This window comes from Heterocephalus glaber, unplaced genomic scaffold (genome assembly GCF_053883595.1).
Source record: "Heterocephalus glaber isolate CG9 unplaced genomic scaffold, H.glaber_assembly_v1.0 deba00001509, whole genome shotgun sequence".
NCBI lineage: Eukaryota > Metazoa > Chordata > Mammalia > Rodentia > Bathyergidae > Heterocephalus > Heterocephalus glaber.
The window spans coordinates 10,570,637-10,642,725 of NW_028258325.1; the positions used below are offsets into that span (position 1 = coordinate 10,570,637).

Consider the following 72,089-nt stretch of genomic DNA (forward strand, 5'->3'; position numbering starts at 1 on the left):
CTCTGCATTGTATTCTCAACACCAGAGGCAGGTTGGGCCTTTAGATGTCACAGCAGATGGAAGCACACAGTGACCTGAATGGGTTAAAAATCAAGTATACTGTCCAAAAACCCCAAACAGACAAAAAAGTTTGTGTCCTGTCCTACAATGCTGCAGATGACCTGGCCTCCCGCTCCCTTCTGAGCCTCTCATGCCCCTCTCTCCAGTCCAGCTACCAGGGCCTCCTTGCTCCAGGCACAGGTCAAGAACTCGAGCAGGGGATCTCGGGGGTGGGGTCCCCTGGAGGTGAGAATCCGGGCCCTTTGGAGCCTGGAAGTGAGCGGAGTTTACGTCTGCCCTTCCCTCGGCCTGGAAATCATTTGCCCCACGGGAATCCCATGGCCTGATCTTCTGGTGACTTAGGTCTCTGCTTAAACGTCACAGACATTCTCTTGAGAAAGGAAAGACAGAGGAAGCCCATGGATTGTTAAACTGACAGCAGTGCAGTGTCCGAGCATTCCAGACCCTGTTCTAAACTCGCCCCATGTCTCTGCTGCCCTAGAAATCAGGCAGTGCCCTTTTACATGTAGTGCTCCCTTACCACGAGATGGGCAGTGTGGTCCACCGTGGGAGACACGAACCCACTTAATCCTAAAATCCCCGCGAAGCCCCCCCCCCCCCATCTCCGCTTCATATCCGCAGTGCAGCCAGGTTAAAAGAAGCTTGCACCAGTCCCTGAGCCAGGACTGGATTTGAACCCAGGGCTCAGCCACTGATGCTACTGAGAAAAGGAGTCAAACTGAAGTTGGGCCATGAGAGGCGAGCAGGAGACCGGGCATCTGTTCCCTGCAGCTCAGAGCCCAGTAGCCTTTAGTTTCCCGAGAGAGGAAGCGCAGTGACTACAGTGTGAAGGGCGAAGTTGGTACCGCTCTGAGTGCGGACTCAGTGGCTCCAGGCTTCCAGGCGATGGTTTCTCCCGGAGCGGAGGGCCTGGGCCCCTGAGTAGGAGAAGTCCTGGGCTGGAGGGCTGCTGCCCTGTCTTTTAAATTCTTTCAACACTTACGGTCTGCGCCCCACGGAACTTTGAGGCAGGGGGGTGGGGCTGGGAAGCGAAGCAAAGAAAAAGCAACTGAAAGGAGAGGGGGAGGCTCAGTGTCAGGCCGGCGGGCGCCCTCCTCTCTTCCTGCCCAGCCTCCCGCCGCCTCAGCCTCCCTGGGCTCAGCCCGAGCGAGCGGCCACCGCCACCGCATTCTGTCTCATGGCCCGCTGCGAATTCAGCCAGCTGTCCCGGGACGAGCCCTGCTGCCCGCTGTCGCGTAGAGGCCGGCTCTGCCTGGGCCTCGCGCTCCTGGTCCTGATCCTGTCCGCCGCGGTCCTGCTCGTAGCGCTGACGCGGTCCCCGACACCGACCCCCGAGGCCTTGGCGTGGAACGGGACCGGCTCCACGCGCAACCTCTTCGCGATCGTCCTGGGCCGGTGTTACACCTACACCCAACTCCTGCGGCCGGGCCTCGGGTGAGCGGCTCCGGGGCACCGCGCGGCACGGGGCCAGCTGGGCGGGCGCGGCCCACGCGTGTCCGTGGAGGGGGCGCCCGGCTCCCGTGCACCGCGGGGACACAGCGGCTGGGGACGCGGGGCTACGGAGCGGGTCTCGGGGCGGGGTGAGACTCCGACCTGCGTGGATAGGGTCCCCACGAGGGACACAGGGGCCCCTGCCCTGAGGTCTGCGGAGCCCGCGGGAGGGAGCGGGAGGGAGAGGCCGGCCCGAGAGTAGCGTCTGCGCATCTGCTCGGAGCCCGGGCTCTTCTCCTTGAGCCCCCAACGCCTGCGACCCTGGGCAAAGGGCGTCAACCTCAGAACCCGAGGGCTCTGGAAGGGACGGGACGCCGTGCCTCGCCCGGCCCGGCTCCGCGCTCGTCCGCCCGTGGAAGCTGCGCTCCCCACTTCCATGCCCAGGGCTGGGCTCTTCCCAGAGCTCCTCAGAGTTGTGCAGATCGCAGGGGAGCTAAGAGGTTGCACTGTAACGGTGCAAAGAGCCTCACCCCAAAATACCACGGCGCTCAGCGGCTCGGGTCTAACCGAGGTCTTACAAACTGTTCACCTGCCAGGGTTCTCAGGGTCCCGCTGAGAGTTTCATTTACAGATAATTAAATGCCTAAGTGAAAGAGAAACTAGACTTCGAGGCGCTTTTGCGGGGTATACTCTGGCGTTCAAAGTGAAATCCAACTCGAAATGGCACTTAAAAAGCAGTTTTCTGGGAGGCTGAGGCAGGAGGATCACAAGTCCCTACCTGGACAACTTTTCGGCTTAGGGAGATTGTTTCAAAACAAAAAGTAAAAGAGAAAAAAGAAAAAGAAGGGGAGGGAGGGGTAGCATAAGCAAAGGCAAAAACAAAGCTCATTTTTATTTTCACCTTAATTTTAGAGCTAACACTTTTCTGGTTGTTAGGTCAGTTTGGATGAATTCACACTATCGTGTGGATGTGCATATCCTGTAGCAAGACAGATGCACACAGAAACCGCACAGCTGTTAGTGTTGGTCCAGACGTAAGCTCAGTGTTAAACACCACTGTGTAAACACAGGTACACTTGCTCAACTATCTGTATGTGTCTCTATATAGTCAGCAAAATATTACCAAATTAATATTTATTTAATCATAGCCCAGTTACAAACTGACAGAATATAGCCTGTTAATATTTTGGCGGACATCTGTACAGGCATCTAACACTGTACCCACCTACTCACCCACGTTTGATATAAATGAGTTAATAGTAATACAGTGCTTGCTGCTGAGTACTGAGCACTTCAAAATGTTCAGCCATTTAGTACTTTAAAGACTACATGAGAGTTACAATTGATTTCCCCATTTTACAGATGTGCAAACTGAGGTTTGAGTAATCTGCCCAAAATTTGTCTCAAGACTGAACTCTTAGCCACTAACTTATACTCCTCATCTATATTCCATAGAGAGAGTGACTGTAATGTTTGTTGGTCATGTCTAGAAGCTTGCCATAGAGAGGGGGTACTATTATAAATACCGAGTGAACAGACTTTCATCAGAGCACATGGCCCACCTTCTCCTTGGGTGGACTAAGAACATCAGCTCTGGAATCTCACCACCTGGATTTACATCTTGGCTATGTCACAGTGTGACATAGGGATCCTAAATTTATCTGTGCCTTGGCGTTCTCAACTGTAAAATGGAAACATTAATGATAGCATCCACCATGTGGACAAACTATGAGGATTAGGAGGGAATCTCCTTATCCTAAATTTTCAGTGTTCTTGTTTGTAGCACTCAGCTTTCCACACTAATAAATACAGATCAAGGCCATTTACAATGAATGCCTTGTGTCAGTCCAGCAAATCAGCCTTCCAGCGTCAGTACTTGTGTTCTCATTTTTATATTACCTTTTAAACTTAACACTTGACCTGGGATCTTTCATTTGTTACATACTGATCTACTTTATTCTTAGTATCTCTTAATATCCCACAGGGTTGATGTAACCATTTCCAACTGGCAGAAAATTATTGTTTACAATTTTTTAATCCCATTCATTTTACAAAATACTTGTTGAGCATCTATTATGTTCCTGGCAATGAATCAATGAAGGTATAGAAGTGAATGATGACGTTCCCACTCTTAGGCAACTTTCCTTCCACTGGGGAGAGATATGTTTGTCCTTGTACTTTTGTGTAGATGTGGGGATTCTGGAGGACAGATTCCTAGGGCTGGGACTGTTGCGTCAACATTTTTATTTTAAATTTTAATTTTTAAAGTTTCTAATATTTCCAAATTCCCTCCAAAATAGCTATCCTATTTCACATATTCACATCAAGCTATCAGAAGACATGGGTTCCCATAATCTCTTCCTTGTTGAATATATTTTCAGCTTTTTTAGTTATGATAAAAATAGCTTCTAGTTGTTCTCCAAGTAGCAGTGAGTCTAAGCATCTCGTATATTTCTATTGGCTGTTTATACTTTTCTTGTGATGATTTTGTTTGGATCCTTAATCATTTCTACTGAGTCACTTTTTTTGTTGTTGTTGTTTTTTTAATGGTAGTTCTTTATATATTTTAGATAATATTTGATAGAGTTCTCTGTCAGACAAAATGGCCCCAAGGGTCCTACATTCTAAAATGGCTACCATTCCTAAAATGGTTCCCACTTAGGGAAATGAGCCACTTGGATGGTGGGGAGTGAAACCTACCCCCTCTGGAGAAGCAAAACCTAACTTGTTGCTCCATCCTGCTACCCACATGATCCTCTGCTTCCAATCACTTGGCGTCCAGTTGCCTGCCCAACAACCAGACCAATTCTCAACTCTCAGGATACTCTCCCCACTGCACCACCCTGTATAAACCTCACCCCAGTTAATCTCGCTCTTGTTGTGCCCAGATTGCGAAGTCCCCAAAGACCACCAGGAAGCCGTTTCCGAGGCAAGCGCACGAGGGTCGTTTATTCAAGCTCGAGCAGGGGCTCCCAACTGTCACCGATGCAGCGGATCAGAATTGAGAGCCCCACATTTCAAATTAGCGGGGTTTTTACTAAAGTTCCAGCAAGGTTTGGGGATTTTTCCATTTAGCAATCACATGATTGGTTGGCATTTAGCAAGCATGAAGTGTATACTTCTGATTGGCTAGGCCCATTGGGAGTTGAGGGGTGATTACGTATAGGTTTTACGAGGGAAAAGAGGGACAAAGGTTAGTGGCTGACTGTCAAGTACTGGCAGTCAGTAGACACAATGGCTAATGGTCACGACCATTACGTACGGACAGTCAGCACATCTACAGATTGTTCTATGGATAGGGGGCCCGGAAAGTTCATTTCCTGGGCAAACAGATGGCTGAGTAATTAATTTAGGAACTTTGGTTTGTTACAGATTGTATCTTCTCTCCCAGAGCAAACACATTTCAACCATTAATAATAGAGGCTGGGGAATAGTGGCTTTTAGCAAAATGGAGTCGCTTTGGTCTCACACTCTCTCTCACCATTGTTCGAGGCAGCCCGGCAGCTCTTTCCCCCAATAAAGCCCTGCCTCAGGTGCTCCTGTTTCAGCTGGATTTCTTTCAATATTTACATACACATTGTCTTAACAGCCATTTCCTTGGAACTTCAACTCCACGAATGTATTTTATTGGCAGCTTCCTGGCTTTGATTATTGCATTGAGACCATTTCTTATTTTGATAGTCTTTTACCAGGAAAGACTGAGAATGACAGTTTTCTTTTCTTATTTTTCCTTCCGTTTTTGGCAGTACTGGGGGTTGAACCCAGGACTTTCACACTGATCTACATCGCCAGCTTTTTTATATGTATGTATTTATTTTTGAGGCCAGATCTCACTAAGTTGCTAAGTTGGCAAGTTGAGCTAGAACTTGTGATCCTCCCGCCTCAGCCTCCCTAAGTGTTGGGGTTACAGACATAGGCTACCATGCCCAACTTTCAGTTTTATTTTCAAACTCAGCGAATTCCAACTTGGAAATGTTTGATTTTGATTCTGCTATAAAAAATAAAGAATTCTTTCCTCTCTTTCTTTTTGTACCTTAGCCTAAAAGAAATGAGCTGGCTTTTCCAACATTCTGCATGGAAATCCACTTAGCCACACCTCCAAGTTCACGAGGACTATTTATGCCTCCATCTGAGCAGGTTACAGTGTTTTTACCAAACGTTACCCCGGGAGGTGGGCACGTTCTTCCAGTCTCCAGTTCAGTGGCCTGCTGTCCACTGGCCTGCACTTGCTGTCTCCTTAGACCTTCTTCTGTCTGCCACCAGTCTCAGGGCTGATGCCACAGTGTGACAGTCAGGGCCTCCAGTGAAAAAGGAACGGGAATTCGTATATGGGCGGGAGAATTGGCTTGTACCCTTTTGGAGGCTGGCAACTTGAAATCCCAGCAGGTAGAGATCCAGGCAGAGCCGATGTTGCAGTTTGGGACCTCGACCCTTTTTCTGCAGGCCTTCAACTGATGAGAACAGGCTCACTATACGGAGGACAATGTGCGTATCAGGTCTCCCGATTCCAGTTTGAATCTCGTCTAAACAATACCTTCATAGTAACAGCCAGATATGTTTGACCAATATTTGGGTACTGTGGCCTAGAGGAGTTCTTTAAGGTTCTTTGTCATGAATGTGTTTTAGGCTTTTGTTATGCAGTACCTTACTTCCAGACACCATTTTCTAATTTTGCATAAAAAGCCAGTGCCCTAAAGTTTAATGACTTAAAGCAGCAATCGTTTATTGTCTTCCATGGGTGGCCTGTTTTCCACCTGATGTCGTCTAGGGCTGTTGTCATCCAGGGAATAAACTTGGCCAGATGTGCCATCTTCCCCCATCTTCTCACAGTCACTAATGTGCCCAAGTTGACTGTCTTTTCTAATTCCTTTATTTTCATGTCACAATTATTTTTTTGGTTCTCTTTCCTTTTTGCTTCTCCTTCCTCTTCAAAATTTCCAGATTTTCTCAGAGGCCAATTCTCCAGTTTTACTTCCCTAGGCCTCCCATTTCGATGACTTTCACATTTTGTTAAAGTCTACTCAGTAAAATTATTAGTAGACAACAACAAATTCACCCAGATGCTTAGGAAAGACTTACTGTGTACCTGGTGCCAGGACTCAGAGTGCAGGGAGGGAAAGAAGACACAGGTCTTGGTCTCTCTTGAGCAGAAGGTGAGGAGGAGCAGCCTGAGGACCAAACGCTGTAGGACAACATGATCTGTAACGATGAGAGCTCTGAGGAAGCCCAGAGGGTACTGTGAGGGAGCCATTGGTTTCTAGAATCCGCAGAGCTGTGTCAGATGTACCCAGGGACCCACTGAACACCCCAGAGTAGACACATTGCTGAATACACGAGCCAAGTGCCTGCACAGCGCCACCTAGGTACGGAAGTGGGCATCACCTCCAGGAGTGGAGGAGTTGGAAGGCCTCCAGGAAAGTAGTCTCTTTTGAAGGCGTCCTCTTGAGATAGAATTCAGCAAGGCAGTGTCTGAGAAGTGTGTTTCCCTTTTGGGAGAAGCCTGGGGACAGGTAAGAGGTCACTGCGGTGGAAGATGGGCCTAGCGATTTACCAACACTTTTTAAAGGTGAAGGGACCTTGAGGGTCCTACTGCTGACAGGGCCTGGACCTCATCACGGCCTATGACCTGGACCTTCCCAGCACACAAGAGAGTAGGAGATGGATGGTTTCTCACAGGACAGGGGAGGGCAGGACAAGATCCCAGCAAGGCTTTCCTCTGAGCAGTGCAATGGCCCACCGGTCCCGGCAGTATTCCTGTCAGGCTGGGAGCTTCCTCAGAGAAGAATCGTACTCGCTGCGTCTTCTCAAAGCTTAGGGGATGATTAAGCCTACCTTTCCTTCAGGGGTTCTGGGACCAAGGCCCACGGGCGGACAGGCTTAATGCACCTGTCTGAAAGTGGAAGGCGGAACAGGGCTCCGGGGTGTGGGGCTTGGGGCTTCTGTGCTTACAAAGGGGGAGTCAGCTCCCTCAGCCGTGCAATCTGTTGAAGGGTGGAGTGGAAGACAGGTACAAATACACTGAGTTTGGGCCCTGTGGGGCTTGAGGTGCCCCTGGGATGTCCAGGCATCCAGGAATGTAGCTGTGGGAATAGAATCTTCTAGCAGGAAAGGCTGGTTGGAAGCCTGTGATGTGACCACGATGGCTGAGTGTCCCTAGAAAGGTCAGTGGTACCCACAGTTGAACTCTCGCCCACTCTTTTTATTTTACATCCTCATCAACAGTGGAAGAAAGAGTCAGTGTTAACCTGAGAACACTTTTACTCCTCATCACACTGGGCAATCACGGCATCTCTGCGTCTCCTTTTCCTCTTTGTCTTAGGGCCCTTGGAAAACAGCTGCTGGACATCAGGTATTTTGAAGGGACAAAGGTTGGGGCTCAAAGTTAATGGGTCGTCTACATCATACTGGGGATTTTACAGGGTTTGTTCTCTTTAAATTTTATCAGAATCCTATCATGAAAGTCTCAGGATCCATGTCTTATAGGTGGAGAAATGGTTTCTGACTGAGGTTAAATAATTTGGTAATCGCCTACTGTTATGTAGTCAGGCTGTGTAATTTGTGGAGACCTGTGCAGAATGCAAATGTAAGACTTAGCTGTTGAAAAGCCGGAAAAGTTTCCTTGTTCTTTGAGGTCCCTGTACCTGCCATGATGTTTTCATTTGCTATCTAACTTTGAGCCTCCGGGAACAGGGATACTTGGTAAGAACAGCACCTGGTGCTTTTCTGTCCACTTCAGAGGTGAGCCGCGAAGCTGCAGTGTAATATGGTCACTGGTTTCACTTACAGGATGCGAGATCCTGGAGTTCAAGGCATGGTCTTTATACTTTGCACTTTAGTATCATGAATCTTAGCAGGGAAAGCAGCGGGATGCATGTCTTCCTGTTCACCAGGAGGTGCTTTGTGGTTTATTTCACCTCTTTGGCAGTCTCCCCTTAGAGCTGAGTCAATAAGTACACAGCACACAGCCAGCATCCCTGGAGCTCAGCCTGTCGGAGCTCACCCTCTTTGGGTGGCCCACCGTCCAGCCTCAGATCCTCCACACACAGCGCACGGTGGAGATGCTTCCCGCTGCTTCTGCAAGGAACGTGCCCTTGCAGTTGTGCCTCAGAATCGTGTTGCTTGTCTGTCTAGGTGAGGAGGTGTGAAACAGTGTCTACCCCTCACCCTGTCCAACACACAGTTTCCATTCAAAGGCGTGACTGACAGATGGGAGTATGTCCCGAGGTAGGAGGCAGCAGGATGAAGAGGTGGATACGTGTCCCGGTGTTCTGCACTGATGGAAGGCAGTCTCACTGCAAGGGGATTGCGTGTGCACTCAGTAGCAGGCAGAATCAGAGCTTCTGCTATGGTTTGAACACAGGACCTGCCCCCAAAAGGTCTGTGAGAAAGGCTTGATCCTCTGAAAGTGCTATTAGGAGGTGTTGGCTCTTTAAAAGGTGGGGCCTAGTGGGAGGTCCTTACATTACTGGGGATGTGACTGTGAAGGGGATTGTGAAGTCCCTGGCCATTTGCACCTTTTTGCTTCCTGGCATTTAAAGTAAGCTCTTTGGTCTGTCTCATGCTTCTGCCATGATTGCCACCTTTGCCAGAGGTCCAAAGAAGTGGGGCAGCCAAAATAAACTTATTTTCTTCATAAATTCATTGCCTTAGGTATTTCATTACAGTGACAGGAAGTTGAGCAGTACAGATGCAATGAATAAAAAGTCAAGAATTACAGCCTAATTTGCCCAGATTATCACAGTTTAAATCATTTTTCAAATTAAGCTTCAGAACGTTTAAGTCATGCCTTTTATAAAATACAGAATCAACACATATTAAAGTTTTATTTATTCATGTATGAAAGAGCCAGGAAAATGATAAATTCGCTCAAAGAACATTTTGAAGCACTGAGTATAAGTATTTAAGTGGAACGTTAGACTCAGATTGGTGGGTTAGGTATGCAACTGGTTAATGTTCTACAGGGTAATACAAAGCCTCATGTACCTTTATGCATTTAGTGTATATTGATTCATTGACATCACTGCTGTATTTTTGTTTAAATTTTCCATCTTTGGCCAATGGAGAGACCTTCAAGTTTTCTCCATGACATTTTGATATGACCTTGCCTGTTTGCAAGAATTTCTTTATCAATTTGTCACAATAAGATGTCCCAGGCTCATCTTGTAAATGTTCTGCCCAAGATTTAGGATTGGCCATTCCTACAAGGAATAATGATTTCCTGTAGTGGAAATAGCATTTATGGTATTTCCCCCAAAATAAAATCAGGTCTTATATTAATTTTTGGTCTAAGAGACATATAGGTTTTATTTTCAGGGGAAGTCCTATTTTTTCATGTAAAACAATCTATATTTATTAATTTATTCATGTACAAAAATTACATTTATTCATGCACAAAAATCTACTTTTATTTAAATATAGTCATGTCACCTTCTTCTGGAACATTGTAACTCCAAACCCCGAATTCCAGCCCGAATTTCTTTTTTTTAAAAAATTTTTAATTTTTTTCTTTAATTCATTTATTGGTACATTTTAGGTATACAACACAATTACATTTCTCATTGGGAACTTGTACCTATACATGATGCATCTTGGTTCTTATTTTTTCCCCATTCCTAGCCCATCCTTCCCTATTTACAAACACTTTATTTCCATTTTTTCCATTTCTCAGCATTTTTCCTTTCCCTTCTTTCCTTTCCCCTGCCCCTCCCACTACCCCTACCCCTTTGGACCTTTTCTTCCTATTTTACATTATCGATTATTCATTCTAATCATTGGTATATTTTAGGTATACAATATAATGACATTCATCATTGGAAATTTGCACCTTAACATAGTTTCTCTTGGTTCTTATTTTTCACCCTTGCCCAGCCCTCCCTTCAACCCCTCCATTCCGCCCTATTTACAAAGATGTTGTTCCTATTTTTCCATTTTTTCATATTAATTCCATTCTCTTCTTTCCTTTCCCCTACCCCTCCCACTTCCTTTCCCTTTGCCCCTTTTCTTCCTATTTCACATTACCTATTATACATTTTAGTCCTTATTTACACTTTCAGTTTCTCACACCAGAGAAACTATTCGGTATTCATACATGTGTGTCCTATTTATTTCACTTAAGAGTATCACCTCAGTGTGCATCCACTTAGCTATAAATGTCTCTAATTTCTCATTTTTTATGGCTGAGTAGTACTCCATTTTTATAAAAAAACCACATTTTCTTTATCCAGTCTCCAGTTGATGGGCATTTGGGCTGTTCCAAATTTTAGCTATCACAAACTGTGCTGCTATGAATATGGGCGCACATATATCACTGTGGTATGATTCTTTTAATTCTTTGGGGAAGATCCCCAGCAGTAGAATAGCGGGGTCAAATGGGACTTCCAGTCCTAGTTGTTTGAGGTATCTCCATACTGATTTCCACAGTGCTTGCACCAGTCTACACTCCCACCAGCAGTGGAGCAGGGTTCCTCTTTCCCCACAGCCCCACCACTATTTGTTATTGGTTAATTTCATGATAGCAGCCATTCTTTCTGGAGTGAAGTTGAATCTTAGCATTGTTTTCATTTGCATCTCTTGAATGACAGTGATGTTGAACATTTTTTCATGTATTTATTTGCTATTTCTACTTCTTTGTCTGAGAAATGTCTGTTCATTTCAGATGCCCATTTTCAGATTGGGTCTTTAAATTTGGGAGGTCTGATCTTTTTAAGTTCTTTATAGATTCGAGATAGTAGACCTTTGTCTGAGGAAAAGCAGGTGAAGATATTTTCCCACATTGTGGGTTGTCTCTTCACACTGCTGGTGGTTTCTCTAGCTGTGCAGAAGCTTTTCAATAAGAAGAGATCTCACTTGTTGATTGTTTGTGCTAGTTCACAGGCAACTGAGGCTTTTGTTCATAAAATCTTTCCTACACCAATGTCTTCAAGGGTTCTACCTAACCTCTGTTCCAACTGGTTCAGAGTTTCTATTTTAATATTTAGATCTTTAATCTATTTTGATTTTAGTTTAGTGCATGGTGACAGATATAGGTCTAGTTTTAATCGTTGGCAAGTTGAAACCCAATTTTTCCAGCACCATTTATTAAACAGGCTATCTTTCCTCCAGTGAGAGTGTTTGGCTCCTTTATTGAAGATGAGATGGCTGAGTGTGTCTGGCATTGTTTCTGCACCTTCTAATCTGTTCCACTGGTCCTCAGGTCTGTTTCTTTGCCAGTACCATGCTGTTTTTATCACAGTAGCTTTGTAGCAGAGTTGCAGGTTGGGGATTGTGATACCCCATGCCTTGTCTCTGTTACCTAGAATTGGTTTTGCTATTCTGGGTCTCTTCTTGTTCCAAATGAATTTTTGGATTGTTTTCTCAAGGTCCATGAAGTATGCTGCTGGGATCTCAATTGGAATTGCATTGAATCTATATAGCAGTTTTGGAAGTATGGCCATTTTCACTATATTAATCCTTCCTACCCAGGAGCAGGGGATGTCTGTCCATTTTCTGATATCATCTTCAATCTCTCTTTTCAGAGTGCTATAGTTTTCAGAGAAGAGGTCTTTGATTTCTTTTGTTAGGTTGATTCCTAGGTATTTCAGTTTTTTGGATGCTATTGTGAAAGGAATTATTTGCCCTATTTCTCTCTCAGTGAGTCTGTCGTTCATGTAGAGGAAAGCTATTGATTTTTGTGTGTTGATCTTGTAACCAGCTACTTGACTGAATTTGGTTATTAAGTCTAGAAGACTTTTGGTGGAGTTTTGGGGTCTTCTATATAGAGTACCATGTCATCTGCAAATAATGACAACTTGACTTCTTCATTACCTATCTTTATTCCTTTTATTTCTTTCTCTTGTCTAATTGCTGTGACTAATGTTTCCAGAACTATATTGAACAAGAGTGGTGATAGTGGACATCCTTGTCTTGTTCCTGATTTGAGTGTGAAGGATTTCAGTTTTTGACCATTTAGTATGATATTGGCTGTGGGTTTTCATAGATGGCTTTTCTCAGTTTGAGGTAGAGACCATCTATTCCAATTTTTTGTAGGGTTTTTATCATAAATGCATGTTGGATTTTGTCAAATGCTTTTTCTGCATCTATGGAGATAATCATATGGTTTTTGTTCTTGGCTCTATTGATATAGTGTATTACATTGATTGATTTTCATATATTGAACCATCCCTGCATTCCTGGGATGAATCTCACTTGATCAGGGTATATGATCTTCTTGATGATCTTCTGCATTCTATTTGCCAGTATCTTATTAAGGATTTTTGCATCTATGTTCATTAGTGAGATTGGCTTATAGTTCTCCTTTTTGGTTGGGTCTTTCTCTGCTTTGGGGTTCAAGGTGATGCTTGCTTCCAGGAATGAATTTGAGAGTATTGCTTCCCTTTCAATTTCCTTGAAGAATTTAAACAGTAGTGGCAGCAGTTCCTCTCTAAATGTCTTGTAGAATTCAGCGGTGAAGACATCAGGGAATGGGCTTTTCTTAGTTGATAAGTTTTTGATTACATTTTCAATTTCATTGGTTGATATTGAGTTGTTTAGAATTTTTAGGTCTTCTTCGTTCAACTTTGGTAATATGCATCTAGGAATCTGTCCATTTCTTCTGTGTTTTCCATCTTATTGGTGTATAGTTTCTGGAAATAGGTATTGATGATCCTCTGATTTCTGCTGAGTCTGTTGTAATTTCACCCTTTTCATTCCTAATTGCATGGATTTAGGCCTTTTCTTTCCTTTGTCTGATAAGGTTGGCTAAGGGTTTGTCAATTCTGTTGATTCTTTTGAAGAACCAACTCTTGGCTTCATTGATTTTTTGTATCGTTCTCTTAGTCTCCATTGCATTGATTTCGCCTCTGATCTTTATAATTTCCTTCCTTGTATGAGCTTTGGGTTTGTCCTGCTCTTCTTTTTCTAGAAGCTTGAGGTTCAGCATCAGGTTGTTTAATTGGGCTCGTTCTGTTTTCCTAATATGCGTATTCAGTGCTACAAATTTCCCTCATAAGACTGCTTTCATTGTGTCCCATATATTCCAATATGTTGTATTGTCATTGTCATTTAATTGAAGGAACTGTCTGATTTCTTCTTTAATTTCCTCTGTGACCCATTGGTTATTCAGAAGTGTGTTATTCAATTTCCACGTGTTTATGAAATTTTTCCAGTTTCTTTTGCTATGGATCTCCAATTTCATTGCACTATGGTCTGATAATATGCAGGGGATAACTTCAATTCCTTTGCACTTAAACATGTTCTATGTGTGAGTATGTGGTCTGTTTTGGAGACTGACCCATGTGCAGCTGAGAAGAATGTGCATTCTGATTATGTGGGGTGGAAGACTGTAAACATCTGTTCAGTTAATTTGTTCAAGAGTTCAATTGAGTTCTAGTATTTCATTACTTACTTTTTGTCTAGTTGATCTATCTATTTGTGACAGTGGGGTTTTGAGGTCCCCCACTACAATTGTATTAGTGCATATATGACTTTTCATGTCCGTTAGTATTTGTTTTATATAGTTGGGCGCACTAGTGTTTGGTGCAGAGATATTTATGATTGTCATCTCTTCCTCTTGGGTTGTTCCCTTTACAAGGAAGTAGTGTCCTTCTTCATCTCTCTTAATCAGTGTTGGTTTGAAATCTACTTGATCTGCAAAGAGGATAGCTACTACTGCTTTTTTTCGGGTTCCTGTCGCATGGAGTATTGTTTTCTACCCTTTAACTTTCAGTCTATGAGTTTCCTTTTGAATTAAGTGTGTTTCTTGTATGCAGCATATTGTTGGATTTTGCTTCTTGACCCATTCTGCCAGTCTATTTCTTTTGATTGGTGAATTGAGACCTTTAACGTTGATGGTTATAACTGAAACATATTGACTTATCATTGCCATGACTTTTTCTTTTTGTTGGGTTCTCCCCCTTTACATTTAATTTCTTGTCATGCCAGATGGGTTCATTCTGCTTTGCTTCCTGGGGTTGTGATCCTTAATGTCTGTTCCTAGGATATTGTGTAAAATTTTTTGGAGTGCTGGTTTGGTATTCACAAAGTTCCTAAGGTGCTCTTTGTCATGGAAGTATCTTATTTCTCCATCAATTTTGAAAGATAGTTTTGCAGGGTACATCAATCTGGGTTGGAGGCTGTTTTCTTTTAGGGCTTGGAATATGTCACTCCAAGCTCTTCTTGCCTTGATGGTTTGTGTTGAGAAGTCTGCTGTGATTCTGATGGGCTTTCCTTTGTATGTGATTTGTTTTTTTTCTCTAGCTGCTTGTAGAACTTTGTTCTTCTGTTGAGTTTCTGGAATCTTAATTATTATATGCCTATGTGTAGACTTTTTTTTTTCTTGTAATTTCTTTTTTTTTTTTTTTTTTGGTACTGGGGATCAAATTTGAGTCCTTGCGCTTGCGCAGCAGGCGGCGAAACCACTGAGCTAAATCCCCAGTCCTGTGTAGATTTTTTTTTGATCAGGCTATTTGTAGTCCTATATGCCTCACTTATCTGTATGTCAAGTTGTTTTCCCCTCCTTGGGAAGTTTTCTGCCATTACTTCTGTGAAGAGTTTTTTTTATGTCATCTGCACTCTCTCCTGTTTCTTCATTGACTCCAATCAGTCTTATGTTATTCTTCTTTGCATTGTCTAGCAGCTGCTGGATTGATTTCTCATGTTCCCTTATACTTTTGAAGCAATTTTTCCTTTCCTGGTCATTAATTGCAATCTTATCTTCTATATCTGAAATTCTGTCCTTACATTGGCTCATTCTTCTGTGTAGACTTTCAATGGAGTTTTTCATCTTCTGGAAATCTATTTGCATCTGTTTAATGGATTCCATTTGTTTCCTATGTTGGGATTCCATCATGTTCCTGAGCTCCTCTCTAGATTTATTAATCATGTCTTGCACTAGGGGCACAATTTCTCCTGTTATCTGAGAAATTATTTCTGATTTCATTTTTTCCAGATCCCCTTTTGTTGCCAGTTCAGTGGGTCCAGGTGATTGAATATCAGAGTGTTCCATCTCATTTCCCTTTGGGGTTGCTGTAGGTGATCTGGAAGTCTGGTTTTGAGACTCATTTATGTGTTTTCTCATTTCAACTGGGGGGTCAGAGGGGGGTGCTGTTGGCACCCGCGTGGCTCACCTCCTCTGAGCTGGGAAAGGCAGGACAGGGGCCAGGAGTGGTGGTAGTGATGGTGGCTCAGAAGCCCCTTCCTCTGGGCTGGGAATGGCAGGAAGGAAGGTGGCTGGGAAGCCCCTTCCTCTGGACCAGGAGCAGTGGGATGGCGGCTCAGAAGGCCCTTCCTCTGGGCCGGGAGCAGCGGGACAGAAGGCGGCCCAAAAGCCCTTTCCTCTGGGTTGGCCAGCCTGAATTTCTTGCAACTCCATTTCTGGTGGAACCATTGGCCCCCATCTCTCACGTGTGGCAATAGAGCTCTCTTTACATGAACACTTCTTGTCCATGCAGCTGCTCATAGTGCATTGGCGACACAGCAGTCAGTGATTTTATTACATGAATTCTTCTACCAAGTCAGGACCTCTTGCAGGCTGGGCTTTGCAAAGTTTCCATTAAATCAAATGTTGACAGAAGACTTATGAGACAGGAGTGGCAACAAAAATGATGAGAGTTAAGAATGACGGTCCACACAAAAGTGACGAAATATTGTGGGCACTAAAATTCAGAAAATGTTTCCCTGTTTCACACGAGTGCATTAAGTACTTTTCTTACAACACACAACGTATTGAATGATGAAGATTCATATTAGACACAACCATGTCCTTTCGCTATCAAGTGTGCGTGTAAGTTGTGAATTCTGTCTGTGATCTATTGGTCATTTGGCAGTAGTCTCAAGCTCATCTGTTTATGTAGGCGTTTTACCTCTTGTCCATAGGTGCTCACTTGAGTATTTACAAATACTTAATTGTAATTTATATTATCATTTATTGTAAATATCAATGCCATTATTTATTTATATCTAATTATATATTAATATTATTTTATAATCAGTATGTCTGTAGTGTGTTGCAACGTACATATTAAATACTTCCACCTGGCTGACTGTCTCAACTGGGGCTGATTTTTGGTGTGGTGGTTATTTTTATTGTACTGTTTCTATTATGAGCAGCTTGGGAAATCATGCTAAGGCTTATTTTCCAGGTCTTGTTTTTGGGAAAATGCATTAGACTGTCAGAATGCTATTGTTACTGGATTGATAAAACTTCCTTGGCTTTGAGGTGGATGGTATTAGAAAACACATTCTTTTTAAGAAAGAGCTAAACAATGAGGTCATATTTATAATTCCATTTCAAAGCAAAGGGCATGGATTTTTATTTAATGTTTAAAATTTTTTATTTATCTCCCTTTTTTTTGTGGTAACGGGGATCAAACTCAGGACCTTGCACTTGTGAGGCAAGTACATAACCACTGAGCTAAATCCCCCAGCCCTTATCTCTTTTTTCTTACACTGAAAATCTTGGGTTTTTTTTCTTTTTTTTGTACTGTATGCATGTGTTGAAATATCACACTGAAATCCATTAATTTGAACAATTAATATTTATTAAATGACACTTTAATAAAAATAAAGTTAATAAATGCCACATGTTGCAAAAATCCATCAGCAGATAATACCTTCTTATTGTAATTTATCAATGGAGTCCTTTTTACTTTTTTATGGTTAAAAGAAAGTCTTTCTTAACAAGCCATTTTAATTCTTGTAAGTTCACCTTAATATTAAATAGGATAAGATGCTTAATAGCTGTAGTTGAACACTTTATTCCAGTTTAGTCCTTTTCAATGAACTTACTGTGAACTTGTTTATATTTTAATAGAAGCCGTGAATCAAGTATTTAGACAATGGAAAATGAAAATTTATAGATGTTTTATCATTAGATTAGAGTAAAAAAAATGCAATGAAGGATATGATAAAGGTTGGTTTAGAAATAATTTATACCTTTTTAAGAACAAGTATGATTTACACAAATTATACAAATCTCTGTCAAATATTAATACGTATTTAGCAATTTTTTAGCTGAAACAGTATTTTAGTTGTAAAAACCATTTTTGGTTATAAGAAAACACAGAAACTTTATCAGAATTTAACATAATTTACAAATGTCCTAAGAATTCATAAGCCACATAATACTTTAAGTAGAAAAACAGTAATTTGAAAAGTTTGGTACTGTGTCTGTGGTTTATATGTATTAACTGGTCTCTTTAAAGGAAACCCAACTAAAAGTCAATCATATTAAGCATTGTAAAATAAAGGCAAAAGCTAATCACCTTTTAACAAAAATTGTGTACCACGCTTCCAAGTACCAAAGATATCATTTAGTGGGTAACTGCCTGGTACAAAATACTAAATAGAATACATTTTCTGGATTGTTTTCCACTTGCAGCCACCCTGTTATCCAAACTAAGGATTTCCAGTAAATAAAACCTGCAGTGCAGTTGACTTAGTGTAGACCATTCCATTTCCCCCATTAGGTACTTAATTTTCTCCCCCAACGCCCCCATACCCCCACCGTGGCCCCATGTTATTAAAAATATTAAAAGTAACTGAGATTTATGCTTCAGATCAAGACAAGATTTGAGTAATTTCAAATGATGTACAGCTCCTCATGTAAAAAAGATGTTTTGTGGTCACAATTACCTCAAAAAGTAATTATATTCCAATAACCTGACATATCATGCCTTAGCAATTACAAAACCATGATTTTGACACATGGCGATTTATAAGTTAAGCAAATGTGAAATGCTAAAAGATGTGAACAGCTATTCCTCTGTTTAAGTGTTAATGTTCAGTTTAAGAGTGGTGCAAAACTCAGATAATGACTTTATTTTTTTAGTTAGCATAACCAGTCCACACCACGGTACAGCGTGCTAAGTCATAAAGTACAAATCCAAGGAAGGTAATCCCTTTACTAAGTTACAAAGATTTTGGCAAACCAATACAGTACTCTTTAATACAATAAAATATTATTTCTGTTGAAGTCATATATTACTTCAGTGATAATTTTCACTACAAAAATATCATTTAAGTACCAAATCAAAACACTGTGGCTTTTAGCAGAACAAATTATTTTATAAAAATTAATGACTTTTACAACTATACAGCTTCTTCTTTTAAAGGGAGTTCCTCATGCACACAGTTCTGGTTTGCAGCAGCAGCAGGGCAGCTGTGCGCACATAAGGGGCGACTCTGCTTTGTTCTGGGGTCGGTCCACAGGCAGGTGAAGTCCCAGTGCCCAAAAAGCTTTAACACTCTACCTTAAGAAGACGCACTGTCAATGCCAATTTTTTCCAAGTACTTTTTAAAGAACGGTTACATTTTCACATAAATACCGGACCCTTAACAAGTAGTCATTTCACATCATACTAACATTGATAATCCCTGTGACTTAGAACCTCTGTATCTTTGTTTTGATGAAAATCACATAGCCTCACTCCAGCTTATCAAAAAAATTCTACCTAAAATATAGTTATGTTTTAAAAATAACAAATAAATACACTGACAGCCTGGAGAGACCCGGGGGACCTGGTTCTGTAAACCAACTTTCTTTATCATTTCTCTACAAATGCTGCCGCTGCCATTGGTGTCCTTATGCTTTCTCTTGGCGAAGCTGCCAATTCTTCAATCTCAGCATTTAATTTATGCATTACCCATTCCATTGCTTCTCGGCTTTTATTAGAATTGGAAGATACTGCACTTGCCATCAGTCCTTCAAGATAACAGCTGAGGCTGACTCCTTTCACCATGATTACGGCTTCCTGCATCAAAACAGTTGTTGCTGGGTCCTGGGAATGTGGTTTGTATATAAGTCTATCATTTACTGAAACCACATTTGTCAATGAAATATTAGTAGATTTAAGTTCCATTGTTTTCTCTATAAGAGCCACTACAGAATGTTCTTGAACGTATGCTTTGGTTCTTGCTGCACCAATAATAGACTCACGATGGAAGGCAGTCCCCCTTCTTTGCTGAGAAGTCTGAGGAGTGCAGCTCTCCAGGGAGATCTGTATGTCTGTCCAGCACGTCAACTCCATCCACCCTGGGGTTCATAGGGTTTGGGTATTTCTGCATCGCAGCTGTTGTTACGGTTTCCCAGGGGTGGTCAAATATGTGCTCTGAAGTCCAGATCTGCATGGTGCCAGCAGCCTGCTGGATGTTCACGAGGCACCAGGGGACAACCTGGAATCCTTTTCATTCACATTTTATAATATATGCTCACAATGAGTATAGAAAATATTTCAAGGAGCTATCTGGAGATTAGTTTCAATTGGGGTTACATCAATCTAATTTTTATTAGATTAATTCTTGCCTCATTAAAAATTTGGTTTTTAATAGCATTGATATAATTATGTTTTTACTTTCCACATGTATGTTATTTATATACTCACATATTTTTGTTTCTTTTTTTCTTATTAGCACCCCTTTACACTATACAATGATTACCTTCAACATGGGAGATTGGTACATGTACATAACACATCTTAATCCCTTTATATTTGTATGTGTATATAATTATCACTAACAAATGTCTACTAAGTGGTGTAAGTGCTCTTTATTATTCTTTTGGCCATTAGTGCTGTATAGTCAAAGTGCTACATATGCTATGGATCGCTCTGGCTACTGCGCTGAGACTAGATGGCAGGAAGGAAGGACAGAGCCTGAAAGCTATCACATGGCCCTTGTAGTAATTCAGATGAGAGGATTGTGAGTTGGATAATGATGGGTAGTGATGAAGACTGGAGGGATTCTAGATGCATTTTTATAGTAAAACCCACATGATTTTCTATGGGCTTGTATATCAGATGCAAGAGAAAAGGAAGAACAATGACTAAGATTTTTGACCTGAGCTACTGGAAAAATAAATTGCCATTTCAAAAAGGGAAAGCCCGGAGTGAAGAAAGTTGGGGAAGGAATCAGAAGTTTGGTTTTGTATATATTCATTTTAGGATGTCCACTGCCATCCAAGTGAAGATGTTGACTCGTACGTTGGATTATGTGAGTCTGGGGGTGCTAGAGAGAGTTCTTGGCTGGAGATTTAAGTTTGGAATCAGTGTGTAGAGATCTAAATGGAAGAAATGGGTTTCAGAAGGAGGTAGTGGAAATAGTTCAAGAAATCCTGAGTGATCAGATAAGATGAAGACTGGAAATTGACCAATGAACTAATGATTTTGACAACATCAGTTCAAGAAGAGTGGTAGTAATGAAAGCCTTTCTGGAAAAGATTCAAGAAAAGACAAATGGGAAGAGAGAAGACTAATTGGTGACTGTGCACATAGACAATTCTGCAAGAGGCTTTGCTGGAAAGAAAAAAATGGGGTAATGGCCTGATAAATAAAAAGGGGTATGGCCTGGAGATGTAGCTCAGTGGTAGAGGACTTGCCTAATATATGTGAAGCCCTGGATTTGATCTCCAGCACCACCTAAAATGTGAAGGTTAAGATGGTAGAAGTGAGGCCTTCCTTGAGAGTCTATGAGAGGCAGCATCTTTGAAATAGATTAAGCAATCATAAGACACACGTGTAAATACTGAATAGTTTCTCTAGTGTGAGAAACTGAAAGTGTACATAAGGACTAAAATGATTAAAACAAATAATTGATAATTTGACATAGGAAGAAGAGGTCCAAAGGGGTAGGGGTGGTGGGAGGGAAGGGGAAAGGAAAGAAAGGAAAGGAAAAATTATGAGAAAAGAAAAAAAATGGAAAAGGAGTCTATGTCAATAGCAAAAGGTGGAGGGGATGAAGGGCGCACAGGTAACGGGGAAAAAATAAGAACCAAGATACATCATGTACAGGTACAAGCACCCAATGATAAATGCAAATGTATTGTATACCTAAAATGCACCAATAAAATAATTTAAGGAAAAAAAAAAGAAGTCATTTAAGGGAAGAATGCTTCCAGATTTCCATAATTTCTTATGGTCTTTTAAAATTTATATAATATCAGTTTTAGTAACATCTTTAAAGTGACTCACTTGTGATAAAAAAAACCCTCTGCTTAATTTTTATAGGAAAAAATGGTTCTCCTTTTTCTATTTCTCTAATTTACTTATGTATAATTTAATACAGTCATAAAATTAGAACAAAAATGATAAGCATAAACATAATAATAAAAAGGTATATAAACAACCAAGTAGGTAGAAACAAAAGTTCTGGGGTGAACTAGAGAGTAGATTATTAGCTATTTTGAAGGCAATCAACTTATTTTATGGACAGAAGGAATAGTGTTTGTTGATATTGTGGATAATCAGTTAAATAAGAGTCAAGAGACCCTTATTTAGAATTGATCAGTCACTGTTCTTGCCACTAAAAGAATCCCTTTATGCAGAGCAAAGAAAACTACCAACAGTGAAGAGACAACCTACAGAATGGGAAAAAATTTTTATCAGCTACACCTCAGAGAAAGGTCTAGGATCGAGAATATATAAAGAACTCAAAAGCATTAGACTCCAGGGCCAGGGATTTAGCTCAGTGGTGCCACCGCCTCTCTCGCAAGCACAAGGTGCTGAGTTTGATACCCAGTACCAAAAAAACTCCCCCCAAAACCATTAGAAACCAATTTAAAGACTCAGTTAAAAAAATGGGCATCTGAAATGAACAGACACTTCTCAAATGAAGAAATACAAGTGGCCAATAAATACATGAAAAAATGTTCATCATCTCTGGCTGCTTGAGAAATCCAAATTAAAAACAACACTGAGATTCCATCTCATTCCAGAAAGAATGGCTACCATCAAGAAACCAATCAATAACAAATGCTGGCGAGCCTGTGGGGAGAAAGGACCACTTCTTCACTGTTGGTGGGACTGTAACTGATAAAACTACTATGGAAATCATTATGGATATTCCTCAAAAAACTAAAAGTGGGAATTCCATTTGACCCAGTTATTCCTCTTCTAGATATCTTCCCAAAATAGTTGAAGCTATCATACCACAGTGATATATGCATATCCATGTTTATAGCAGCACAATTTATAATAGCTAAATCTTGGAAACATCCTATATGTCCATCAACTGATGAGTGGATAAGGAAAATGTGGTATTTATACACAATGGAATATTACCCTGCTGTAAAGAAGGAAAAACAAGTCATTTATAGGAAAATAGAGGCACCTTGAGATTATAGTGTTGAGTGAAGTAACTTAGACACCAAGCTTAAATATCACATGGTTTCTCTTATATTGAAAAAAACTATAGTATGAAATAAAAGATAATAGCAAAAGAGAGACAGGAAAAAATATTTCAATCTAGTGAGGACAATGTATTTAATGTACCCTGATTTGGTATAATTGTCTTACATGTTTTATATGTTCTTTGGCCTATTAGTCTGGTTTTCAATCTGTATATACGATAATTAACTTTATAAGGTCATAAGTAAATGAATCTGATGGTGGGGAAAAAAGTGAAGTGGAGGGAAGGGGAAAACAAAAAGAACTGAAATCTGTTCTGTACCTGTACCAATTCCCCCACAGTGAATATAACCATTATACTGTAAGCATGTACTTTTACTAATAAAAGTAAACAAAAATTTAAATTCAGGTAATTTATAAAATGTGCTTGAGGGCCTGAGCAGAAGAAAGAAATAGCCAATAAAACTCAGTTCAGCTCTTGTTACTTTTGCTCCTTCCCCCTCCATGAACTATTGCCACTCTGCCACTCTATCTTGGAGCCAGCCAATTATAAACTGAAACCTCTACAAACTACAAAAGTTTTGTAGTAATTTGACTACAAAAGTCAAATTAAAGTAGATGTTGTAGATGAGAATTTTACAGAATTAAGAGGAGAAATAGCAGGACCTCCAGACACACCATGTGAAGGAGGAAGATATCAATTAGAGATCAAAATACCAGAAACATATCCATTTAACCCCCCTACAGTCTGGTTTATCACTAAAATATGGCATCCTAATATTAGTTCCATCACAGGGGCTATTTGTTTGGGTATCCTGAAAGATCAACGGGCAGCAGCAATGACTCCTCGCACAGTATTATTGTCATTCCAAGCACTCTTGGCAGCTGCAGAACTGGACAATCCACAGGGTGCAGTAGTAGCAAATCAGTACAAAGAAAATCCTGAAATGTTCAAACAGACAGCTCGACTTTGGGCACACGTGTATGCTGGAGCACCAGTTTCTAGTCCAGAATACACCAAAAAAATAGAAAACCTATGTGCTATGGGATTTGATAGGAATGCAGTAATCCTGGCCTTGTCTTCAAAATCATGGGATGTAGAGACTGCAACAGAGTTGCTTCTGAGTAACCGAGGCCTAGGAAGAGCTGCTGATATCAAGCCTGCCTCTTCTCCAGGAGCAGCAACATCTGTTATTTTTAGGATTCTGCATAGATCTCTTTTAAACTGGCATTCTTGCCTAATGTTGTTATCTAGGCAACTGTAAATAAAGCTAATTAGGGCCAGGGATTTAGCTCAGTGGCACTGCACCTGCCTTACAAGCTCAAGGACTTGAGTTCAATCCCTGGTACCCAAAGAAGCTAATTAAATGTCTGTAAATTAAAAAGGGGGGGGGGACTCAACTCAATTGGTAAAATAAATAAATAAACCCCTTTAGAAATAGATGAGATTAGAAAACCACAAAGACAAAAAAAGTAGGTTTTTCTGTGTATGTCTCAAAGATTAAAGGGTAAAATGTGGAGGAGTGTTTATATTCAGTGATCCAGATGGGGATTAGGACATGGTTTTTCTTCTTCAGCAAAAAATCGGCAGTAAATACCTACTCTGGAGGAGGAGACGGTGATAATCTTGCTTTTTAAAGACAAACAGGGAAGTGAAAACAGAGGTAAGAAATTTGAAAAATAAGTGGAACAAGAGTCTGACATTTTTATTCCCTTCAAAGGCTTTATTTTCTAATGATAAAAGTAAAACATACCCATTGTACAGCATTTAGTGAAGATACAAAAATATAAAAAAGAATATAAAATCACTTAATCCCTGTTATGGCTTGTGTCTAGCTGTCCCCCCAAAGCCTCATGCAGTTGTAGGTGGGGCTTTTTCAGAGGTGGCTGGATCTAGAGTGTGTGATGCTGGGACTGATTCATGGTGCAATGCTAGGATCAAGGGCTTTAAGATTAAGGGTATGAGTGCTACCCACCCTAAGTATATTGGATAAAATATAAGGGATAGAAAGAGCTGTGGCCTTCCCTTGTTGTTTTTCTACCTTGTGCCTGCTATGAATTGTTTCTCCTCTGCAATGCCACCCTGCCTTGGAGCCAACCAATTAGGACTGAAACCTCTACAAACTGTGAGCTAAATAAACCTTTCCTCCTTTAACTTTGGGTGTCAGATATTTTGTCTCAGAGACAAGAAAAGTAACTAAGACAGAATTTGGTACCAGGAGTGGGGATCTTTGCTGTGACTGTACATGACCATGTGGTTCAGGAGACTTTGGAACTAGCTTGTGGGAAGGGAAAGAGTTAGGAAAGGTTTGATGATGCTGGCTGAAAAAGTAGAGCTGAAACCCCTTAGGCTGTTCTTGAGGGGAGATTCTGGTCAGAGCTCAGAAGTCCAGAATGCTGATAGAAATGATGCCAGTTAAGACCAGGCTGGGGAGGTTTCTGCTGGGAAGAAGGACTATATTGGTTAATGAACTCCAGATGATGTGTGTTATGGCTTGGCAGGAAGCTTGTCTCCATTTTGCTCATGTCCAGAGACTTTGCCTAAGAGTGAGATTAAGGGTGGCAGACTAATTAATCATACAGAAGAAATTTCAAGGCAGTTTAACCTTGAGGGAGTGGCATGGCTGCTGTTGGGGGCTTTTAGCCAGATTTATGTTGAGACTCAAGAGCAAAGAGCCCAGTAGAATGGTTCAAAATATTGTGAGTTTGCCCAGAAAGGAATCTCCAGTAAAGTTGTTCCCTGCAAAGATGGAACAGAGGAGAAATCAGTCACTGAAAAGACTAGCAAGAAAAAGCCAGATATTTCAGAAGAAGACAACAGAAAAGATGGCCTGAGGACATTACAAGAACCAACAGGACTCCAGTCTTTACAGTCTCAGAGTTACAAAGGTGAAAGACCTTGCTTTGAGAAGAAAGCCCCAGAGCACCATGTTCCAGAATGGTGGTGGCCTAGTGAAGTTGTTCCTTTGGATTTGGTTCATAGGCACTCAACCCCTACAGCCAAGAGAGAAAGAATCTTGGCTACTGCTCCAGCTTGTGGCAGACCTTGGCATCATCCATATGGTGCTGGTTTTGGGTGCATGCAGAATGCAAGAGTTGTGGGGTCAGGAAGACCTTCACCCAGATTTCAGAAGAAGACCTGAGAGGGCAGTGTGTGAAGCTTTGAGTATGAAGCCAAAGGTGTATTGGAGACCCCAGAAGGTTGAAGAAGTCAGGAACATGGATCTTCCAAGGAAAGTTGCAAGGAGTGAGCAAGGCCAGCTAAAGAAAGAAGCCATGTGAGCTACAACCACCAGAAATGCTGTAGGGGTGGAGCCACCCAAGCCCTTTGAAGTTTACAATCTGCCATAGGTTGCCAAGGATACTAGAAGTAGAATTGTGGGATTTAATGTTTGCCCTGCTGGATTTTGGTCTTGCTTTGTTCTCATTCCTTGCTATCCCCTTGTTTGTAACTTTTGGAATGGAAATGTCTATCTTGTGTCATTGAATATTGGAAGCATTTAACTTTCTTTTAATTTATACAGGGGCTGGCAGGTAAGAATTTGCTTTAAATTTAAGAGGAGTCTTTGTACTTGGACTTTTCGGCACTACTGAAACTGTTAGGGCTTTGGCAACTCTTGGAGATGGACTAACTGCCTTTGCATAAAGGGATGTGCAGGAGTCTTTAGGGGGCCAGGGGTGGAATCCTATGACTTGTGCATAGCTGTCCCCCCAAAGTCTCATGTGGTCAGAAGTGGGGCTTTTTCAGAGGTGGCTGGGTCTAGAGTGTGTGACTCTGGAATTGATTCATGGTGCGATACCAAGATCAAGGGTACTAGGGTTAAGGGTGTGAGTGTTGCCCACCCCCCCCCATCAGCCTGGATAAGATATAAGGGATAGAAAGAGCTGTGGCCATCCCTTGTTGTTTTTCTACCTTATGCCTGCCATGAACTGTTTCTCCTCTGCAATGCCACCCTGCCTTGGAGCCAACCAATTAGAACTGAAACCTCTACAAACTGTGAGCTAAATAAACCTTTCCTCCTTTAACTTTGGGGTCAGGTATTTTGTCTCAACAATGAGAAAAGTAACTAAGACAGTCCTCAAAGAAGGATGCTGCCATGGAACAAACAAAAAATAAGTAATTAAAAAGTAAGGAGACACACAAAAGAAATTTGTGTGCCTGCTTAAATGAGTACCATCAGCATAAGTAGTTGTATTGACCTAATTCAATTTTCTTTTATACAATGGCACTTTAAAATTTGCTAAGCTGTTTTCCACTTCCTATGAGAATGTGTCAAACATAGAGTATCTACACTGTAGAGGGTTATTCTGCATTTTTGGTCCTGGAGTGTTTTGAAACAATTAGTATACTTTGTTTTGAAGACGCATTAGAAATTCATTCAAGGTGTATTTATACTTGGCCCTGATCTCTCTTTGCCGTGATATTGTTTGTTTTCCTTCTTTTATTATGACTTTCAAGCCAATATAGTTATTTCCGTCTCTGACACTTTATAAATTAAATATTGTGAAATTCATAGTAAAAGTGATTATCTTGGGGAGGGAGAGTTTATTCAGTAGTTAAATTATCCACGTGGTATCTGGGCTGACTGTAATTAAATCTCCTTGGCAATTCATCAAGGGCAAGAAAGACTGAGAAAACATATAACAATTGCAAGAGATTTAAAACTACAAAGGAACGTTTGAGACCTAAGTCCCAGAAAAGTCCAAGATAATTGTTCACATTTTGGGGAAGTGCTTTCATGTTTTAGTAATTCTGCATAAGTTTTTTTTGAAAAGCACCCTGGAATACCAGGATATGAACGTACCAGTTTGCAGCTGCAGTTGGTATCCAGGGCAGTTTTCTTCCTTCTTTGCACTGGAGGAACCTCCTTTTCTTCTCCAATATTCTCGTGTTCTCTCATTCTTCTGTTAGTATCTCCTCTCAGTTTTTCTTGTTAGAATTAAAACATTAAATTTTGACCATTTTAACACACTGAAATGTTCATGCAAAAATATTAAGAACACACCCATTCATGCAGGCTAGGTTAATACATAATAACTTAGGACCTTGCACTTTCAGGGCAGGTGCGGTGCCACTGAGCCAAATCCCCAGCCCAGGATCTATTATTTTTAATTTTGCAAGAATTGCCAAATTTCTCTTCATGAAGCAATGAGAGTTCCTCTTCCCCCATGTCTTTACTACACAAGGTATCCTCAAACTTCCTAATGCCACTGTGATAAGATGGTACTTCAGTATCATTTTAATTTGTATTTATATTATGTTTTTGCCCTAGCATTAACTTGGTTTTTATGTTTTGACAATTTTAATGAGATTATTTTTTGAGGTTCATCTATGGTGGAATATGAACTCCAGTTTATGAATTTTATCTGATTTATGGTATCCTACTGAATGACCATACCACACTTTAGTTATTCTAACCCTGTATTCTGAGCTTTTGCTGGCATAACCAATGCTAAAATGCACATGTCTGCTTCAGCATATGATTTTTGTAAGGTGTTTAACTAGAGAGAGAATTGCTAAGTCCTGGAAAACTCCCCCTTCACCTTTCCTGGGTGTGTTAGTTTGCCACTACTGCCATAATGAAGCTCTGCAAACTTCGGCATAGAAATGGGTTATCTCACAGTCTTGAGGCTGGAAGTCTGAGATCAAGGTACCAGCAGGGTGGGCTCCTTCTGAGGGCTGTGAGGGAGACTGTTCCACGTCCCTCTCCAAGCTTCAAGTCACGCTCACATACCTTGTCTGTGGATGGAGTTCTCCCTGTGCCTTCCTGTTGTCTCCCTTGTCTCTGTGTACTATCTGTGTGCACCTTTCCTTTTCTACAGCATCCCAGGTACACTGGACTAGGACACACCTGAATGATCTTATTTCAGCTTGATCATTTGCAAAGATCTTATCTCCAAATAAGATCACATTCTGAGGTATTGGGAATTTATAGCTTGATTCTGATACTTTTGGCTGCAAGCAACAGAATACTCAAGCGAAGGAAGCTTTAAACAAGAGGTTTGACACACATAAGAAACCCAGAAATGGGCTGGCCCTAGGGTTGGCTCAGCAGCTCAGGGAAACCCAAGCTCTTCCCCCTACTCTTCTACCTCCTTAGGGCGGCTTTTGTACCCTGGAGTATTGCAACAAATTTTTATTTTTTACTTTTTTTTGTATATCCTTTTATTGGTACATTTTAGGTATACAATATAATGGCATTCATCATTGGAGATATGCACCTTTACATAATCTCTCTTGGTTCTTTTTTTTCCCCATTCCCCTGCCCTCCCTTCAACCCCTCCATCCCTCCCTATTTACAAAGACTTTGTTTCCATTTTTTCATTTTCTCATATTAATCCCATTCCCTTCTTTCCTTCCCCTCCCCGTCCCACCTCCCCTTCCCCTTTGCCCCTTTCCTTCCTATTTCACATTATCTATTATACATTTAGTCCTTATTTACACTTTCAGTTTCTCACACTAGAGAAGCTATTCAGTATTTACACATGTGTGTCCTGTTTATTTCACTTAAGAGTATCAACTCAATGTGCATCCATTTAGCAATAAATGTCTCTAATTTCTCGTTTTTGATGGCTGAGTAGTACCCATTTTATAGAAAAACCACACTTTCTTTCTCTACTCTACAGTTGATGGGCATTTGGGCTGCTTCCAAGGTTTAGCTATTACAAACTGTGCTGCTATGAACATGGGTGCGCATATATCACTGAGGTATGATTTTTTTAATTCTTTGGGGACGGTACCCAGCAGTGGAATAGCTGGGTCAAATGGGACTTCCAGTCCTAGTCCTTTGAGGTATCTCCATACTGATTTCCACAGTGCTTGCACCAGTCTACACTCCCACCAGCAGTGGAGCAGGGTTCCTCTTTCCCCACAGCCCCGCCAGCATTTGTTATTGGTTGATTTCACAACAAATTTTTTGAAAGGTCTATTTTGGAGGGTGTATAATGGCATTTATCTTTTAGAACTATTTCTATTGATGAATTATTAATTTTAATTTTATGAGTTTTATTACATTAAACAATGTGTATTTTACAGGAAAATAAAATATCAATAAAATAAAATATTAAAAATTTAATATATAATGAGTGTTTAGAACAAACATCAACATGTTCAATATCAACTGTTTACCTGCCTACAAGACCTACAAAGTACAGCAGAAATGAATCCCTGTGTGAACTACAATGAAAATTCAAACTGAACTCTACCACAGAAATAATCTTTGCTACAATGCTCACACCTGAGGCAGTGTTCACACATGAGAACAGCACGTTCCATACACAAGTAGGGCTTACACTGATCGCGCAATGTATTTTGTCTTCCTGTCTTCTGTGGTAGGACGCACTTGACACCTTGGTGGTCTTCCTATCTTCTTAGGAGGCTCTTGTAATGTTTCACTTTCCTGTTCACCAATCTGCTGCAGAATTCTTTTGCAGAGTTCTTTGGGCCGAAACAGCTTGCTCTTCCTCTGTTGTAATTGATCATTTATCAGTTCCAGTCCAAATCCTCTACGAAAACTTCTCCATGACATTTTTTTCTTTTACAACTTGTTATCTTTGTTATCTATTATTATTTGGATTTTGAACAAAATTAATGGAGTAGGAGCCAGTGGAGGAATCTTGTTTGATCTGGAAAATTTCTGTGGAGAGCCCAAAAGGTCGGAGAAACAAGTTGCCAAGATCTTTTGGTTTACTTAACATCCCTTCTTTTAGCCTTTCGTTATGTTCTTCAATTTGCTTAGGTAATCTCATACAAGCTTCTCTTGCTTGACGGACTGACAGACCCTTTTCTAATACAGTTTTGCAGTCTTCCAGGGCTTCATCTAGTTTGTCCGTTTTCGTGTACAGCTCTGCTTTGCTCAATTTTGCCCCGATGTAGCTGGGGTTTAACTGAATTGCTTTGCTGCAGTCTCCGATGGCCATCTCCTTCTTGTCCTGTTTCATCCTTGCAGCAGCTTTGTTGGAAAAGAGAATAGGTCTGTCTTTCTGGAAGCATGATGGGCACCTCTGAAGGGCTCGACTGTAGGAACGTCCAGCTCCTACATGATCTCCTTTCTTAACTGTTCGTTTCCTTCTTCCTGTAGTCTAGTGCCCTCTTCTTTGCTGTTTCTCTTCTTCTGGCATATTTTTTCCCAGTTCTATTAAGTATTCTTCATGTAGTTCAGAGAAATTCACATCATCATCAGCTTTGTTCTGAACCGTATCCACTCCTGGCTCCTCCTCAAATGAGGCACTGTGGTCATGAAAACATTCTTCTTCTCCCTGGTCCTCGTCATCCTTGAGCAGCTTGCTCTGGGAATGCTGATCTTTGGGATCAGTTACTGCAGGCCTGCCACACTCTGCTTCCTGGGAATCTGTAACCTTCAAACCACTGAACGGATCCTCCAGAACCTTACAGTTCTCTGACTTCTCCTCCATGCTGAATTCAGTTTGGAAGGTGACGCTGAAGCTAGGCGCACAGCGTCTCCAGCTTCCACCTTCCAAGACTTTTCCGTGATATTCTGTGCTTGTTATTTTCTTTGTGAACTATGAAATTATTTATGCCTGACATGTTTAGCAAAGCACAACCATTGCCTAACACTTTTTGTTCTGAGTGACATCATCATAGTTGCTGCATTACTCATCAACAGCATCTACCCCGCTTTTCATTTGGTTGTAAAATGTGGCCGTTTCTGGCTTCATTTGTGTTGGGGATTTGGTACCAATCTTTGTTTGTATGTTTGTTTTGAGATAGGGTCTAAGTAGTCCAGGCTAGCCTCAAACCCACTATATAGCACAGGCTGACCTTGAACTCACAGGATTCTCCTGTCTCAGCCTCCCAAGTGCTGGGATTACAGGTGTGCGCTACTACAACTGGCTTTATTATCAACCTTAACATCATGGTATAATATTGACAGAATCAACACTACTTTTGTTTTTCTTGCCATATAGGAGGCCAATGTTATGTCTTTCTGAAATCCAAAGATTATACTATACATTTCTCTATTGTGAACTCGTAATATTTTTTCAGGAATCTTGGCTTTGTTCTTGTGAATAGTTACTGTGCTGGTCAACTGGTGTTCTTTTAGCAAATGTAACATCAATGGGTAACTAGTGAACCAATTGTGAATGTGACATTTTGGTTACTTTTTGAAATAGGTCCAACAAGTCTGTTCACCACATCCTATGGTTTATTACTGCATGAATAAAGACCTGGTGGCTGAGTTTCAGGACAAATTTCTAAATTCAAGGTGTAAAATGTGTTCACATCTACCAGGGCATATATTTTTATACCATATTTGGAAGGTTTATTTGGCACATATTGGCTAAAACTTCAACAATCACAAAATGATGCAGGTTGTTCATCAGTTGTCCTGTATTTGGATGGTGTATAAATTGCTTGTTTGAAACAAAGCTTTCAAAAAATGAGTGAATAGCAGCAAAACTGTTGGATTTTTTTCTTTCTTGGTAGATCTTTTTGTCATCAAAATGTAGGCAACTTTGAAGGAAACCAAATCTCTTGAGTGTCATTATTCTAAAAATCTCAAGGCCAAATCTGTGACTTCCTCATAAATCCTTTAGATTCTGATGTTTAGAATGATAAAGTCTTGCTAGGAAGGCTTTTAGTTCAGATAGTGAGATGTCATGATAAATATATTTTTGAGTATTGCTATCGATGCACATAGAATGTTTTCCTTGTACTTCATTATTAGTGTATTTCAAAACATCTTGTAGCATATCATTTGTTACAAACAATCTCCAACACTGAATCACAGTGTTGACATTCCATCCAATAGATTTCACCCCTGGCAAGAACCTAATAATGTTTTCTGACCAGGTTCTAACATTGAATGGTTCAGGTATATGTGACCACTTGGTAGCATTTTGACTAATCAGATATTTATTTACATTACTGTTTTCTTCCTCATCTGAATCAAGGTCTTCATTTTGTACTTCTCTGTCTTTCATATCTTGCTAACTTCTTTGGCTTACATGATCCATGTCATCATCAGTAGCCAAGTCACCTGATGACTCACTTTCAACCTCCTCCTAAAGTTGTAAAAGCAGATTTTAATTTGACATTGTACTAGATTAGGCTAATTCTACAAGAAAAAAATAAAAGAAAACATTTAATAAAAAAATTATAAGCAAACAAAATACAACACAGCATATAACATGGGAAAACTCCCCTGTTTACACTTTGACACACATGAACACACCTTGTCATTTGTCATAGCAAATGGGTAAACACAAAGATTGCTTCCTGTATTCACCCAGCACAGCCACTGAGACGCACAGTCAGCTACCACTATGCTAAGAGCATATTTTCATTAGAAAAGTACGGTGTGGGCGTTTGCGACCCTGAGTGAGGAACCGAACACACATACCACAAGGTCGCTACTGTAGTTTCAGCCATGTCCCCTTACAACCTGCGATACTCAGGAAGAGAGAGAGTGGATGGGCGAGAGTGTCCCCACTTGGAGTCTCTTCACATGGGGAATAAGGCCTCTCCTGGAATACCTCCCTCAGCTGTTTTTGGCCACAATTGAGGTAGCATTGAGAAGTGAATATTTGAAAAAAAATTTTTTTTTCCAGTACTGGGGATCAAACTCAGGACCTTGCGCTTGCAAGGCAGTCGAGGAGCCACTGAGCTACATCCCCGGTCCTGAACATTTGAATCATGATAAGGGACAGGCTTTGTCAGTAGGGAAGAAGTTTGAAGGAAATCTCTCCGGGTTGGAAACCAAGTGTGTCTATCACATTGTATATGGGCAAAATGGTCTCCAAATTTGATGAATCAATCTCTTTTACATGAGCAGTGTAGAAGTCCTTGTTGTTATGTATCTTGACTATTGTTTGGAATTGTCAGACTTAAATATTTCCGTTCTTTGTGCTTTTAATTTTCATATTTTCTTATTCATTAATGTAGTTGTTCATCATTTTAATTGCTAATTTCTTGTGTGAAATGCTTATTTTAAGTCCTTGTCTATTTTTATATTGAATGTCTCTTTCTTTACACCTTCAGAATTCTCATGTCTTGTCAGTTATGTAGATTGCAAATATATTCTCCCCATCAGTAGCTTGAATCTTGACTTTGTGGTGGCCCTTGTCTTAAGATGGAAATTAAATACCACCAAATGTATATATGTGGAGATATATGTGTAGGAGATCACACACATGCATATATAATTTTACTTCAATTACATTTTCTATTTATTGCTGCTATACAGCAATGCTATAAGTTTTGAATGTTGTTGATTTTGTAATCAAAAGTTTTAGAAACGACTTTAATGTACTTGAGAGGTGAAAAGAAGGATAGCTCTGCCACATAGTGGGTTAAGGGAGGGGAATGCAATTTAAAGTCAGAAGTAACCAGGACCTCCTGTCACCAAGGCATCTTAAGTTCTTTTACACACAGCTGCAAAGTGATCCAATCTTCCATTAGAATAGCTCCCTCAGTTTCCTTAGCAGCCACCCTAAAGATGAGCAACTTTATTGTGAGCTCTTGATATCCACAATTCCTTGCTGACCAAAATGCTCTGGAAGTTAGGAGCTGTGTGTCATGTTAGCCTTCGGAGCTTTCAGGTACATAATACTTTGCCTGGCACGTGATACATACTTTGTTGTTGTTAAACAAAATAATGAAAACATAGGACAGATAGTTATATTTTCTTAGTATAAAATACTCTATAAGTTCACACTTTGAAATGTTGAGGATGAGAAATAGGTTGCAGAGGACCTAAGACTTTGAAGTAAGGGGTTATAAATGTCTAAAACCGAATGACTCAAACTTTACCATAAATTTCTGTCACTAATTTGCTTTCCAGTGTCAGGAAAATTTTCATTGCAATAGATAATTAATAAGGAATTGGCTTGCTTAATAGTGTCGGAGGAGCCATGCTAAGTCCTGAAATGGGGATGAAAGGTGAAGATAAGACAGATAAACTGAGGCCTGTTGCTTTCTTTTGTAATTAGTCCATATTTGCAGTGCCTAATGATGGCACTCATCATGGGGAGTTGCTACACGGACATAACACATCTTAATTCTTTTTTTGATGCCCTTCCCTCTCTTCACTCCCTGCGTCTTCCAACTCTTGGTGCACTTGCAAAGGTGGTATTTCCACCTCTGGTTCCCCACCCGTTTGAAAAAGTTCTCCCTACCTCCTGTTTTGATCTCTCGCTGTCTCTCTTTCTCTCGCTCCCCTTCTCCCCCAGCCCTGCCCCTTTGGAGGTTCACGGTGACCTCAGGCTCCATCACTTTTCACCATCTCTGTGGCCACCACCCCGGTTCAAGCTGCCGTCCGCCTTCTGCAGTTTATTGGTCTGCTCTCCTCTCCTCTGCCTTTACTTCAGACCACACTCAAAGCAGGGTGAGCAATCCTTTGGAATTTAAGCAATATCTCACACTTCCCTTGCTCAAAATCTGAGGTGGCTCCTCACTCCCCCCAGGCAGCAGTCCAGTGGCAGGGCTGTAGGAAGCCTGGCCTGGGGAGAGAGTAACATCCGGGCTTCATTTGCACCTCCTCCTCCTCGTCTGTTCCAGCCACGCAAGTTTCCTTGCTGTTTCCTGACCAGACTAGGCCTCGTGCTGCCTGTTCTTCTGCTCAGATGCTGTTCCCTTGGGTATTTGCATGGCTAAGCCCAGCACTTCCTTTAATTCCTGCTCAATGTCACCTATTGTCCCCACCTTATTTAATGTGGAACATTGCCACCTTCCCCCCATTACTCCTGACATCCGTGTGTGTGTGTGTGTGTGTGTGTGTGTGTGTTCGCTTACTTTAATAACACAATACATATACCATTTTATCACCATGGAATATAAGTTCAGATTAGACAAGAGAAGTTTACAAGTGTTTATGAGCATTCTGTAGTATATCAAAGCTTGTGTATAATGTCTGACCAAACCAGCTTGCATGCAAACCATTAACCACTTCCATTGTAGGTAATTTGTTTCACTTTTACAGAGGAAATAAACATATTGCACATATTTAAAGTGTTCTTCATATATCTTTGTACTAATACTAAAACTATTTCCAGCTCATGATGACACGATTACAAATTATTCTAATACAACAGCAGCAAAAATAAAACTCTATTTATAAAATATCTAAAGTATAATCCACAATGAAGTTATTTGCCTGTTTCCAAGTGTGATTCTGAAATAAAAGCAGCTTCTGTGCGGCTCTGTTGTACGCTTTCCAGGTTTGAACACACAATCACACACACACACACACACACACACAAACACACTTTCAATTGTGGGAAGATTTGCAAGTTATTTCTCATGAATTTTTTAAAAAAAGTTTTTCAAGAGCAAACCAGTCTTAAAAACTGTTCTCACCTCAGTGCATTGAGGCAGACAGATAAAAGTTAAATGAACTGGGGTGAATAGGATTCCTACATAGTACCCAAAGCATGTGATATTCTGCAGCAAGTTGGGAATACATCAGGAATGGCCTACTGCCTTCCGGAGAGCTAATTTTGTTTTAAGGGTTTAAGAAGGTGGACATTTTAACAGTATCAAGTGCAACTGGGTGACATATTTCTTTTGATGTAATTTGACTCCTTGAATGAGCTAGTGAGAGATCTAGTCTGTATTAACTTGGTCACTAGGTAAATCAAGATGGCAAGAAAAGAAACCATTATTCAAAAGACTTTTATAATCTGAACCCACTGAAATGATTTACGCTGGACACAAACTTGTAACTTCAATGTGATATGTCCAACTAAAGCAAGCACTTTCAACAAGACCAAGATAGCTTCTCTGTTAAGGTTAACATTTTGCCCACAATTCCCTACGAATGGAATAGCTATTCTAAGGGTCATCGGTCCCACAGCAAGGCCGTGGGCTGCTGTGAGCATGGGGGTGGGTGAATGCACACTTTAGTACTTGCCTAGCTCTCCAGCTTGCATAATCCATATGCAGCGTTTGCTGCAAAACCTGCCTTTCCAACAGGAACAAATGGGCCCCCCTTAGCTTTTCATAAAGGTTTGGCTCCCTTTGTCCCTTCCTCACCTGAAGAAAGAATCGTGTCTTGGATGACATACTCATTGCTTGAAGAATTTTCCAAAGTGGCAAAAACCGTCGTGATCCAACCCACTTTTCTCCTGGCATCACTATCCTACTCAAATTTCTTTCCTTTTCACATGGAGCTTAGACATTTCTGACAATACTCTATAATTTACATATTCATTACATTTATCTTTATTATTATTTTTTTGTGTGTGGTACCAGGGATCGAACTCAGGTCCTTGCGCTTGTGCAGCAGGCGATGAAACTACTGAGCTCAATCCCCGGCTCCTATATTTATCTTTTATTGTTAGTTTTACCCTAGTGGAATGTAAACCCACAGAACAGGAGCCTTTGTTCTGTCTTCTGGTATATCCTTTGTGCCAATAAAGCACCAAGCATGTGTATATGTTTATTATTTTCAAGATTAGTGAATTAATTGTCTCTATGCGTTTCTTCAGCCTGAAAAGTTTTTCTGATTTTAAGGCCCTATTTAGAGAATCCAAAATTGCTTTAGTTTATTGCACTACTCACTTCTCCCACAAGGTGGCAGGTTTTACCTTGAGTACAGCTCCAGCAGCCTCATTTGAGAATTCAGCAGCTAAATTAACTTGTTTGTTTGAGCACAGACAGCTGGCTGCCTTGCAGGACTTTCAGCTGGGAAAGGCATGCATGGAGTCTGTATCATCATCCCTGAGGTCTGAGTGCTTCTAGGTAAATAGACTTAGGGTGTGAGAACTTCCCATGAGAGCTGCGTATTAGGAAGTTGACCTGGCTTTATTGATGGGGACTTTGAAAATTGGTTGTTATTTTGGGAATGGTGCAAATGTAGACAGTGGTGAGTAACGGCTCAGAGGTATAGCAGCTAAAATGGGCTCATCACTGTATTTAACCACCAAGTACAGTAGGTCTCTGACTTACTAAAAAGTTACACCCGGAGAATTGTTCCTAAGTTGGATTCATTCCTAAACTGACAAAGCAAATTTTACACAGTGCCCTATGAAAGCACACAACTCAAATGTCGTAAGTTGGGGTCTTACTGTATAGTACCTGGTTTATTTTTTTCAATCTTTATATAAGATTTCAACTTTTTCTGCCCCATTCACTTTATTCCTGTAAATATTATAACTATACCCTGTTCAGGTCTTGGCCCTCTCCTGTGATCTCAGGTCATAATAACTCTCCTCAAAGTCTTGATTTTCATTTGTGTTAGAACCAACTTTGTCCATGATTTTAAACTTCCCGGGGGAGGCAGCACTGTTTAGTAAAAAGAGCAAAGTTGGGAATGGAAGGCAGCTCTGCCACACACTATTGGCTGGCTTTGGGCAAGGTCTAAGGCACCAGAGCTTCAGTCTCTTTACTTCTGATACAGGGACAAGGGAAGGACTCCCCACCCAGCTAGTGCCTGGCACAGCATGGTGCTCTTGAGTTCACCTTCCTCCCTCCAGAGCTGCCTCCCCACTGGGTACCCCAGTCAGCTCCCTTGGGTAGGTCAGAGGCAGAGGAAGGGTGGGAGGTGACTCAGAGGAAACACCCATGGGAGACAGCACAAGGAAGGGTTCTGGGGCCTGTCGGCAGGAGCAGAGTTGTAGCAAGAGGAAGCTGAGCCACTGACCTTGGATCCTGACATTTGCACCAGGCTATACTGCATCAGGCCTCGGGCCCCACCTGCTTCAGATAGACTTCTCCACCCCACTGTGAAGCCTTTTTAAATAACAGGGCAAAGGCATCTGCCCAGCTTAGCCAGCGAGGGCCTTTTGATTCTTTAACATCCCACTGGAGGGTGCTCATTGCTGTCTGTCCCCTTGCCTATACCCCTGGGAACACACTGAGGTTGAGCAGAATAGGCAGATGGCTCCCTGCAGGGAGGGAGGTCCAAGGGGATGGGTCTTGTTTAGGAGCCTGGAGAAGGTTCAGGAGGCTGGATGCAAGCCGCCAGGAAGCCGAGGGGATGTGACTCATTATATGACCAGATAGCTTAATGATTCTCTCAGAGAGGCGCATTTCTTGAGTGCCCTGAGATATCACCCCGACAGGGTGGTGGCACCCTCTTTAAATTCTACATCTGTTTGGAGTCTTACGCGAGTCAGGGGAACCCTCCACTTGTGAGACCTAACTAACTCCATTTTAAAGTTTGACTCCATCTTAAATATAAGACAGTAAAGTGGCCTTGACATAAATTCCACTTCACTGAAGTCAACTATTCCCCTAGTCTCCTTTGTGCCCATAAACTAATGATAAAATGTCCTTGCTGTGGGACAACAGATAAAAAAAGAGACACCGCTCCTAACTCAATCCTCTGTCTGCCCAGAAAACAGATGCTCCCGGGCCCATTATCTATAGAACATTCTGTCAATGTGCTGATTGTTCCTTTTTCCATAAACTCTACATGTAGCCACCCCTCAACCCCCCATGCTTGCTAAATATCAACCAATCATGTAACTGCTAAATGGAACATCCCCAAACCTTGCGGTAGCCACAATAAAAACCCTGCTGATTTGGAATTCGGGGCTCTCAATCCTGATCCGTGCGTCGGTGACGGTTGAGTGCCCCGGCTCGAGCTTGAATAAACGACCCTCGTGTGTTTACATCGGAAACGGCTCCTTGGTGGTCTCTGGGGACTTTGCGATCTGGGCACAACACACTCACTCAGAACATTATCTTGAATCGAATATACGAGAGACAGAGGGGTGAACTGGACCCCGCCTCAGCCTCAAGACTCCTATTTTAGGAAAACAGGCCTGTGTCCAGCTGCCCACCCTGCGAAGCAGCAGAACTGCCGGCAAAGCTCCGGGGGCCAGATGGGCCCTGGAGGACAGCGAGGCAAGCGGGCTTGGAGATGAGCTCTCGTCTAAGGCGTCCTCGAAGGCCCTGCACAGGGCGGCCTCACACTCTTGACTCCCATTCCAGAGCCAGGGCTCCGGAGGCCTCCAAGGGACAGACGCAGAGACTTCCGGTCCGGTCCACCTCTCCGCGGCGCGTGGGCGTGAGGCTGCACAGGACTCTGCAGGCAGTGTGGACGCCGTGTCCGCGAGGAGTGGGAAATTCAGGGAGAGTTCAAGGGAGGCAGTAGGAATCCTTAAGTGTTTCTATATAGAGTGTGGTGTGAGAAAGGAAACCAGCGTCTTTCCTTGCTTTGCTCAACTTTACCAAGCTCTTCAATAATAGGGTGTTAATGACTAAACTCTAGCCCCGGCCTCAGCAGACCCAGATCTCAGTCTTGGCTCTACCACTTTGCCAACTGTAAACTAGGGAAGGCCATTGTACCGCAGCCTGAGGCGGGAGAGCAATTCTCACTGTATACAAAGCGGATATTAAACGAGATGCAGATATTGAATGCGATGGTATGGATGAGCTACCTGAGAATTTTTTAGGGATTTTTTTTTTTTTTTTTTGGAGACAGGGTCTCGCTATGTAGTTTAGGTTGGCCTTGAACTCAAGGCGATCCTCCTGCCCCAGCCTCCTGAGTGCTAGGATTACAGGCATGCACGACCACACCCAGCTCAATATTTTAAAAATCTATCTCTATTTAATTTTAGTTTCCATGTTTTATCTCACAGAAGCGAAGCCTGCCCAAAGATACTGGATGCGTTCAAAAGTGCATTTATTTCAAAGAACCCTTGCGACATTATGAAAGAGGACTACCAACCCTTAGTTGACTTGGTCAATCAAACCGTACCCTGCAACAAGGTAACTGGGTCAACTTATTGATCTTGAGACTGGTACTAAAAGCCAGTGGAAGAGGACATGGGAACCAATTTGGATTAGGGTGAGAGGAGAGGGAAAATACAGGCATTATAATATGGGTGTGGGTCTTTAGGGCTAGAGCTGTTGGGGCCACTGAGGAACGAGGATATCATCAGGGTTTCAGGCATGTGGGGATGGAAGGTAAGGAGGAGACAGGGAAAGAAGACAGGAGAATTGGCCCAAAATAGGGCAAAACAAACCTAACACCACCCCCACCTCCCACGTGGAGAAACAAAAGTAACCCAACTTTGTATAACTATAAAACTTTCCCCTGGCCCTGATAAATAAATAAATAAATAGTAACAATGGCAATTTGCATTTGCAAAGACCACCTCCCCCACCTCCCCCCCAACACACACACATACAGAGCACTTCCTGTTATCTTCTAGGGAGCCACTGGTCAACGTTCCCATCTCGCCAGTGTAAGTTGAGTTTAGGGGACCAGTAGTGATTGCTCAAGTGTGGCAGGCTTGAAATGTAAACAGAACAAGACTTGGAGGCAGAGAGGCATGGGTTCAAATACACGGGTATATGGGAAAAGGCATATCACGGAGAGCAGTTTTTCTAAAGTCAGTGTTTATAACAGACCAAGTTGCCTTGCATTGACAGTTGTTTTTGCAAAGCCCTTAAACCTATTCACAAATCCCAGCCTCTCATCCCATCCCATTGTTAGTCAGCTGGAGTTGTCAGGGCTCCAAACACAATGCCCTAGGCAGACAAAGTGCTTGGCAAATAATAACTCCCCCTGATACGGTGCAGAACAATTTATTTGCATGACCTCACTTAACCTCCCCGCAGCCCATGACTCTATTCCTACAACTCACAGCACAGAAGGAGAGGGTTAGAGATGCTTCAGTTGCCCAGGGTCAAACAGCTGCTAAGTAGTGGTGCTGGGTCAGCCAGGAGCAGGACTTCCGGCCTGTGCTGTGACGCAGCCCTCTGCTGCTTCCGGCCAAGAATGGATAGATCCCTGAGGCAGTGTTATCCTGAAATGGGGCTGGGCACACCTTTGAGGGAAATGCTGGAAAACTACCCACTGTATGATTATTATTCTTTTGGTGAAGTTAGAGAACATTTGGGGAAAGTAGATGAGATTATGAAGTTTTTTAGGAATCAAAGAATATTTCTTTCAGGAAATAGCATATAGGCAAAACTTTATGCAGACAACTTTAGGAATATTGGAGGTCCCTAATGCCTCTGCCAGATGTGATTTTATCCCGTGTTAACTATAAGATTTTGACCAGTGGCCTCCAGGGTTTCTTGACTGTAACACAGAACACTAAATTCATTTTACACTGTGACCTAGAATACACATGCACACTCACAGACATGTGCATGTGTGCGTGCACACACACACACACACACACAGGCTCTTTCTCACTGTTTCATACAGAGCAGTCTTCACCCTTCCTATATGTGATTTACTCTGATAGCTTTGTTTTTCTTCATTTACAAAATGGGGATTTTTTTGACCTGATAGGTTGATTTCAGCAGTGGGATGAGTCTGTTCTTTCTTAGAGTCTTTTCTGGAGCAAGTCCAAGGAGCTGGCCCATCAGTACTCCTGGGTGCAGGGCGGGATGTTCACGCTGGAGGACACGCTGCTGGGCTACCTTGCTGATGACCTCACGTGGTGTGGAGACCCCAGCTCTGTGGGTGAGGATTCAACCATGCGGCATGGACTGGGTGTACAGGGCCAAGGAGCTCTGCCGGGGCCCTGAGGGGCCAGTGTGGAGGAGGAGCCACAGGCTGCCACCCTGATGCCATCTGTGGTGGGAAGGACAACTGGGGCCGATGGGAAGGGCGTTACCTAGATGATTCCCTGGTCTGCTGCTTTGGAGCCTAGGGTCACCCTGGCTCTCTGGTTCCCTCTTTTCTGAGTGTTTCTAAATTTTGGCATTTTGCTTTCTCTGTGGGCGCCATGCAGGACACAGTGAATGTGGAGAGTTGGCGCATGTGCATAACACATCTTTATTTTTTCCATGCCCTTTCCCTCCCCTCTCCCTCCTTCCCAAGTGAACAAAATCTATCTCTATAAAGTTTTACTGTTTTTACCAGGTTTCTTGTTTTCCTTTTGAAAAATTTCCCTCAGACAATTTAACTTTTGTAGGTCACTTATTTAATATTTTTTAGCTTTTAAATTTGTTTACAATTAACCTGTGGCTTTATTTTTCAATTCACCACTCTAATTTTTCTTGGAATGAAGTGGAGATTGAGAATATGATATAATTTATTTTTTAATCTGTTTACATCTTAAGAGTTTTTATTTTTGCTTTATACTGAATCCTGTATATGTTGTTTTATTTTGTCTACTGTTTTCTTCCTTGGCCTCAATTTTTATAGATTTTCACCTTTGCCCCTATTTTATTGGCTATCTTTCAGTTTCTGATATTAAACACATACCTCAGTTGATTTATGAATACAATGTACAATATTTAATGCAACTAATTAAGATCGCCATCACCTCAGATATTTATCATCTTTTGTAGTGAGAACATTTGAAATTTGCTCCTAGCGGTTTTGAAATGTATAATACGCTATTAAACATATTCACCACACTGTGCAATAAATCTTTAAAAAGAAACTTTATTCTTCCTGTCTCATGAGATTTTACACCCTCTGACTTCCTCTTTGACCCTTCCTTCACCCTTTGTCTGTTTTCCATGCCTCTGCAACCACCATTTTACTCTCTGCTCCTGTGAGCTTGGTCGTTTTAGATTTTACATCTAATTGAAGGTGGGTGGACCCTGTCTTTCTGGCCCTGGCCTATTTCCTTTAGCCTAAAGTTTTCCAGTTCCATCCCATTTGTTGCAAATGAGAGGATTTTCTTATCTTTTTTTTAAGGCTGAATAGTACCTGTAGTATTTTTATATGTTTTCTGTATATCTTTATCCCTTACTGGACACTTAGTTTGATTCCCCATCTTAGCTGTTGTGTATTATACCACAGTGAACATGGGTGAGGAGGCATCTCTTTGACAAACTGATTTCAAATCTTTTGGATGAATATCCAGAAGTGGGATTGCTGAATCATATGGTAATTCTACTTTTAGTTTTCTATAATGGCTGTGTTAATTTACATTCCCACCAACAGTGTATAAGGGCTACCCTTTCTCCATATCTTCACCAACTCTTGCTATGGTTTATTTTCTTGATGATAGCCATTCTGACAGACATGAGATAACATCCCACTGTGATTTAAATTTGTATTGCCCTAATTATTAGTGATTTGAGCAGTTATTTTATCTCTCTGTTGGCCATTTGTATGTCTTCTTTTGAAAAATATCTATTCAGGCCCCTTGCCCATTTTAATTGGGTTTTGGTTTTTTGCTCTTTGAATTGTTTGAGTTCCTTATATATTTTGGATATTAGCTCCTCATGAAACATATGGCTTCTGAATATTTTCTCCCAATCCATAAGTTGTCCTTTTACATTGTTAATTATTATTATTATTATTATTATTATTATTATTATTTTGCTATGCAGAAACTTAGTTTGGTATAATCCAACTGGTCTATTTTTGTCAAACCCAAAACATCATTGCCCAAATTTTGTGTAATTTTTCCCAGGTAAGTGTCTAATTTCATTCTTCTGCATGTGGACATTCAGTGTGCCCAATAGGACTTTTTTTTTTTTAGGTACCTGGGATCAAACTCAGGACCTTGCACCCGCAAGGCAGCCTCAATGCCGATGAGCTAAATCCCCAGCCCCTCAATAGGATTTATTGAAGGGCTTTTTTCACTTTGTGTATTTTTGACACCCTTGTTGGAAATCAATTGACTTTACATGCATGAATTCATATGTTTTGTGCTATTGATTGGCATGTCTATTTTTCCACAAAATTAAGCTGTTTTAATTACTATTGCTTTGTAGTATAGTTTGAAGTCAGTATTATGCCTCCAGATGTGTCCTGTTGTTAGTAATTTCCTTGGCAATGTGGGATCTTTTGTGTTTCTATATGAACTTTAGAATTGTTTATTCTATTTTTATAAAAATGATATTTGAATTTTGATAGGGACTGCATTGAATTTATAGATCACTCTGGGTAGTAAGGACATTTTAAAAACATTTGTTCTTCTAATTCATTAACACAAGATATCTTTCCATTTATTTCTGTCTTCAGTTTTGTTTTGTTTTTTGGTATCTTGGGGATCGAACTCAGGACCTTGCGCTTGTGAGGCAGGTTGCAGCACCACCGAGCTAAATCCCTGGCCCTGCCTTCAATTTATTTCATCAATATCTTATAGTTTTACCTCCTTGGTTGAAATCATCACTAAATATTTTATTTTGTTGTAGCCATTTTAAATGGAATTGTTCTCTTGGTTTTTTTTTAGATAGTTGCTACTGCATAGAAATACTACCAATTTTGAGTGTTGATTTTATATGCTGCAGCTTTATTTTATTGATTAGTTCTAACAGTTTTTGGTGACATCTTTTGGATTTTCTGTATATATAATTATGTTATCAGTAATCAATGACAATTTCATTTTTCCTTTCCAATTTTGTTTTGTTTTGTTTTTTGGTACCGGGGATCAAACTCGGGTCCTTGTGCTTGTGCAGCAGGTGGCAAAACCACTGAGCTAAATCCCTGACCCCCTTTCCTTTCCAATTTGAATGCTTTTATTTATTTATTTTGCCTAATTGTTCTGGCTGGGGCTTTCAATATTATGTGGAATAAAAATGCCAAAAGTGCACCTCCTTCTCTTATTCCAGATCTTAGAAGAGAGTCTGTTGATTTTTCACCACTGAGTATAAAATTAGCTTTGGAATTCTTTGGTTGATATTGTGTTGAGATATATTCCTTCAATATCTAATTGGTGAGATGTTTATCCCAAAAGGATGCTGAATTGCATCAAATGCTTTTTTTGTATCCAGTGAGATGATTGCGTGGTTTTGTCCTTCCTTCTGTTAATGTGATGTGCCACATCTATTGAGTTGTGTATGTTGAGCCATCCTTACATCCCAAGGGCAAATCCCACTTGATCATGAAGGTTATCATTTTAATATGTTGTTGAATTCAGTTTGCTAATGTACTGTTGTGGACTTTTCCATCTGTGTTCATCGTGGATATTGGCCTTTTACTTTCTTTTCTTGTAATATTCCTATCTGGTATGCTATCAGGACAATGCTGGCCTTGACAAAAGAGTTTGAAAATATTCTTCCTCTTCCATTTTTGGAAGAGTTTAAAGAGTGATTCTAGTTCTTTAAATATTTGGTAGAATGCAGCAGTGAAGCCATTAGGTCCTGAGTTGTGTTTTTGTTTGGTTTGCTTGTTTTGGAGACAGGGTCACCAGTTCTTGGTGCTCCTTGGCTTGTACATGGCTTTCTCCAACTCATGCCACTGTCATCACATGGCCATATTCTCCCCATGTGTGCACTTCACCCTGGCTCTGCGAATGTCCATCTCTGTGTCTGAATTTCCATCTCTTCTAAGGATACGAATTATATCAGATGATGGTCCACCAACCCTAATGGCCTCATTTTTACCTGGTTATATCTATGAAGATTCTGTTTCCTGTGACATTCACAAGTGTCATGGTTAGGATTTAACATCTCTTGGTGGGGAGGCATTTTTCAACCCATAAAGTAGAAGTAATATAACTTTTGGGGGCAAGGAGTCTGGTGGTAATTCTTTAGGGTCAGCTGTACAAATACCCAGAGAGGAAAGAGGCAGCTGCCACACTGTCTGACTTCTGGGGAGTACATAAGGGCTCAAGGGCTTCTCTACCTGATCTCTACCTTATCTGTCCTACCTGATCATCTTAGTCCATTTTGTAAAGTACCAGAGGCAGGGTACCCAACAAAGAAAAGAGATGGATTCTGTCTCACAGTTCTGGAGGTGGAATTGAGTGACTGTGTCTAGTCAGGGCTGCATGTAGCCTCACAGTGGGACTCTGTGGAAGAGCAGTAGTAGAAGTAGCACAAGCAGAAGAGCTTGGTCACAAGGTGAGAGAGGAAGGAAGGGAGAGAGCTGAGCAAGCAGATTTTGTTTTATAACAACCCACTTTTGTGGGAACCAGTTCAGTTCCATGAGACCTAATTCAGTCTAGAGAGAACTAATCCAGTATCTCAAACAAACAACACAATCCGTTCTCTAGGGAAGATCCTTCATGATCCCCAAATCTTCTTAAAGTATCCACCACAGTTACACCGTGAAATTAAACCTCAACATGGGTTTTGGTGAGGAAAAACCACATTGAAACCATAGTGCTACTTGGTAATGTTTAGTTGAGGTGAGATATTCTCAGGTTCTACCCTCTTCATTGTTTCTCCCCCTTTCCCCTTCCTTTGTCTCTCTCCCTCTTTTCTCTTTCTTTCTTCAGGAATAGCCTCCTTGGCCTTTATTTATTTATTATTTCATTCTATGCCACGTAATTCTTGGATATAACTTTGGGTCATTTTTTTCTTTTTAAAATTGGCCCCAAATTGAAAAAGGAATACATTTAAGGTATACAGTGTGATGTTTTGATACACACGCACATAGCGAACTGCTTACTACACTTAAGCTAATAGCACAGTTATTTCTTCTTGTGGTCACCATTTTTATGGTAATTTTTTTCCCTTTTCTTATCCCTTTCTATCCAATGGCTCACTAACCTAATCTGTTTGCCTGGCAATTAGTCCTTTCTGTCCCATTCCTGCTGCCTGGGTCCAGCGCACTCTTACACCCTGCCTTCTTGCAATGACTGTTTAGTATTCTTGCTGCTTGCCCTTCCCCTTTAGCTCAGCCTCCACCTGAAGACCACCATGTTCTTCCTAAAGTGAAGATTGTAAGCACCTCCTTCCTGAAACCTACAAAGCTCTCCTTGGCCTGTAGGCTACTGTCTACATTGTTTGGGCTGGCCTGGCCTCTGTCTTTCATATACCTTATCTTCCTGCCCCCTGCTCACTCTGAAAGTCCTGATCTACACCCCTCAGGCCGGCTCACAGCTCTGTGCTTCCACACATGCTGTCTGCGTGGAGCTCCCCTCTCTTTCTAGTGAACTGATGGCTGCACCTGAGCTCATTAGTGCAGGCCTCTCTTCGCATGGTCACATGTCTGAGGTTGGTCTGAAGACTCCAGTTCTTCCCTCAAAACAAAGTAGAGCGCCAGGCTTCTTTGGTGGTGCTGTACAATTCCCAAGCCAAGCTGACCTTCCTATTGTTGGTTTTGGTTTTTTGGTACCAGGGATGGAACTCAGGACCTCATGCTTGCCAGGCAGGCACAGTGCCGCTGAGCTAAATCCCTGGCCCTTGCTCTTGTTTGATTTCGCTACATCATGTGCTCTCTGAAGGCAGGGCTCTCAGCTAAGTCATGTCTCTGTTCCCATTACACGTCACTCAGTATGTTGATTACGTGCCTTTGCAATGAGGTAGCTGTTTGCCTTAGTCACGTTCCTCATCACTGGGACACTATGCCTGACACCCACAGCTTAAGTGAGGAAATGCTATTTTGGCTCATAGTCTGTAGAGGTTCCCCCTCCATACTTGGCTGACCCTGAGACAGGGCCGCATGGCAGAGGAGAATTGCTCATGGCGTGGCAGCTAGAAATGCAGTGGTGGTGGGGATCCAGATCAAGGGGAGGAAGGAGGGAAGTGGACCCTTCTGGGCCACGCGCCCAGTGACCCACCTCCTCCCACAGGGTTCACCTTATCGCTAAACATCACATTTAGTTCTAAACTCATCAGTGGACTGACTGACTAATCCATGATCAGTATCACCCCCATGATCCATCACTTCCCCAAGGCCCTACCTAGGAATGCACAAGGTTTTTGGGGCCATCTAGATCTAAGCCCTGCAGTGTCCTGGGGAGCAGTGCCACGGAGATTGTGTGGATGCTGGGTCCCCCTCCATTGAGGGCTGAGCCTGTCTTGATGGAAGGGAGTGTAGCAAGCCCACGAGGCCGCCTGAGCCCAAGGGTGCAAGGACTAATGGAGGCAGAGAGGAGGCTCTCAGCGCCGAGAGCAGGGCAGAAAAAGAGCAGCTTTCTGCCAATTTTACCCTGATTCTTCCTGGGCTCAGCGATGGTGTGTGCGGCGGGGCTCGTCTCTGCCGGGTGAACTTCTGCTGCCCTTTCCGAGAATGACGACTCAGACCCGTCACTGTGCTCCTGCCTGAGATCTGGAGGAAGGAAGGGGTTCAGGGCTCATTAGTTAAATGGAGCCGAGTCATGTCCCTTCTCTGGCCTCTGTCTTGGTGTTGGAAAATGACTCCACTGTGGCTGAAAAGTCAGGGAGGAATGGGGCTCCCTGATAGCTCTTTCAAGCTTTAATTATTTTCTCTTCTGTCTTTTAGAACCGAACTATCAGTCTTGCCCACGCTGGAATGAATGCCTCAATCACACTGGCTCAGTGTTCTGGAAAGTGATTTCCCAGAAGGTAAGCAATGGGCAGGACAGGTCTAGAATTCAGAGACGTAGAACGTAAAGATGACATGCAGTAAGTGGATCACAGATCATTCAGGAGTGAAAAGACTGTAGGATTCTCTCCTGGGAAGGTTTGGAAGCACATGCCAGAAGATCTTTGCATACAGTTTCAGAATGCTTGTGGGAGAGCTACAGGCTCCAGTTGGAGAATCGTGGCTCTTACCTATTACTTTGGTTGTGGCTGCCAGGAAGTTAGGGCCAGGTTTAATCCCCTGATCCAGGTATGGATTAGATTCACTGAACAGTGTTACTAATCTACATTTATAGGTTATTTACTATGTGTTCAGCTCTTTATATGAATTGAACACTTTCATCCCGACAAGAATGCTATGAAGTAAGTACTATTACTATGGGTGTCATGCCTTTCACAAATGCCAAAATACAGGTGCAACTCTGACACCTAAAAAAATAGGTACTAAATAGCTGCTAAATGTGCACAGCTAGATCTGGGAGTTTATCCCAGCTTACCTAACCCAGAACCAGAATGTGAGTGCAGAAATACCACTGCCCTCACCCTGTATCTGTTTTCACTTGAAGCTGCCTGTGCATGTTTACTTTTCTTGTAAGTTGCTTCTTTGGAAATGATCAAAGGAAAACTTCTTTTTTTTGGTACTGGGGATCGAACTCAGGGCCTTGTGCTTCTGAGACAAGTGGCAGCACCACTGAGCTAAATCCCTAGCCCCAAAGGAAAATTTTGCAAGTAGATTAGGGGAAAAAAGAATGAAAAGAATTAAAGATATGAAAAGAAGAAAAAGAGGGTGGAAGTAAAAATATACTAATTACAAGCCTTCAAATTAAGCTCAGGTACCTGAGGAGGGTAGGGCAAGTAGAAAATCGTATGTGTGAGTGAACATGAGTTAGTCCATTTGTGCTGCTCTGATGAACTGTCCGGAAGTGGGTGATTTAAGCAGTTCTTGCAGTCTCCAGGCAAGGAGGCCCGAGTTCAAGGGGCCAGCAGACTGGATGACTAAAGAAGGCTGCTCTCTGACTCCAAGATGGAGCCCTGCTGCTATGTTCTCACATGGCAGAAGGCAGGAGGGTGAAAGGGCTTAGGTCGGTAGTTAAGGGCACCAGTCCTATTCATAGGTAGAGCCTTTATGGTCTACTCACCTCCTAAAGGCCCCACCTGCTAATACTACCACATCGGGTCTTAGTTTCCAACTTACAAGTTGGGGCAGCTGGGAAGGCGGATGAGTGATACACCTAAGCTGCAGCATCATCGTTGGTGTATTTCCTGTTTGACAACCTTCTCTGTTTGAGGTGCCCTCTCTGAGTCATTCCCATTTAGTCCTCCCAACAGGCAGTGTGGGAAGGAACAAATCTCCATGTTACAGGTGCAGAAGCTAAAATTCTTAGGTTAAATGACTCAGCCACAGTCAATGGCTTGTAAGTAGCAGAGCTGAAAGAGCCAGACCTCCATCTACCTGGTTCCAAAGCTGTGCTCTTCAATTTTGCTTTTTTTTTTTTTTAGTACTGGGGATCGAACTCTTGTCCTTGTGCTTGCGCAGCAGGCGGCAAAACCACTGAGCTAAATCCCTGGCCCCAATTTTGCTTTTTGAATCTACTTACTGGTTTTGTCTTTTAAATGGCAGGTTTGATTTTCTTTAACTCCCTTTTGGTACCAAACTAAACTACCTGAAGGGGACTCAGGAAAAGGTGAGAAAATCAGACAGGCTGCGAGTTGAAACCTGGGCAGATTCAGATGAGTACGGTGTACAAACTTGTAATCCCAGCACTCTGGCAGGCTGAGACAGGAGGATTACAAGTGTGAACCCAGCCAGGGCAACTTAGGGACTTAGAAAGTCCCTGTCTAAAATGAAGAAGGAAAAAAACTTTAAAGCCTGAGGATACAGGTCAGTGCCAGTCCCCGAGGTTAATCCCCAGTATGACAAATAACAACAAACTCCCCCAAAACAATTGAGTCAGATTGCTTAACCTTCCTGACCTTCGCCTTCCTCATTTGTCAAACAGAGTTCTAAATGTGCATTCAATAAAATGCCACTCTCCTGAGAAATAACTCAGAATTCGTCCATTTAACAAATATTTGGTGAGGACCTACTCGGTGCTGTGAAAAGTCAGAGAAAGGCAGTTTTTAAAGCTTTTGTTTGCTTTTTCTGAAAACCGTTTCTATTTCATCATTCTATAATATGTTTTAGGCCAGTGCTGTTGCTAAACATTTGTAAAGCTGAGTGGATTTTCTACGCACTAAGGCTTCCGGATGGAGGCACCTGCCTGTCAGCCGGCGGCGTGCCCACGCCTTTACCTTTGTCGGATGTTTGAGGCTGTGCACAGACAAACTTCTTCTGACAGGAGGGGTGGTGCTGCACGGTCACTCGAATCATCCCCCGTCCTTATCGCTGAGTAGTGTGATCTTGAGGGCTGTTGACCCAGTATTGAGCTCCGGGAGACTCTCGAGGGCAACACCTTGAGAATCCTGTCTGTGTGGTCCGAGCCTGGCATCCCGTAAGCACTGTCCTGGGTCAATACTTGTGATTAGACATAGCCATGGGCCTCTGTCCTCGTCTCTGCTCATCCCTCTTGGTGGCAACATATAGCAGCACTGGGTTTCACAAGTCAGTTTGAAATCCATCAGATACATCACTATCACCTGCAAAATAAAGCCCAGAGTCCAGTGTGCCACGGCAGGGCGCCCATGGCTGTCCGTGAGCTGACTTTTCTACCCAACCTCAGCATCCGCTGAGGGTCCTCCAGAAGTTGCCACATTCTTCGCTCCTTAGCCCTCCATTCACTGCGGCCTCAGCCTATGCTTGGTGAAAGTGTGTTCTTCCTTTGGGACAGGGCTTTTGTGCCTTCCGATATATTTTCCTGTTCTTCCCTGCTCTTAACCACAGGTTATCTATCTGACTTCTTGCTTCCTGTTTCCCCACTCTCTTTCCTCCCTCTTTTCCTTTCTTGGATTTTTACTGGGCACTCACTCCATGACATATACTGGGGACAAGCTGCTCAGGGCCGGGGAGCCAACCAGGAGAACCAGGCTCTGGGTTCTCCTCAAGCTGTCAGTGCTGGTAGCCAGAGTGTGTGAGCTCATCATTACAGTGCCATGGAGTTAGGTAACGTGAAGGAGACATGGGAGGTTGTTAGGGTTCAGAGAAGGGGCCCCAAGTGTCACCCAGTGGTGCTGGTATATCTCCTGGAGGAAGCTGTAGATTGCTTTGCTTTGTTCATTTTGTTTCTTCCAGGGCTTAGCAAAAATTTCAGCTGACTGTTGCATAGAGAAATACAATTCCTTACTCAGTTGTATTCACTCACTCATTCATTCACTCTCCTCCTCTCTTAGTGCCTTTTCAGGCCTCACAGTCACCTTCTTTCTCCTGAGTTTCCTTTCCCATAGTGTTTCCATTTCCCTTTCCCTAAATTGTCCATCTTGTGTTTGCTGAATAAAATTCAGTGTCCACTGTGCGTGACGCTAGGAAGGCACTTTCATTTTCCTCCTTTAAGGACATTCCTCTTTCTCCTCTGGACTTCACTGAATTTAGCAACCTGTGAACAATGACATTGAACTTCACTGTTCAAACACTTAGAGATTGGAGCAACCGCTTCAATTTTGATTCTGATTTTTCGAAGCATAATTGCTCCAGTGGCTTGGAACAAAAGCTCTACAGACCTGGCATTCCTGTACTAACTCCATGGGGACATTCCCTCCTTGACCAGCTGATACTAAGTACCACATGGGATGGAACAGCAGGGGAATGGTGAATAAGATCACTTACAGAGAAATGGTGAGCATTTTTTTTCTCTTAAGTTTGCAGAGTCTGCCTGTGGTGTGGTCCAGGTGATGCTCAATGGATCCCTCAGTAAACCCTTCCATAAATCCAGGTACTTCTTTCTTTGAATTTTATTTGCGAGGGTTTTCATAGTTTCCTGTTGGATATTTCATCCCTAGCGAGAGCATATACTTTTCATATTTCACATCAGTAATAAAGACATGGGCTATAAAGGCAAAAAATTTTGTATGCTGAAAAATTTGTCATCCTGGGTCAATGCTTTTATTTGTTTTCTCCTTTAAAAATCCTCTAATTTTCCTAATGACTGTGACACTGTTTCAAGGGATTGCTCTTGACTTCTGTATTACTTAGGGTTCATAGAGGAACAGAGTCAGTGTAAAATAATGTCTAAGTATACAAGGGACTTATTGGTAGGGTGGCAGGATCAGAAGGTGAAGAGCCCCAGTGGCCGTCTGTGGAATCAGAGGCGGAAGAATCCAAAATGGCCGCCTGTGTGCTGACAGTCAGAGGATCCAGTGAAGCCCTGGAAGCTCATTGCAGAGGTCCTGATGTGAGCCTGTGCTTGCAAGCTGAAAGGTCTGTGTTGAAAGCCTGAAGGAAATGGAGAGCAATAACAATGTCCAGAGGCAATGGCGAAGACGGAGCTCCTCTGAAGCAAGAGTGGAGACTTCCTTCTTTCCCTGTTTTTGCCCCATCCAGGCTACAAGCCTATTGTTGGTGCTGCCCTCATCCTCATCGGGGTGAGCTTTCCACCTTGGTTTGTGGTCTGCGAGTCAACCACTCACAGACACACCTAAGGCTTAACTGATCTGCCAGGTGATTCCTGGTCAGGTCAGGTTGATGTACAGCAGTCAACGATCACAGCTTCAGATCTGGTATAATTTTCTCAGCTTTATCTTTCATCTCACCCACAGTCCCATTCTCCACCTGTGTTCACACTGTTCTCCCAAGGTGTCCCCAGTCCTCACCATCCATGAATAACTTGCCTGGCTCCTCTATCCTTTCAGAAGAGTTTGTAGCCCAATTCAGTGTAAAAGTACCATTGGGAACATCTGAAACTGTGCTAGCCTCTTGACCTTCCTCATCTCTTTGTAGGCATTGCCAGCAAGGCCTGGCTGGTATCCCAGCTCCTTGGGAGGCTGAGGCAGGAGGATTGCAAGTTGGAGCCCAGCCTGGGCTACTTAGTGAGAACCTGTCAGAGAGAGAGAGAGAGAGAGAGAGAGAGAGAGAGAGAGAGAGAGAGAGGAAGGGAGGAAGGGAAAGAGCTGAGAATGTAGTTCACTATGAAGGCTCTGAGTCCAACCCTCAGCATTGAAAAAAAGAGGACTCCAGACATCATCACATATAATTTGTGTTGCCTTAGACAGGCACCAACCTCTACAAACCCCACTATATGAACCCAAAGAGGCTGATACAAAGTGATACCCAGATAATCACTGAGATAATGTTAAGGAAAAGTGCAGGCTCTGCCTAACAAAGACACTACACAATGAGTATCAGCTATTATCCTCTCATCTAATCCTCTCCTCACCACAGAATCAGCCACATTCTTGCCTTCCGTCTCCAACCTCCTATATTTACAGTTTTTTCACATTGATTGCCACTGTCCTTTTCCTCTAATTTTTCCCTGATAGGCCCGATTGGCTGAGAGATGGGAGCATATATTTGTCCTGGGCACTGTTAAGTGCCCTTTCTCCTTTATGAATTTAATATTTAATTCACAAAGAAACATTGGGCCTTGTGCCTTCTTCTGACCTTCTTCTGTGGGGTTTTGGGTGAGAGTGTTAGCATTCTAGAATTTTATAATCTGATGTTAGAGATCTAAGTGCTTGTGACAGGAGGGACAGCTGTGGAAGACTAAGGGGAGAGTTTAGAAATGAGGTCAGGGCAGATAATGGGCTTCTCAGACTTTGCTGAGCACAGAAATCACCTGGAGGCAGTTTGGGCACAGACTAATTCAGTAGGTGGTGGTGGGCTGAGACTTTATGGTTCTAACTACCTTGCTGGTGATCTTTGTATATTAGTCTGTGAATCGCTGTATTAGTCAGATTTTTGCTGCTGTGACCAAACACTTGAGAAAAACAACTTAAGGAAAGAAAAGTTTAGATTATCTCATAGTTCCAAAGGTTTCCATGGTGGGCTGACTTCAAGGCAAAAACATCATGGTGGGAGGATGTGGCTGAGAAAAGCAGCTCAACCATGGAAGCCAGGAAGGGGGGGGGCAAGAAAGCAGAAGAAAGGGCCACGAACCCCATACAGCCCTGAGCTCACACCCTGTGAGACCCACACACACACACTGGAAGTGTGCTTCACCGATCTCAGAGGCATCTCTCCACCTGGTCAAGTTGACGATCAAGATTAATCACCACAAATAACAAGCATTTTAAAAACTCAACAGTAATATGCAGGTTAAAAATCTTGAAAATCTGTTAATTCAGGGTTGCATTGAAAGGGAAAAGGTGACAGTTTCTAAAGTAAACGCGTCAGTTCCAAAGGGTAGTTCTAACCAGTGTTGTCCAGCCTGGTGGCTTTTGACAGGAGGCACTGTTGTCCCTGAACTAACATCAGGGTTGCGAATACTCTTTGTGTCTTCTATTTTAGCACTTTTGGAAGCGTGGAACTCTTTAGTTTGGATCCAAGGAAGGTTCATACATTACAGGCCTGGGTGATGCATGACATCAGGGGAAATTACAGGTAAGTCTTGTTCCTGCTGACCCTGGAAATGTTTTAGGAGTTAGCTCACAAGAGTCCCCACTCAGAAGACATCTGGAACAAATTCAGAGAACAGTCTCTGGCTCACGAGAAGGATGGTGCTTTACTCTACTTTTAGCCCGTGCCAACGACCTCTCAAGTTTACCTCCATAACGGGCATCTAACTGATCCACACCTTCAGCTCCCTGCTGACCTGGAAGCTCTTAAAAGTGGACTTTTTAGCAGGGCTTTCCCCAGGGCCTCACCTGATGAAGAATCTAAGTAGACTCAGGAAATGTTTGAGACATCTTGTTATTTTTAACACTTCTTCTTTCTTCTCCAGTGACTCATGCTCAGGTCCCTCCATCAGGGAACTGGAATCGATTGTAAACAAAAGGAATATTACATTTACCTGCCAGAATAACTACAGGTAATTGCTTTCTTCTTGAAGAAACAGCTGTCTGCTTGTGCCCTCTGTGGATATTGCGCCTTTCCCTGGCCTCTCTGAGCTGGGAGGGCTGTGGGGACCCCTCTTGGGCTTTGATGGTGATCTCTGTCCCTCTGCCAATTTTTTTTTTTGATTCCCATAAAAACAGCAAATGATAGCATGTGCTATCTGGTTGGTGTCCCCTAGTAGCATGCCAAAAAAAAAAAAAATGACACCCAAACAACAAGGAAAAATTCCTTGTTAAGGACTGCACTAATTCCTCCATTACTTCAAAATACACTCTGCGTCTGTCCCTCAAAATATTACCCAGCATGAGAGGTGTGTCCATTTTATTAGAACATTGGATGTGAATATTTACATGTTTATGGAGAGCAATCATCTTGCCAATATAATTGTTGCTTCTTTTCTATAATGGAAGTCCCAATAAATCAGAAACTATAATTAAACATAATCATATTCCCTTCATTTAATAGAGGCACAAGTAGCTTCGAAAGACTTAGACAGATTCCTTTTCCATAGCGAGATTTCCTTAAGGAAGAGGATACTCTCTGTGCCTGGAATGTACTCATGTGGGGGATCCCAGGCTGCCATATTGGTAAGATGGCATGACTTTGCACTTACAGCCACTGTGCCCAACTGGTCAGGACAGTTGGCTTCAGATGAGCCTGAGATGGTTCATGACACAGTTCTGACATGTTCGTGACAGTTCTGACACTTCTCCCTCCCAGAAGTCACTACTTTAAGGGTCTCCTCTTCCCCATATGTAGCAAAATCAGATTTAACTACAACTTAATGAACACTTCTCCTCCTACCCACCCCACCCTAGCCGCTCTCTTTGGACCCTTTGACTTTTTATCTCATATTTATGGAAAGGATAGTCTTTTACCTGTTGGATGCTTATCTCAAGTTTATTCTATGCAAAACAAGTGAAGTAGCCCAACATCGAGGTACACACCTATAAACCTGGCATTCTGGGAAGATGAAGTAGGTTGCAAGTTGGAACCTAGCCTGGGTGACTTAGTGAGAGTCTGTTTCAAAATAGAATAGGATGAAATAGAATAGAATAGAATAGAATGATAGAACAGAACAGAAGATGAGTCAGTCACGTGGAGTCGAGAAGAATAGAATGGAATTAAAAAATAGGCAGGGGATGTAGCTCAGTGCGAAGTTTTTGGCTTCAATCCTTAGTACTGCAAAACCAAAACCAAACCAAATAAACAAAAACCTGTGGTCCTCTGCCAATAGCTTCCAGATGCCTTCGGCAAGGTCCACCACACCTATGCTGCCTCTTGGCCTTTGAGCCAACAATCCCTCCAGAAGTTTCTGAAGAGAGGAAAGCAAATCATCATCAGGGACTGTGGGTGTCTTAGGTCCCAGGGGGTGCTTCTGTGGGTTCTCAGCCATCAGCTGACATGGCCAGCACCGGATATTCATTTCACCTCCACCTATTACCACCCGACACCCCTTCCTGGTGCTTATTTCTATGGCTTTGCAAATGAAACAAAACTAAATTGGACCACACTTTCTTTAAATATTTAATTTTAATGTAATGCAAGTAGATATTAATAAAGTATTAAAACATTCTATGAAAAAATAAAACAAAATTTCATAACAAAATAATTGGAGAACAGCAGTTGTTAATGTACTGTGTATCATAATCTTAAACGAGTGACCAAAGTGATACTCAGAGCGCAATTCAGACAAAACAAAAACTCTTTCTTACAAAGAAGAAGCAAACAAATAAAAGGACAAAAGTTTCTTTTCAATGAACAAAAGAAATGAGTAGTATAAATGAAACAAATTAGCATTTATATTAAAATATTTTTTAGGGCCAGGGATTTAGCTCAGTGGTTTCGCTGCCTGCTGCGCAATCGCAAGGACCCGAGTTCGATCACCAGTACCAAAAACAAAACAAAAAACTCCAAATCTTTAAAATATTTTTTAAATGACGGAATAGGTAATTTGGGAAGTTTTCTGAACTTTTCCTTACTTTCTGATTTATCTATTTTCTAATTCTTCTATGGAAGAGAACCAAATCAAATTTCCCCATGAGATCGACATTGAACCTAACCATTGAATTTGATTCAGTTCTCATCCAACTCAATTTGTGACCAGAATTGTGGAAAGAATCAAGTTTGTGAACTGTGGTACGAATATATACAAAGTCTGCCAAAAAATGTGTATATCAAGAAAAGAAAACTTGTACAAGTATTTTAATACTAAAGTCATTGAGACATTGTGAGATTAGTACAAGTTACCCTTGGTCTCTACAATTACAAGAGGTGCTCAAAATGATAGCAATTAGCTTCCGGACATTTATTAGTACAGTGAACTGCTGAAGTGTGTATACACATTTTTGTATATATATGGGTAGACAGTTTCTCATATAAGAGAAACAATGCAATATTTAAGCTTGTATGTATTATTTTACCTAACATCATGTTCTCAAGTTGCACCCATTTGTCTACAAATGTCCCAAGTTTATCTTTCTTTATGGCAGAATAGCACTCTATTATGCATAGATACATTTTCTTTGTCCATTCATCTGTTGATGGACATATATGCTGTTTCCAAGAGCTAGCTATTATAAATTGTGCTGCCATAAACATAGGTATTCATGTAATATGATGACTTTAAACTCTTTTGGGAAGATACCTAGAAGGGAGATAGCTGGATCAAATGGAATTACTATTTTTAATTTTTTGAGGAATCTCCGCATGGATTTCCACAGTGGTTTACACTAGTTTACATTTCTGCCAACAGTGTAGATTTCCTTTATCCCCACACCCTTGGCAGCATTTTTTATTTGATTTTTTGATGATGTCCATTCTTTCTGATATAAGATGGTATCTCAGTGTAGTTTTAATTTACATTTCTCTAATGGCCAGTATGTTAAACATTTTTTTCATGTGTTAATTGTCCATTTGTATTTCTTTTGAGAAGTGCCTATTCATTTCAGCTGCCTATTTTTTGATTGTCTTTGTTTTTTGTTTTTGTTTTCTTTTTTTTGGTACTGGGGATCAAACTCGGGTCCTTGCGCTTGTACAGCAGGCAGCTAAACCACTGAGCTAAATCCCCGGCCCCCGATTGTCTTTTATTTTGAGAGGTCTAGTTTTTTTGAGTTCTTTATTTATTCTAGATAACTAAAATCAAAATGGATCAAAGATCTAAATGTTAAAACAGAAACACTTAATCTTCTAGAAAATAAAATAGATAAAACACTTGAAAACATAGGTATAGGCAAAGACTTCCTGAACAGAACCCCAGTGGCACAAGAAATAATATCAAGAATTAACAAATGGGATCCTGTCAAATTAAGAAGCTTCTGAACAGCAAAGTAAACTAAAAACCCAGTGAGGAGACAGCCTACAAATGAGAAAAATACCAGCTATTCATCAGACAGTTGGCCACAACTTGAAGTTGTCCATGCCTGGCATAATGGGGAAAGGAGCATGTGTGGATGCTCGTTGGTCTTTGCATACTTTTGTTGCTAAGGAATGGGCATCTCTCATTGTTGAATAGAACCATAAATGTTCTACTTCTTGATCTCCTCTTTTTGCTCTCCTCTCCTAGGCCTGCCAGGCTTGTTCAATGTGTGAAAAATATTGAGCATTCATCTTGTGCATCTAAGATCTGAGTCACATTTGTGTTGGATCTTGGACCCCTTGTGATATGTAAGACTCAGCAACACCCCTGTGGAGAGCTGATGATTTGGGGGAGAGTTCTCAGTCGTAAGGTGAACACCAAAGATGGAAGCTTTGTCTCTCAAAGTACTAAGATAACTTATGTTATCGGCATAGTTTTCCTTGTGTTCTACTAAAATTCAAAGAAAAAAATTGTATAAAATTAGAATGAAAATTTTATATTAAATTATTTTTTTAAATTTTTCATGTTTTGCTTTTATGTTGTTTATATATTGGTAACTTTTTTTTTTTTGGCAGTGGTAGGGATTAAAGCCAAGGTCTCGTGCATGCTAAGCAAGTGCTGTACCACTGAGCAACATCCCTAGTCCAGCTAGTAACATCCTTCCTGTTGAAAAATGACCACACCAAAACTTTTTCATTAAAACAGGCAAATGAAGAAAATAAAATGCTCAAACTTTTCAGAAGACAGTACAGTCCAAAAAACATCTTTGCCTCCTGATCTATTTTTGTACTGTCCCTATGCCTAAAGTCATATATTTAGTATCAAGGCAGGAGTTGGATTGGAACTCAGCTCTGTCCAGCTCCAAAGTATATGTGGTCTCTCCTTCTAGGCATATAATACCAAAAATACCAAACTGACAGCATCTTATGTTCTACTCCAACAAATGTGTTTTGGATTAAATTAAACACAATACAATCTAGAATGTGATTTTTCTAGATGGTGTCAAAACAGACTGTCTCCTCCTCTTCTTCCTGCTCATGTTCAATGTCTTACATGCAGAGTCAGCTGTTAAAATATATTTGTTCTTGATACTGGCCATTTACGTTTTCTTCCTTTTTTTCTTAGATTACTCTTACTTGGAATTTATCCATTTTATTGCTTTTTAAAAGAACCAACATTTAGCTTTGTTGATTTTTCCCATTTAATTGGTTTTTGCTCTTTATTTTTAGAAGTATAAAAGTATCTTCTAAGTTTCCTGAGTATCTTAGTTTCTTGAGGTGGAAGCTCACATCACTGATTTTTCATCCTGTTTTCTTTTCTTATGCATGTGTTTTAGGACTATAACTTTTCCTCTGAGCCCTGCTTTAGCTGGAGCTCTTAAGTTTTGATGTCTTTTTTCACTGTCATTCAGTTTGAAGTATTTTCTCATTTCATTGTTCTGAAGAAATGTTTCTGGAGATTTATCATTTTTTCAAAAATAGATGTGTTGAATGAGAATGAATTAACTTGTGGCTTCTTCAAAGAATTTTCTTGGTTTGTTGCAAATGGCATAATTGTTGGAATCAAATATTTCTGGATTGGTATTTTGGCACTACTCTGATTTTGAACAGATACCTACAGTTGCTTTTTCACTCAAAGGTTATTAACTTGTCCCCATTAAAATGTGATGAGTACTGAAGAAGATGACAAAATGGGCAGCCTCACACAGAGACTGGTACATATGCAAGCGCTTGGCCAATGCAGACTCTTTTCTTCCCTCCCCCTGATGACAGCCCAGTTTCCTTGAGGAACCCTTGCAGCTACTGCCACTGTGGTCAGTCTGGGGACTCTTCCCCTAGTCTAAGGTTGGATGTGAAGGTGAGCATTTGGGGCCAGTTCCTACCGAGAGTCGGTTGTGTCCCTGCACACAGTGAGCTCTACCTGCAGAACGTCTTCAGAAATAGTCCCTGCCAGTGCACTAATAACCTGGATGTTTTCTCCTCCAGACTCTCTCTGCCTTATTGTCAAGTTTGGTTGCTTATTTTGAGACTTACTAATGTCCTTGATCACTCATACACCCTATGTGATGCTCGAAAACGATATGTGAATGTATGGAAATATCACAGTGAAGCCCATTAGTCTGCATAATCAAGATCCATGAATAATTACAATAGAGGCTGGGGATGGAGTTCAGTGGTAGAGCACTTGCCTAACATATGTGAGGCCCTGAGTTCAACCCCAGCACTGCCAACAACAACAAAACCCACAATAATTATAATAATAATAAAACTTGGTCTTTCATGTTCTCTTCCAAGGATGAAATGGGTAGAGTAGAAATCAATTTGTGAGACATCCCTCAAAAAGACTCATTTGATGCATACACTTTGGGACCATAATGTTAAATAAGTCAGACACATGAGCTTAAATACTGTGGTTTCTCTTACAAGAGAAATGCAAACTATAGATAAAGAGCAAAATAAAAGATAGATAATAGGAAATGGAAATAAATATTTTGCAAATGAGAAGAAGACCAAGAGATGGGGGGAAGGAGGCAGAAGGGAAAGGGATAAAAAAAGAATTAAGATGCATTATGTACATGTACCAACTCGCTACAACGAATGTAATCATTATATACTGCAAACATGTACTAATAAACAGTAAAGAAAACGGAAAAAAATAAAGCATTCCAGCACCCCCTACACACACTGTTGAATGGTCAAGTTCAGAGCCAGTGGAGACCTTACAGGAAGCTGGTTCTCAGGTTTTCACGTGATGCCACAGAGGCCCCCAGGGAGCCCTGGCGGTGGCTTGAGGCCGGGGCTGTTTTCTCCTTGCGCCTCCTGTGTGTCTTCTCTGCTGCGATGCTTTCTCTCCACCTCCTTTCTTTGCGTAGTTCCAACTTTGAGTATCTTTGCCATTGGCCATGCAGCCCTCTTGTCTCCAGCCCTAGGGACTTGCTGGCCTACATATAAATACATGGCCATGGTCCTCTTCTCGGTGGTGATCTGTGGGTGCATTACTAATGTTACTCACACACTTGCTAATCTCATCTCCCCACTCCATTCTTGTTTCTGTTACCTTCCCTGCTTGTGCCCACCATTATTTTTATCTAAAGTTTAGAAATTCAGCCTTAATGATGTTTTTTGAACTTCTGAAAGTTCCTGTCTTCCTCTTGTTGTGGTTATATCCCTATAATGTCTGCAGCGTATTTTCAGATACATTTGTGAAATGCTAGGCTTGGATACTTGACATGATATACACATGTCTGTCTATAAGTGTCTAAATGTGTGTGTGTCTGTGTGTGTGTGTGTGTGTGTGTGTGTATGCTTTCCTGTTACAAAAAGAAAAAAACCTGTCTGCCATTGAAGCATTCAACAATCTTCTGTAGCTCAGAAAGCTATCAAATGTCTTGGCAAAACACATCATTTCCTTGGCTTTGTCTCAGGCAGTTTCTGAGCTTTTCTTAATGTTTAAAAGCAGCCCAGCCCAGGCCTGCACACCCTCTGATTCAGAAGACACTGGGCCAGCAGCATCGCCTACTTCTTGGTGGCCCAGACCTCCTTAAAACAATTCCTAACCCTGACACTGTATCTCAGGAAGGCTCTACTGTGCAGAACTGTTTGGGTTGGCTATTAAATGGCAAGTAGTTACCTGCACTGGTTTTTATGTAAAACAATAAAAAATTATTTAAAGTAAAATTAAAGCACATGTAGGCTATGATTTAAAAAGCTTTTTTTTTGTATTAAATTCTTTTATTGGTACATTGTAGGTATACAACACAATTACATTTCTCATTGGGAATTGTACCTTTACATAATGCACCTTGGTTCTTATTTTTTCCCCATTCCTAGCCCTCCCTTCATGCCCTCCACCTTTCGCTATTTACAAAGATTTTATTTCCATTTTCTCCATTTCTCATCATTTTTCCTCTCCCTTCTTTCCTTTCCCCTGCTCCTCCCACTACCCCTACCCCTTTGGACCTTTTCTTCCTATTTTACATTGTCGATTATTCATTCTAATCATTGGTACATTTTAGGTATACAATATAATGGCATTCATCATTGGAAATTTGCACGTTAACATAGTCTCTCTTGGTTCTTATTTTTCACCCGTGCCCAGCCCTCCCTTCAACCCCTCCAGCCCTCCCTATTTACAAAGATTTTGTTCCTATTTTTCCATTTTCTCAATTTAAACCCATTCCCTTCTATCCTTTCCCCTAGCCCTCCCACTTCCTTCCGCTTTGCCCCCTTTCTTCCTATTTCACATGACCTATTATACATTTAGTCCTTATTTACATTTTCAGTTTCTCACACCAGAGAAACTATTCAGTATTTACACATGTGTGTCCTATTTATTTCACTTAAGAGTATGGCCTCAATGTGCATCCACTTAGCTATAAATGTCTCTAATTTCTCATTTTTTATGGCTGAGTAGTACTCCATTTTATAAAAAAAACCCACATTTTCTTTATCCAGTCTCCAGTTGATGGGCATTTGGGCTGTTTCCAAGTTTTAGCTATCACAAACTGTGCTGCTATGAACATGGGCACACATATATCACTGTGGTATGATTCTTTCATTTCTTTGAGGAAGATCCCCAGCAGTGGAACAGCGGGGTCAAATGGGACTTCCAGTCCTAGTTCTTTGAGGTATCTCCATACTGATTTCCACACTGCTTGCACCAGTCTACACTCCCACCAATAGTGGAGCAGGGTTCCTCTTTCCCCAGAGCCCCGCCAGCATTTGTTATTGGTTGATTTCATGATAGCAGCCATTCTTTCTGGAGTGAGGTGGAATCTCAGCGTTGTTTTCATTTGCATCTCTGGAATGACCAGTGATGTTGAACATTTTTTCATGTATTTATTTGCTATTTCTACTTCTTTGTCTGAGAAATGTCTGTTCATTTCAGATGCCCATTTTCGGATTGGGTCTTTAAATTTGGGAGGTCTGATCTTTTTAAGTTCTTTATAGATTCAAGATAATAGACCTTTGTCTGAGGAAGAGCAGGTGAAGATATTTTCCCACATTGTGGGTTGTCTCTTCACACTGCTGGTGGTTTCTCTTGCTGTGAAGAAGCCTTTTAATAAGAAGAGATCCCACTTGTTGATTGTTTGTGCTAGTTCACGGGCAACTGAGGTTTTGTTCATAAAATCTTTTCCTACACCGATGTCTTCAAGGGTTCTACCTAATCTCTGTTCCAACTGGTTCAGAGTTTCTATTTTAATATTTAGGTCTTTAATCCCTTTTGATTTTAGTTTAGTGCATGGTGAGAGATACAGGTCTAGTTTTAATGTTTGGCAAGTTGAAGCCCAATTTTTCCAGCACCATTTATTAATGAGGCTATCTTTCCTCCAGTGAGGGTGTTTGGCTCCTTTATTGAAAATGAGATGGCTGAGTGTGTCTGGCGTTGTTTCTGCATCTTCTAATCTGTTCCACTGGTCCTCAAGTCTGTTTCTTTGCCCATACCATGCTGTTTTTATCACAGTAGCTTTGTAGTAGAGTTGCAGGTTGGGGATTGTGATACCCCCCGCCATGTCTCTGTTACCTAGAATTGCTTTTGCTATTCTGGGTCTCTTCTTGTTCCAAATGAATTTTTGGATTGTTTTCGCCAGGTCCATGAAGTATGCTGCTGGGATCTCAATTGGAATTGCATTAAATCTATCTAGCAGTTTTGGAAGTATGGCCATTTTCACTATATTAATCCTTCCTACCCAGGAGCAGGGGATGTCTGTCCATTTTCTGATGTCATCTTCAATCTCTCTTTTCAGAGTGCCATAGTTTTCAGAGAAGAGGTCTTTGATTTCTTTCATTAGGATGATTCTTAGGTATTTCAGTTTTTTGGATGCTATTGTGAAAGGAATTATTTGCCCTATTTCTCTCTCAGTGAGTCTGTCATTGGTGTAGAGGAAAGCCATTGACTTTTGTGTGTTGACCTTGTAACCAGCTACTTGACTGAATTTAGTTATTAAGTCTAGAAGACTTTTGGTGGAGTTCTTGGGGTCTTCTGTATAGAGTATCATGTCATCTGCAAATAATGACAACTTGACTTCTTCATTACCTATCTTTATTCCTTTTATTTCTTTCTCTTGTCTAATTGCCGTGGCTGTTTCCAGAACTATATTGAACAAGAGTGGTGATAGTGGACATCCTTGTCTTCTTCCTGATTTTAGTGTGAAGGATTTCAGTTTTTGACCGTTTAGTATGATATTGCCTGTTGGTTTTTCATAGATGGCTTTTCTCAGTTTGAGGTAGAGACCATCTATTCCAATTTTTTGTAGGGTTTTTATCATAAATGCATGTTGGATTTTGTCAAATGCTTTTTCTGCATCTATGGTGATAATCATATGGTTTTTGTCCTTGGCTCTATTGATATAGTGTATTACATTGATTGATTTTCATATATTGAACCATCCCTGCATCCCTGGGATGAATCCCACTTGATCAGGGTGTATGATCTTCTTGATGATCTTCTGCATTCTGTTTGCCAGTATCTCATTAAGGATTTTTGCATCTATGTTCATTAGTGAGATTGGCCTATAGTTCTCTTTTTCAGTTGGGTCTTTCTCTGCTTTGGGGATTAAGGTGATGCTTGCTTCCAGGAATGAATTTGGGAGTATTGCTTCCCTTTCAATTTCCTTGAAGAGTTTAAACAGTAGTGGCAGCAGTTCCTCTCTAAAGGTCTTGTAGAATTCAGCAGTGAAGCCATCAGGGAATGGGCTTTTCTTAGTTGCTGTTTTTAATTCCATTTTCAATTTCATTGGTTGATATTGGATTGTTCAGAATTTTTAGGTCTTCTTCGTTCAACTTTGGTAATTCATATGTATCTAGGAATCTGTCCGTTTCTTCTGTGTTGTCCATCTTATTGGTGTATAGGTTCTGGAAATAGGTATTGATGATCCTCTGGATTTCTGCTGGGTCTGTTGTAATTTCACCTTTTTCATTCCTAATTGCATAGATTTGGGTCTTTGCTTTCCTTTTTCTGACAAGGTTGGCTAAAGGTTTGTCAATTTTGTTGATTCTTTTGAAGAACCAACTCTTGGCTTCATTGATTTTTTTGTATCGTTCTCTTAGTCTCCATTGCATTGATTTCTCCTCTGATCTTTATCATTTCCTCCCTTGTATGAGCTTTGGGGTTGTCCTGCTCTTCTTTTTCTAGAAGCTTGAGGTTCAGCATCAGGTTATTTAATTGGGCTTGTTCTGTTTTCCTAATATGTGTATTCACTGCTGTGAATTTCCCTCATAAGACTGCTTTCATTATGTCCCATAGATTCCAATATGTTGTATTGTCATTGTCATTTAATTGAAGGGACTGTCTGATTTCTTCTTTAATTTCCTCTGTGACCCATTGGTTATTCAAAAGTGTGTTGTTCAATTTCCACATGTTTATGAAATTTTTTCAGTTTCTTTTGCTACGGATCTCCAATTTCATCACACTATGGTCTGATAATATACAGGGGATAACTTCAATTCCTTTGCACTTACTTAAACATGTTCTATGTGTGAGTATGTGGTCTATTTTGGAGAATGACCCATGTGCAGCTGAGAAGAATGTGTATTCTGATTTTGTGGGGTGGAAGACTCTGTAAACATCTGTTAAGTTCATTTGTTCAAGAGTTCCATTGAGTTCTAGTATTGCATTACTTATTTTTAGTCTAGTTTATCTATCTATTTGTAACAGTGGGGTGTTGAGGTCCCCCACTACAATTGTATTAGTGCATATATGACTTTTCATGTCCGTTAGTATTTGTTTTATATAGTTGGGTGCACTAGTGTTTGGTGCAGAGATATTTATGATTGTCATCTCTTCCTCTTGGATTGTTCCCTTTACAAGGATATAGCGTCCTTCTTTGTCTCTCTTAATCAGTGTTGGTTTGAAATCTACTTGATCTGCAAAGAGGATAGCTACTCCTTTTTTTCGGGTTCCTGTCTCATGGAGTATTGTTTTCCACCCTTTAACTTTCAGTCTATGAGTTTCCTTTTGAATTAAGTGTGTTTCTTGTATGCAGCATATTGTTGGTTTTTGCTTCTTGATTCATTCTGCCAGTCTATTTCTTTTGACTGGTGAAAAGAGACCATTAATGTTGATGGTTATAACTGAAACATATTGACTTGTCATTGCCATGACTTTTTCTTTTTGTTGGGTTCTCCCCCTTTACATTTAATTTGCCAGATGGGTTCATTCTGCTTTGCTTCCTGGGGTTGTGATCCTCAATGTCTGTTCCTAGGATATTGTGTCAAATTCTTTGGAGTGCTGGTTTGGTATTCATGAAGTTCCTAAAGTGCTCTTTGTCATGAAAGTATCTTATTTCTCCGTCCATTTTGAAAGATAGTTTTGCAGGGTACATCAATCTGGGTTGGAGGCTGTTTTCTTTGAGGGCTTGGAATATGTCACTCCAAGCTCTTCTTGCCTTGATGGTTTGTGTTGAGAAGTCTGCTGTGATTCTGATGGACTTTCCTTTGTGATTTGTTTCTTTTCTTTGACTGCTTGGAGAACTTTGTTCTTCTGTTGGGTTTCTGGAATCTTAACAATTATATGCCTATGTGTAGATTTTTTTTGATCAAGGCTATTTGGAGTTTTATATGCCTCATTTATCTGTATGTCAAGCTCTTTTCCCCTGCTTGGGAAGTTTTCTGCCATTATTTCTGTGAAGAGATTTTTTATGTCATCTGCACTCTCTCCTGTTTCTTCATCGAGCCCAGTCAGTTTTGTGTTATTCTTCTTTGCATTGTCTAGCAGTTTCTGGATTGATTTCTCATGTTCCCTTATAATTTTGAAGTAATTTTTCTTTTCCTGGTCACTAATTGCAATCTTATCTTCTGTATCTGAAATTCTGTCCTCACATTGGCTCATTCTGCTGTGTAGACTTTCAATGGAGTTTTTCATTTCCTGGAAATCTATTTGCATGTGTTTTATGGATTCCATTTGTTTCTTATGTTGGGATTCCATCATGTTCCTCAGCTCCTCTCTAGATTTATCAATCATGTCTTGCACTAGGGGCACCATTTCTCCTGTTATCTGAGAAATTATTTCTGATTTCATTTTTTCCCGATCCCCTTTTGTTGCCAGTTCAGTGGGTCCAGGTGGTTGAGTATCAGAGTGTTCCATCTCATTTCCCTTTGGGGTTGCTGTAGGTGATCTGGAAGTCTGGTTTTGAGACTTATTTACATGTTTTCTCATTTCAACTGGGGCAGGGGGCTGTTAGCACCTGCACGGATTACCTCCTCTGAGCTGGGTGAGGTGGGACAGGGGCCGGGAGCAGCGGTAGGGTTGGTGACCCAAAAGCCCTTTCCTGTGGGCTGGGAGCAGCAGGAGGGATGGTGGCCAGGAAGCCCCTTCCTCTGGACCAGGAGCAGTGGGATGGTGGCTCAGAAGCCTCTCTCTCTGGACTGGGAGTGGTGGGAGGGATGGTGGCCTGGAAGCCCCTTCCTCTGGGTCAGGAGCAGCGGGACAGAAGGTGGCCCAAAAGCCCTTTCCTCTGGGCTGGGAGCAGCGCGAGGGATGGTGACCAGGAAGTCCCTTCCTCTGGACCAGAACCAGTGGGATGACGGCACAGAAGCCCCTTGACTTTTAAAGGACAGAAGACTCATGATCACAGAGGGCCAAGCCTTAAAGATCCTCGCTTCATCCTCCCGTGGAAGCCCTGAGAACAGTGGCCTGGGCTGGTACACGCTGTGCTCTGTCAGGTCCTCAGAGACGGCCACTCCTATACCCCTGAAGGCCAGCTCTGATTTTCCTGTTCCAAGTCGGCTCCACAGCCATCACATCCATGGTCCCAGTAGTAGAGGATAAAGGATGACGAAGAGCCAAAGAATAAGTCTCGGGTGTCTCTTGAAGAAGTTTCCAGAAAACTGTCATAGGACCCTTCTGCCTACTCTCCCCTGACTAAAACTTACCGTGTGACTTCAGCCAGCCAGAGAGGAGCCAGAAAATGAAGGTTTTATTTTGGCCAGTTATTCAGAGACTAAATACTTAAGTTTGTTTTTTGGTTTTTTGGTTTTTTTTTTGTATCAGGGATGGAACTCTGGTCCTTGCACTTGCAAGGCAGGTGGCAGAACCACTGAGCTAAATCCCTGGCCCTCACAGACTAAATAGACGATTTCTTTAGATGAAGGCTGAGACACATGTCAAACTTCTCATCTTTGTTTTTTTTCTCTATTAAGTTTATTGGTACATCTTAGGTATAAAATACAGTTACATTCATCATTGGGATCTTGTACCATTACATGAGTATCTTGGTTCTACTTTTTTCCCCTTCCCCTGCCCTCCCTTCATCCCCTCCACTCTTCCCTATTTACAAAGACTTTGTTTCCATTTTCTTTCATTTTCTCATATTTTTTCTTTTGCCTTCTTTCCTTTCCCCTACCTCTCCCATTTCACCTACTCCTTTAGACCTTTCTTCCTATTACACAATATCAATTATACATTTTAAAATTACAATATCAAGGTATAGAAGACATTACCACTGATTTTACAGAATTTAAAAGGATATAGAAAGCATATTACAAAAATCTTTTTTGAAATAAATTTGACAACTTCTAAGAAGTACCTTGGAAGACAAATTAATGAAACTAACTCTGGAGGAAATATAAAATTTGAATAGCCTCTATTAAAGAAAGTATATTCCTAGCTTGAAAACCTACCTATATGACAACAACAGGCTCATATACATTTTAACTCATAAATTATATCAAACATTTAAAGCAGAAAAGAGAAGGAACACTTCTCCTCCACACATTTTAGGAAATCAACATTACGCTAATATTAAAACTGGATAAAGATAATAGGAGAAAAAAGTATGAACATCGATAGAAATTTGTTTAACAAAACAAACTATTAGAAGTCAGATCTGGCAGTATGTAGAAAGTGGTTTTGTTATAGGGATGGCAGTGTTGGTTCAGCATTGGAAGATCCACCCCTAAAAGTCATCATTTTAACAGAGGAAAGAGCCATATGATCTTGTCACTAGTTGGAGAAAAAGTATTGAACTAAATTCTACAGCTGTTCATGGAAAAAGCTATCAGGAGCCTAGAAGTAGAACAGAACCCTCTCAACAGATTAAAGACATGCACTCCATACTTCCAGCGAAGAAGCCTTATATGAATGGAGAAGATACAATGCTTTCTCCCTAAGGTGGGGAACAAGGGCCGATATGCCTACTCTTCATCTGTCCATTAAACTTTGAAGCATAGGCCCAAACCAAAATAGTCTGGCAATAAAAATAAATAGCATAAGATTGGCATGGTAGAAGCCAAATCTTTATATGTAGATGAAATGATCATGTACAGAGAAAATACTAACAAATCTCTAGGAGCCCCTAGAACTTGTATTGGAATTTAGCAGGATTAGAAGACACAAGGTATATATAAAAATTCAGGTCTATGTATACTTGCCATAATGAAGAATTAAATATTGAAATTTAAAAGTTATGTAGGAGTACAAAGGACCTAGAAAAGTAAAAAAGAAATAAAAACAGTGTTGGAAGACATTTAGTACCTAATTTTAAGACTTCCTCTAAAGCTACAGTAATCAAGGCAGTGTTGGTGTAAGGAAAGACATATAGATCATTGGAATAAAACAGAGAATCTAGAAATAGAACCACACATATATGGTCCACTGAGTTTTGAAAGATTATTTAAGAGTACTGAAGCTGTTTGCTTCCCTGGAAAGGACTTGTTCTCAAAGGAAAGGGTCATTTGCCAAGAACCAAGTCATCTGGGGCCAGAAGTGGAAGTCTCATATTTGTGATTTTAATCTTCCCAAATAAAGAGCCAGATTCTGTACTGTTATACTAAATGGATTGAGAGCACTTCACCACATTTGCCTTCCTGTATCCATTTCTAGCCAAATATATTGAATCAATTTGATTCAAGAATTATCTTGGCTTAGACCAGGGCTAGAAGTTTAAAGAGTAAAGAGAGAACATAAATCAAAACAATGCCTATTTATTAGTTTCAGAGAATTTTCATTCTACCTTGAAATAGAGACTAACTCAAAATAATTATATTTGCCTTGCACCTTCTTTTGTTGAGGACAGAAACATATGCCCAAAACAGTAAGGACTACATCTATCTTGTAGAATAGGCCTTAATTCCCTAATAAAACATTATTCAACATTTGTATTTAATAAATCCTCTGGATTTAATATGCTACAGTCCTGAAATATTGCCATTAATATTATCAATAAAGAAAAGTAAACATTATGAGACAAAAAAAGATTATTTAACAGTAACATTTTATAGAACATAAACTCAATTCAAGAGCAGAGGAAAAGATAGTGTTTTCAGCAAATGGCACTAGAACACCTGGTATCTGTATATAAAAAAATTAACCTCAGCCCTTTATTTCCATACATAAAAATAACTTGAAAGATCTATGAACCTAAATATGAAAGACTAAAACTATAAAACTTTAAGAAGAAATTATAAGGGAAAATGTTTATGAATTTAGGGTAGGCAAGAATTTCCTAGGATATAAAAAACATGATGTATAAAAGAAAAAAATTGATAAATGAGATTCCATCAAAATTTAGAACTTTAAATGACATCATTAAGAAAATGAAAAGTAGTTCTTAAACAGACCATATTTATAATGCATATAACCTATGACCAGAATATATAAAGAACTGTTACAGCTCATTAATAGATAAGACAATTAAAAAGTAGAAGATGATTAATAGCCAGTACAGCACCAGGAAAGGTGTGCAAGACTAGAATCAGATAAATACTAATCAGTACAATAACAAGATTGAATTATACACTCATTAGGGAGATGAAGTTAAAAGTTTTAAAAGAACAAATGTCTGCTTAGGTGTGAACCAGTTAGAACTTTCTAATACTGCTAATGTGAATGTAAAATGATAAAAACCATTTTGGAAAACAATATAGAAATTTCTTGTATTACTGTTAAGAATGAACAGTCCTGTTCTTAAGTTTTTACTTGAGAGGAATGAAAACACATGTTCACAATAGATTTATACATACAAGTTGACTATCCCTTATCTGAAATTCTTGGGACCAGAGTGTTTCAGATTTTCATTGAAATCCACTTGATCTGCAAAGAGGATAGCTACTCCTGATTTTTTTTGGGGGGGGGGGTCCTGTCACATGGAGTATTGTTTTCCACCCTTTAACTTTAGAC

General features: G+C 41.2%; 1 protein-coding gene and 3 pseudogenes across 1 annotated transcript; 2 read left to right on the top strand and 2 right to left on the bottom strand.

The window, feature by feature from the left end:
* The first annotated feature begins 876 nt into the window (after nucleotides 1–876).
* On the top strand, nucleotides 877–59,495 carry Cd38 (CD38 molecule). Its single transcript, XM_004847255.4, has 8 exons — nucleotides 877–1,494; nucleotides 40,134–40,263; nucleotides 41,839–41,974; nucleotides 48,593–48,675; nucleotides 52,486–52,559; nucleotides 55,070–55,162; nucleotides 55,503–55,589; nucleotides 59,181–59,495. Exons 1-8 carry the CDS (start codon nucleotides 1,238–1,240, stop codon nucleotides 59,242–59,244), a joined length of 924 nt encoding a protein of 307 aa, XP_004847312.1. The 5' UTR covers nucleotides 877–1,237; the 3' UTR covers nucleotides 59,245–59,495.
* On the bottom strand, nucleotides 18,962–19,593 carry LOC101719582 (PRELI domain containing protein 3B pseudogene; annotated as a pseudogene).
* LOC106009576 (ubiquitin-conjugating enzyme E2 K pseudogene) lies at nucleotides 23,289–23,970 on the top strand (annotated as a pseudogene).
* On the bottom strand, nucleotides 30,071–31,108 carry LOC101719938 (tetratricopeptide repeat protein 1 pseudogene; annotated as a pseudogene).
* Nucleotides 59,496–72,089: the final 12,594 nt, after the last annotated feature.

Coding starts and splice junctions, on each gene's coding strand:
- Cd38 (XM_004847255.4), top strand. CDS start 1,238: ATGGCCCGCTGCGAATTCAGCCAGCTGTCCCGGGACGAGCCCTGCTGC. Junction 41,975..48,592: donor TGGAGACCCCAGCTCTGTGG/GTGAGGATTCAA, acceptor TCTGTCTTTTAG/AACCGAACTATCAGTCTTGC. Junction 55,163..55,502: donor GACATCAGGGGAAATTACAG/GTAAGTCTTGTT, acceptor TTTCTTCTCCAG/TGACTCATGCTCAGGTCCCT.